The 66,917-nt window shown below is 40.8% G+C and overlaps 1 protein-coding gene across 2 annotated transcripts; it reads right to left on the bottom strand.

Annotated features, from left to right (window-relative positions):
* Nucleotides 1-31,364: 31,364 nt before the first annotated feature.
* On the bottom strand, nt 31,365-64,763 carry slco4a1 (solute carrier organic anion transporter family, member 4A1). Of its 2 annotated transcripts, none has more exons than XM_037773455.1 (12): nt 64,612-64,763; nt 47,543-48,706; nt 45,382-45,472; nt 43,557-43,678; nt 43,244-43,355; nt 41,052-41,206; nt 39,388-39,658; nt 37,863-38,022; nt 36,977-37,152; nt 36,027-36,091; nt 35,751-35,899; nt 31,365-34,964 (listed from the first exon to the last, which is right to left on the bottom strand). In XM_037773455.1, the coding sequence occupies exons 2-12, from the start codon at nt 48,387-48,389 to the stop codon at nt 34,794-34,796; spliced, it is 2,319 nt and encodes a 772-aa protein (XP_037629383.1). In that variant the 5' UTR covers nt 48,390-48,706; nt 64,612-64,763; the 3' UTR covers nt 31,365-34,793. The 2 variants fall into 2 exon arrangements, with proteins under 2 accessions (XP_037629383.1, XP_037629382.1); XM_037773454.1 differs by lacking the exon at nt 64,612-64,763 and adding an exon at nt 50,900-51,052.
* Between the last annotated feature and the right edge of the window lie 2,154 nt (nt 64,764-66,917).

The following is a 66,917-nucleotide window of genomic DNA, read 5'->3' as shown; positions in this document are numbered from 1 at the left end:
ATTCATCCTTCTCTCTCACTATTTCCCCTGTTTAAGGGCACAACACCAACACTGGGATCAGCAGTGATTCATGGAGAGACCTCCGTCTGGTCAGCTAACATTACTGCCAAGCAGGTTAAATATAGAGTGATATTGTGGTTTTAGCTCACTGTTTTGAGCGACGCTCGTTCATGTCTATGTAGAGCGAGCAAGCGCGAGCTGGACGCTGACTTTCGTTGACTTAACGGCCACAGGTGTCGCTGTTAACAAGCATTTCTGATTCTTACAAACACTCCCTTTAAGGCTAAATATGCGCATCTTCTCTGTGCCTCAAACGTCAAAATGTAATTTTCTGCATGTGTGAGAAATACACAGGCTACATGTCAGTGGTGTTACATAATTCATCGCCCCAAATTTGTATGTTCTTGAAAAATGTGTATTTTCCAGCTGATCTCTTATTTTGTTGGAGTTTGTAACAGTATTGACACCATAAAATATAACCCTTCAAAAAAAAACATTTATGAGGTAAGCAGCTACATAATGGCTCGGGCAAGCCCTGCAGTCCGCATATAACTGGACCGTGTGACAAACAATGAAAATTCCTTGACTTGGTTTTCACCTGACAGCAGCAATGTAAGATAAATGGTTCTTTGGTGGGACGACTGAAGATCTGCTATCTAATCTGAATTCCTCATTTGCCGTCATTTCCTTTACAGCTCAAAGCAAACATATGCCCAGTCTGAAGGGAAAGCCCAGAATGAAAAGCAAAGTAAATGAGCCAAAAGCCAAATTACCAGCTGAGAATAAACAAAAGTGATATTCTGGTAAGCAAAACACTTTCCTGTTCTGCTGTTTGTTCTGCACAGACTGGATGGGTCCAAAACAGATACTATTGTTTCTGTTGTTGTCTGTCATCTGTCAGTAGACTCCCCCACCTCCTTCACTTCTTTCTAACCCCATTCCTCAAGTTTGTAATGCAGGCTGTGAGCTGTCATGCCAGCCATCTAAGCTGCTGCATCTTCAGTTTTTTTTTTAGCCATAGCAGCATGTCTCTGTGGATGGCAGCCAGACTGAAACATCTCAACAAATACTGGATAGATTGCCGTGCGATTTTGTACAGACATTCATGTTCCCCATAGGAGGAACCCTAATGACTTTAGTGATCCTTTTACTTTTCCTCTAGCCGCACCATGAGGTTGACATCTGTGGTTTTCACATTTTACATTTCATCTATCCAATACTTTTGTGTTATGATGAAAAACCAGCAAAAGCATTTTCATGAGCCTCAGCTGTACTTTACATTTATTACTAAAATAATTTTAGCATGCTAACACAATAATATGGTAAATATTATACCTGCTAAAAATCAGCATATTAGAATTGTCACTGTGAGCATGGCGGTAGACATTTAGTCTTGTTAATATAGTGATTTCAATATTTATTCAGTTTCAATGGAGTTCAGCGCAAGTTCAAGCATGAAGACCATCTTATGCTTCATTCATTCACAACTCCCTCTCTCTCTCTCTCTCTCTCTCACTTCTCCCACTGAACTCCCATAAACAGCTGATCTTAATCAGCTGTTTATGGGAGTTCACTCCTTTTAGTCAAACCAACCAGATTTTGACACGATCATCTTCATCAGACAATCATGTCGCTGCTGTCAAACTTTAAATCTGTTCTCTCTGCTGCTGTCAGCTGTCATTGCAGGCGGGAATCGTCCCGGATGGCATACGTTCTACTCACCCGTCAACTCTCATTGACAAGTTTTCTGTCTCCCCATAAGTTGTCATCTCAGAAGTATTTTTACTAGAATTCCGTTGACGCCTGGTAAGGTAAGAATCAAATGGTTGATACTCTCTTGTTCTTTTTCTTTCTTTTTTGGGCGGTTTCCTATTCCACTTCACCACCGCCTTAAAATATATATTACGATGGGGTTAATTGCCTTTCTCATCCTGTTGTTAACATGTTAATTAAATACTCTTTCACTCAAAAAATGAAGTCTCTCCTGAGATATATATATATATGTATATGTATATACATATATATATATACCAGAGAAGCTGGTCTCAAACTGGTGATGTCATCGGGCATAAAGTCTGGAGCTGCTCCATAGACAATGAATGGAAGATCCACAGAATGTTTGTTTTCTTTCTTTGATACCCAAATGTTGTTGTTGTCAGTTGTGAAAAAGTGTCTCATTGTCTTGCAGAACATCTCTCCCCATTCATGGTCTATGCATTTTAAACCCTATGACATCACAAATATGAGTTTTAGCACTCTAGTTTTTGGGATTTGGGAGAAAATGTCAGACCATAGGAATACCTACCTTCACTGTTCTAGACTATAGTATGAAAAACCAGCATTTAAAAAGTCTGTATAGTCTAGTTAATGTATGTGTAACTGCAAAAATAGCCTTTAAAGAAAAAAAACAAACAAACCAGAAGCTCCTTGACTGCTTTCACATCTGCGTGTCTTGGCAACACTCTCATAAACATCCCTGATGTAGAGATGTTGAGTGACCTGTGTGAGACTTTTATTTCTGTTACTGAAGAAAGCATATTTTTCTTGAGACAAACTGTCCCTCCTAGACTTCTCTAAAATTCTCTGACGACCTCAAGCAAATGTTGCCATCACAATCACAATATTAAACATGTCTTCTGTTTAAAAGGAACAAACAAAGGAAGATAAGTGGTTACGTCTCCAGTCTGATCTCGAACACGCAGCTGATAGGTAGCCTGCTTGGTTTGTTTAGGTTATATGACGCAACAGAAGTGCATTTAATGGATTCAGTGTGGACACGGTGTAGGAAGGTGAGTTTTTGTCATTTGACGCCATGTAGTCTGTAGTCTGTATACTGACTGCAATGTAAACCCATCCGTGTGAATATGCTACGCTCAGAGATGTAGAATTAAACTTTAGTAACACTGCTTATGGTGGGTGGGTCAAACCAGCACAGGACTTTCAACCAGGAGGCCGGTATTAAAGACCGGTTCGACACACGGAATATCCTTAAAATGTTGGGCTATTTCTACGCCTTCCTAGGAGACCACGTTGAGCTTTCAGTCTTTACGGTTTGTTTCCTACACCCATCATGAGGTATCATAAATGTTCAATTGAATTTGACCTAGAAAAAGTTCTACCTTGAAGAGAAGCAACTGATGCCCACGCAGTGTTGAAAATGATGGGATTTTAAAATGGATTGAAAGATCAGCAATGCCAAATGCAGCGCTGAGGTCAAGGAGAACATAAACCAGAATAAGTATCTGAAAGCAGCAGAGTGAGGTGAGCTCTGAAAACTGACTGCACATTCTTTAATCAACTAATCAGTAACAAGTTCCTCCAGGATCTCAGCAGGTGAACGGAGTTTCAAAATTGGCCTGTAATTGTTCAAAATGTTTAGTTTTAATGAGATTTTGTCCGAGAAAGAGCGGACTTGGGCATTCACAGAGGAAAAACAGCCACCTGTTGCTAATGAGCTTTACTGATCTGTGACATGAATGGACAGCGTGCATCAGACTCTTCTTTCTCAAAAATCTACACAGTTAAAAACCTAGGATTCTAATTTACATCTGTGTGGCTTGAATAATAGTGTGTTCAGTTCAGTATACACTGTACAGTACCATGGAGATACAGCAGTATGTACTCTGTTAACTTCAATGAAAAAGGGTTTTTCATTTTAAATACACAAACATATTTGCATATGTTAATGTGAAGGGAGGACAATATCCCTGCCAGCAATCCTTTCTGTGTGCCTGCAGCAAAAACCCATTTGTTTTAATTTGATATGAGAAAAATGAATTGCCTCACCAAGAGGGAGACACTGCACATGCACAAGCCCAAAAACAACAGACTGTCACACTTTTCAACGATATTCATTTTTCTCTAGGAAGTTAAAATCCCCTCTTTAACAGTTACTGTAAGGGCTCAGACTAAGAACAGGATTTACTCAAGAGCATTATATGAAGCAGAGAGAGCCAGAAAAGTTCATCAAAGCTTCATCCTTCAATTTGGAACGTTTCTGCATGCAAAAGGGATAGAGTTATTTTACTCACTGGAGATGATTTCTGGCTGTTGTTATTCATTATGTATGCAACCGTCTCACAAAAGTAGTTGAGTGAAAACTGTGAGAGTTGAAACATTGAGCCTCCTGTCTGAGAGGCTGGTGACGTCCAGGCCTCACATAAATGGAAAACAAGTCCAATAATAACCCATTCAACCCAATGCTACTGTCCATGAGGAGGCCGTGACACTGGAACAGTGCAGCATGCGCATGGTGAGCCATGGGTGATCAGGGTACACAGCACAATGAACAGAATATCAGAGCTATGACACAGGGTCCATGTGTCATCTATTGATTCTATTATTTTATTCAATGTAGAAAATGGAAAACAACAACAACAAAAAAACAGATTAATACTTAGTTTTTCCCTTTTTTTGTCCATCAAAACAGGAAAAATACTGTGTTTTTCAGTTTTCAAGCACCTCGTGGGAGCTGGAAGAATAAAAAACTGTAGAAAAACTACAGTGATTGGGCTCTGAAGTTGCCAAAACACTCACTTTTTTGTATACTGTACAGATTGTAAAGCCCCTCGTGGAAAATTTGTGATTCGTGATATTGGGCTATATCTAGGGATGCACCGATACCAGTATATGGTCCGATACTGTGCTCATGTACTCGTACTTGCAAAACGGCTCTGATACAACGGCACCGATACCACTTTACGGTGGTGCGCCCGATCCCGCTGGGCCGGGATCCCACCTCAGCCGGCACGCTCCGGCCCTCACTTTCATTGCGCCACGGGGTTTTGCTTGCACCCTCTGACTAGCGCGTACGCTAGACTCCTTGGTCTGTGTTTCAAGACAGGTTGGGTGGGTTGTCGACATTGCCGCAGACCTGTGGCGCTATTTACGTGGGCTGAGCCCCGATCTGGCAGCACGACGCATTTGGGACGCACTGAGGACAGTCCGACCTGGTCGACAGTCGCACCGGGAGCAGGGGGCTGTCCCCGGCGGGGAGAGAGGGCGCAGCGAGCCCTTTCAGGCGGGGGAGCGCTGTAAAGCTGCGGCCGCGAGCCACCTTCGCCCCGAGCCTTTCCAAGCCGACCTAGAGCCGGTCGCGGTGCACCGCCTCGTATGCAGGACTCCCCAGCCTGCCATGTGTCGCTCACACCCTCCAGCTGGCTGTCAACGAGGGTCTTTTGGCACAGAGAAGTACACGTAACGGTACTCGGTATCGGCGAGTACCCAAATGTAAGCACCTGTACTTGTACTCGGTCTAAAAAAAAGTGGTATCGGTGCATCCCTAGCTATATCAATAAAATTGACTAGACAACTATCTGATGGACAGCTATGACATTTGGTCCAAACATTCATGTTCCTCAAAGTGGATTGTTGAAACTTCAGTGATCCCTTAACTTTATCTAGGTAGATCATCAGGTCAAAATGTTTTTATTTATTTTTTACTTGGATTTATGGCCAAACACTTGCTAATTAATTTGCAAATGTTAGCATGCTTAGCTAAGCTGGTGTACATGTAAAAAAGGCCTCCTAAAAATGAGCATGTTAGCGTTGTCATGGTGAGCATGTTAACTGGTGTATCCAATACTGAAGCTTTTTGTCATTAAAATTAATAAAAATGTCTAATTACTTTACTTTTTTCACTTTGTGCACTATAGTGAGGTGTGTAGGCTACACTTCTCCGTGGGTCACGACCTACTGCACACATAGATTTCCCTCTTCAAGACGAAAACAGGAAAACACAGACATTTTCCATTTTCGATACCCGCAAATAAAACGAAATAACAAAACCTTGATCCAGTTTTCCGGATTTTTTGGGGGAGATTATTATCATTGAAAGGTGATGATACACAGACAGCATTACAACTTGTCAAATGCTTTATAGGATCAGTGAGACTAAGGAATTGTGCAGCTCATCATGTGCTCTAAAGCTATAGGTTAATCTGAGAAAACTCTGTGCAGCAATAGCATCCACTTGACATTTTGAAAGGTTAACCAGTACAGTATATGGTGGGTAGATTCTGTCAAGTACTGACACCAACTGAGACAGTGCTTCGGCCATCAGCACAGCTGTGTGTTCTGAATACAGCATTTCATTTTTCATACTTGGTGCACAGTGAACCCCCTAAGGTAGTGGGCCATTGATTCAAGGATGCTGTGAAATTGGAGATTTGGAGACCGGTTGTAAGGATTTAAAGAGATGTCAAAGTTGGAGCTGACGCATATGGTGAGGTCAGGGTCAAGGGTCATTTGTTAATATACACTTCAGTATGGCTTATGCTTTAGCAGTAGATTCCTACATTAATTTTTGTGAAAAACAAACAGGCTGCTAATTTGATGGGACAGATTCTGGGAGGCACAGGAAATTATAAAAGGGGCAAGGCTAATGTCAGGGCAGGGAGAAATCCTCGGTCTGGTCTAGTTCATGAAGTACTTCACTTTTTATTTGATTCTCAATAACCTAAAATAACCTTTAAGAATCCTTTTAATTCCCTCTGTAAATACAGAAACACAACGCAACAACAATGTGGTTACATGCTGCAGGCTGTCTGGTCGATGAATGAAACAGGTCCCCTCCTGTTTATCACCTTAAAGGACCCCTAAGCTGCCCAACGTGCCTGTGTGAGCTTTATTCATGGTAACCCTGATTAACCTACTAAATGACTACAGTTGCTATTGCACATGAACATACATCAGATTACAAGTGAATGCAAAATAATACACCACAACAATACATGTAATTAATGAGAATGGGGAGTGTCCATAATATAACCATAACACGGGTCCCACATTTGAGTGCATTGAAGATTCTTTCTCTGTCTGCTTCCTGAGGTTTTGCCTAAATATGTTGCTAATAACCCTTTTTCCACCAAAATTAGCGTGTATATGCATGTTTTTTAAACATGAGAAAACCAGCTAAAAACAGGCGATGGACTCCTTTCCCATTGTGAGTATATCGTGCAGATTCAGTTTCTCATCAAACTGTCAAACCAGAGTTGGTGATTGTTGGAACAGTGAAAAGACTAACAAAGCCGGTTTTGATGAGATTTAATTTTTAATTTGAGTGGGACGTGTTTCGATGATCAGCGAGGTAAAATTAATGTTGTCCGACTGGAGTCTGGTGGCTCTGAGGAGAGCGTATTAATTGTATGTTTTGTACATTCGTAAATTATAATAATTGCCCAAAGCCCTGTTGATTTCATTTAGGGCTGTTGTTGCAACGTGAGGTGCAAGAGAGGAATGGTGAAAAGTCATGAAGATAAATCATCACACTGGCAGATAAGGATGCTTGAAAAATAAGGCAGACTTTTATTTTCAGTCTGTAAAAAATACCATCTAACAAAGGAAAAAAACGCATGGAGGGAAAAATCCTCTGCATTCAATTACACTGCTCACCACATGCCTGGTGCTGCTCTTTTCACATCTCTCCTTCAAAATCTGCTTTCACACATCCTGCTCAGTCCTTCCAGTTCAAACTGGCCTATCAAGATTACACTTGGAGCCACTCATGCCCCGTCAGTCAATTAACCTCTGAACTACACACATAAGAAAACAAAGAAAACTGTGATCAACCCCACTTGGCTTAACCAAACAGTTAGTGAGGGAGTTGCTGCTTCCTCACAGCTGTCAAAGTAATCATTGATCAAATTTTATCGAAATTGCAATATGGCCTTTGCAAATTTTTATATCGCAGGAGGTGCAATATTTGTTAAAGGCTAAATATGTGTCAAAATACAATTTTAAAATAATAAATGGTGGAGCTGCAGAGATGTCCTGGCCTACATATCATATTCTACAGACTAAAGAAAACATCTTTGTTTGGTACAGATCCCCATAACAATCACACCATAATCATTCTAATATGTTTTTCAATGAAAATGAGAATAATGATGTAAAAATGATCATTCCCTCTAATATCGCAAATCATATGACAATTGCAATTTCAGTCAAAAATGAGCACATATATTCTTTCAAAATCATGCAGCCCTAATTTTATTATACACCTCACTTCAACGTACGTCACAAAGCGTCGCACTGGAAAAAGGGGCGAAACTGGCGCGTCCACCTGATTGTCACGTTTCCATCTCTTCCGATCACAGCTGGAGACGATAAATACCCGTGACTACTGCAGAGACTTTTCTCATGGCAATGAATGCCGATTGTAAGCTTGAAGGCCAAATCCAGATGTTAGTGGGTGTTAGTGGTGTTGTCCAGTGGGAAAATGGCTTTAGTGTAGTTACTGGGGTCCTATTTTAATCATGCAAGCGTGAAGTGTCTTGTACACAGGGACTGTGTGGGCGTCTCCAAGCTAACGTTGCACCCTCTCGGGGGCGAACTGAGGACAAGAGAGAGGACTCATTCTTCCTTCTGTACAGCCTCATGCATTTTAAAGTCCTTCTCACTGTACACAAACTTATCACAATGTCATCCACCGTACTCAGTAACAGCAGAAGAGACACTTCCCTACATTTCCCGTCATCGAGAAAACAAACCACTGCTCCTTTTTTTTTTTTTTTTTTTCATTTTAGTTTTAAAACAGAAAATGATGACGTTCTTTTGTTTTTTTTGGTTTTCCGTTCTGGTTTTAAAACAAAGAAACAATGCCGTTTCTTGTTTTTGAAGCGGAAAAATCAAAGAACGAATCGTACAAAGATTATGATGGTGCCAGATGAAAAGTTCACTTCGGTGATCCTCTGGCTTACATTTCATCCTGTTGTGAACATTAATGTCTGTACCAAAACTTGTGCCAATCCATCTTGTACATGTACAGTAGAGATATTTCACTGGATAAGTCAAAATTGACACCTGCTGGTGGTGTTAGCTCAGTAGTTATTTTCTCCTATTCTAAAAATGGTGTATTTGAATACTTCTGCATACTGGGGTCCCTAAACAGTCTTGGAATTACATTAAATATTGTGTGATGATGTTCGTCCTCATAGTAGCCATTTCACTGTAGTGAGACCATTTTTTTTAAACTTGACTTCACTGTATAAAATGACCTGTGGTGACCTCTAGGATAATCACAGCCTCGTGAAACTTTACAACCACAAACTAGAGACCTAGAGCATTCAGAGGATGGATGGCTTCCCTATAGCTAGATTGAAAATAAGGGGGTTTCTGAGCAGTTTACACAACTTGCCATCCAATCACCGGATTTTTGATCATTTTTATCAATTCTCGAGTGGTAAAAAAAATTGTTAAATTTAGAACCAAATCTGTGTAACAAATGGTAACAACCCAAAAATTGCTGCAACAACTTATGAGACATAATAGAGCATGGGAATGACCATCATATACCTCGATCATGATGTTCCAAACATACACTTATACACTTTTACAATTTATTTTAATTAATTAATTGATCAATTAAATAATTAATTCATGTTTATTTCTGATTTATGTATAGAACAACTTGACACAGTGCTTAGCTGCATCTCAAATTAATCATCTTAACACTATCTACAGAGATAGTGATATTTATGCTCCTGGTGTCTCTTTGCTGAGCAGGAGGAGCTGTGAGTAAATCTTGAGCACTTTGATATCATCACACCCATCTGCATCTCTTTCCCACAGTATGTGTTAATGAGGTTATTGTCCCGGTTGTTTGCTCAGGGCTAAAATCTGTCACACTTTTCCCCCTGAGACGAGAGTAATTACGTTAACTGGCATGAGCCAACGCTCATATTTGAATGTGTGCCATGTAAGTAATTACATGGACCTTCCAGGTTGCTTGAGTTTGTGTGATGCGGAAGCGGTAGATGATTATATCCATCAACATGCTCAGTGAATTACCACCTGTGTGTGACCGGAGAGGTGGACCGGAGAGGTGGAGAGAGGGATGTTATGAAAATGATGCAGTCAATCTAGACACTGCTCACACTAGCAACAAGCAAATTAGATATGGAAAATAAGCATTTCTTTATGGGTAATGATTTCTTCTTAATTAAGCGAACTGTTGACATTGAAAAGGAGAACTTAATCATTCACTGGCGAATGACAATTCTGATCCCTAGATAGATGCAGCAGCTTCTACTGATTGATCCTCTCTGTATTTAAGAATTTTGCTGCAGGACTTAAATAAATCTTTATTAATATACCTGAAACAAGAAGAGACTCAATGAAATCCAAATGCACGAGCCAATAGTCAATAAAAACAATCAGCAGACCACATAAGGATGCTTGAGACGGGTGTCATTATACTTTCATTAGCTCAAAAGGTCTTTGTATTTCACAGACACGGTGGCACACGGCCACAAGTGTGGTCCATGTACATCTGAGTCTGCCTTGTTGAAGCACCGAGAGCTTTCACAGTGCTATTGATTTTGTAATCTCAGGGAATACGGAACTGAAGGACCTAATATAGGACAACAGGCCAAGGGATGCAGCAGTGAAGAATTCACAGGTCTCTGAAGAACGACAGAGGCCTTATAGGCTGAAATGGATCAAGCAGGATCAGAAATAGACCTCCTGCATGTCGTCAATATCCGACCCACCAACAGCAGAGGAAACGTCAGCAAGAGAGCAGACATGTTTTGATTAAAGCGATCATTTCAAAAGATGATAAACCATGGTTGGAAATAATCAATAAAATCATCCATCGTCTTAATCGTGTGCTATGACCGCTGGGAAAGAGGGACATTTAGAAATGACTCAAAACACAAGTCAGCCATCCCATCCCTAAGCGGACAGAGACAGTGGCAAGAGGCTGTGTCCATTCATGAACGCTAAAACCGGCGTGAGGCTGCTAGAAAACTCACCTCACCACAGCCCACTCTCATTCCCAAGGCATCAAATACCGAGGCGTTGTCACAGCCGTTCGGCGTTCGGTATCGCTGCACAAGGCGCCCTTTAGTAAACCCATCCACGGCAACAGTAAACACTCCAAGAAAATGTACCAGGAGTATGGTGACGTAGTTTAAAGAGGGAAAAGACACACAAGGAGGGGAAATGATTGGGTCCAGCAAACACAAGGCTTTCAACCAGGAGACCGCTGTTCGTGTCTCGTGCGTCACTTTACAATCAGCTGTTTGTTTGTGTCCCGTGTTCACAACATTTGGTGTCATTTTCACTGTACAAACATAGTAGTTTTAAGATAAGATAAGATATTCCTTTATTGGTCCCGCAGTGGGGAAATTTGCCGTGTACAGCAGCAAAGGGGATAGTGCAAAAAACAAAATGCATCAGCTAACACAGTAAAAAAAGAGCTAAACAAAGTGTAACAAAATATGAATTAGTTAAATAGAAGGAAGTATAAAAATAGGAGCAGTATATACAGTATTGACAATAAACAGACTATTAACAAAATTGCACAAATGGAAAATGATATTGCACAGCCAACCATGTAGTTTTTTCCTAAAACTAACTATAGTGGTTTTGTTTCCTGGACCTAAGCAAGTGTTTTTGTCTAACGTTAAGCACGTGTTTACTGCGACCGAAAAGTAAAGGGGTCTGACAAAGCGGCAGTATGTGACGAGTTGGGATGAGAACGTGTTGGTAGTAAATGACATTCTGTTAAACTTGGTGCACTCATGGCTGCGTGTATGTGTGTGTGTGTGTGTGCGTGTGCATGTGTGTGTGTGTCCATAGATAAATTATGATTATCAGCAGTAACAGAGTATCTATTTTATGGGTTTAGCTCACTCTATGTTAACCTGAACAGATGGCCGGTTCCAGTTAGGTGAGGCAGAGAAGGCCACTAACTGCTTTACAGGAATAGGAGAGTAGCTGGCAGCTTGCTGTGAAGCTGCAGGTTTAAGCTGTATTTTCCCTCTCTCTTCTTTCTACATTTTAAGACATCTTTATTGAATTTTTCATTTTTGCCTCTGTTTAATTTATATTCTTGTTAATAAATGCTAAATTTTTTGCATGTTCTTATTCCTGCCTACTGACCTGCTTCTCAAAAAACATCCCCTTTAACATTTCCCAGTGCTAAGCAACATCTTCTGCCCTTTATATGGTATAGCGGCAAGACAATAGTAAATCCAAAATCTTTTTTTTTTCTACTTTAAATATTACACAAGGTGGATTTGCCATCAGCTCACCATAAAATCAGCGCATTGACTTTATTTATTTATTTTTTTTGTTATATTTCTGTCTTTTTGCAAGACATTAGCAAGTCTGTCAAATGCTCCTTTCACACTGAGTTGATTGCATTGATGGTTCCTGTTAAAAAAAACTAATCAATTAATAACCATGTTATATATTTGTACATTTGAACCACATTTGTATTTCAACATCATCATATAAATAAAGGAGATTGTGTGAATATTCTTCTCACAGCATTAATGTGCAGGCAAGCAGTATAGACTATTGTCCAATCCAAACACAATATACTGCTGACCTGCATTGTCAGGTTTGACGAAACCCACATCATTACCACATATTAAAATTAGTGTTGCATTACACTTTCATGTAATGCAACATCTAATCCAGGGGTATTCAATTAAAATTCAAAGAGAGAGTTAGTCTAGTCCAGTTTAAGAAAATTACACATATATTGAAGTAGCGGCTTAGATTGTTTATTTTCTGTGCCCTCAGTTCACATTTGAGAGGGTATGTTTGCTCAAAAGATTTTGGCTTTATCTCCTAGTGGTGCTTCACGTTGCCGTTTTTAATAATGGTCTCGGAACATATTAGACATAGCCTACTGGTTCTGAACTGCCCGTGGGAAGAATGAACATGTAAGAGTCTGTCCATTCTTCATTAAAAGCTCTGTTTTCGCTGTGGACTTTTCTCTTTTTAGAGCACGCCATGTGGAATTACTTTTCTCTGACTCCTGTATTTCTCCAACATCTCTGCCTCTTGTCCCATCTCTCCCCTGTGTTTGTGTGTATCTCACTCATTGACTTATCGGAATGCACAGATTTGATTGGCTGAGTAGCATCACGTGAGATGATTTCCTGGGCCACTAAACTAGTGCCGTAAAGGCTAGAAAAGCTGTACCGGTTCAAATAGAGATGCTCCACCAAAATGGAATAATTCTTAATAATTAAAGGGACTGTTTGTAACTTCTTTCACGTATAAATCAATCCAGGTCGGTGTCCCATGCGCTCTTGCGTTTGGCTACGCTGTTCAGACTCAGACTCCAACACAAACTACACGGAAGCACCTAAACCGCAAAGTTATATCTAGTGAAGCCCGTCTTGCAAAACAGTGTTGGCCGCGGTCGGAGGACGCGGGGGAGACCGTAACATTGGTCTCCAGGGCCAGAGTCTCTGCTGCACTCAGTCACACACCGCGAGCGTTCTTGCTCTCTCACTCCACCTCACGTGCATGCGCGCACACTACACACTGCAGAAGAGTTAGTTTAGCTTTGAGAATATCTAGTGAATGTACAGTGGACGTTTGTGCAGAAATAAATGCTGCAGCTCCTCCAGACCAACAGAGGTTTCCCGTGTCTTGTGAAGTGACGGGGCTCTGCAGAGAGAAACGTTATCGTCTCCGACCAAAATTCCGGTGTCTCCCCTGTTCCCTCCTGCCGTGGTCGTGAGGCTGAGGCAGGAAAAGCCAACACTAGGATCAGCATTGATTCATGGAGAGACCTCCGTCTGGTCAGCTAACATTACTGCCAAGCAGGTGAAATATAGAGTGATATTGTGGTTTTAGCTGACGTGTGTCGCCTCACTGTTTTGACGGATGCTCGCTCACATTCACGTTGTGCTTGCACACGCGAGCAACAGGACACTGACTTTCGTTGACTTAACGGCCACAGGTGTCGCTGTTACAACCAATTTCTGATTCTTACAAACAGTCCGTTTAAGCGGTTATAGATCGGGGTCTGGATAGGATGGCATCTGGGTCCGGACTGCGTCAGCCTATTAGTGACATCTGTGCTAACCTCCGAGTTGACAAAGCATCCTATGATTGATTGATACACCTGCCACCTCCAAATAATGTGTTCCCCAAAGCATAAAGATGACAGGAGAATGTCTGTCCTTCTGTTTCAAGTCTGGGGAACAGACATATTGAAAAAAAGGAAAGGCAATACTGAGAAACTACATTCAATTTAAGATAATGTTGATATATTACATTATGAACAGAGACCATTTGTAATCATGGCATCCTTTCAAGACAAATACACACAGGACTTGTGGACTGTCGGGTCTGTACACTCAAAGGGATGTTGATTCTAATATTATAGAATATCTATACTATTCTAATATTATTCTAATAATTGTGTTGTTTTTGTGGGTAAAGCATGTGTCCAATGTGTACAAGTTTTTTGATGACTGCTATAAAAGACAGCATTCGGTTATGTTTATCCCTCCTGTTGTCTTCGGGTCAAATTGACCCGAAGACAACAGGAGGGATAAATCCACAGAAATTCAACATTAGGTCATGAAAAATTAACAAAAGTATGCTCATATTATTAATAATAGCCAGACAAGAAAACATTATTGTCAAATAATAACCTTGTTCATTATCATCAGTTGGCCTGTTTAACCCTCCTGTTGTCTTCGGGTCAATTTGACCCGAAGACAACAGGAGGGATAAGCTCAAAGTTTCATAATTTAATACTTTTTACTCAAAAATATGGGTGCCATGCCATTGTTCCGATGGACCATTATTCTGAAATCTCAATAGTCCGCAAAATGTCCCATTGGACCGAAAGCCCATTTGCTGCCAGCTCTTTCTTTCTACATAGAGTTTGCCTTTCATAATGGCCATATCATTTCATTATGAATGTCATTTATATTTATTTTAGACAGAAAAAGGGTTAAGAAATTCATTTGTAAATAACAGTAATAATCCACAATTAAAACCAATTCAATTTTACAACACTGTCCTGTAAAAATTTCAGAATAAAAGCTTTGTGTTAACAAATGGAGGAATTCTGTCCACATAAAATAAATGCTTGAGGGATTTTATTTTTGAAACGTAAGCAGGAAGTGTTGATTTAAAAATAAATCTTTACTTTTTTTTTCATGTCTGTGACATATTCTACAGATACAGACATTGAAACTGTAGTCATGTTGCCGGTATGATGTCGATATACGGTCAAAAGATCACTGTCACTGTTTGTTGTTGCTGTGAACCGCGCACGGCTCGCGGTTAATAAAGTACTTCTTCTTATTGCTCTTCTAAATATCAGGTGTCTGGTACCGCTGTCCTGAAAATAAATTAATGAACAAAGTCTTTGCTGTATAGGAGGTGATGACTTTATATTTTGCCAAATTGCTTGTGGATTGTTTGCAACAGCAGTTTGGAATGCTGCGTGCGGGAAAGAGACCAACAAACTGACGGTTAATGATCCCTCGGAAGTATAATGTCATGCATTGTAAGAAAATACACTTCGGCTTCAGAAAAGCACATGCAACTGAAGAAAAACATTGTCACCAATTTAACAACGCATACGTGACGAAAATAAAACAAAGACCACCAAATACAGAAACTACAAACAAATACAGAAATGCCCTGTCACTATAGAAGTCATCCAAATACAGAAAACACAACCAAAACAGCAAACACAAAAACACACTTCAGATAAAGAAAAGCAAATACGGAGAGCACAGAAATAAAACCAAATACATATGTGTTGCAAATAAAAAAACTATGGAAGTTTATTTGCATTTTAACATTCTGATTTGGATATATGTGATATGTACGGTGGCCCTGAGAGCTCAATGCACGGCAAATTAAGTAAACACATGCAAATAGACACAACACAAGCAAATGAAAAAAAAATCCTCACCAATTTGACGACACATGCGCAGCATTTAGAAAAAGCGTTTGCAAATACAGAAACGTGTTGCAAGAAGCTCACAACACAAGGGAAACTGTTTCCAGGTGACACCAAAAAGTGATGCACACAACTGGGACACGCTTGTTGTTGCCGTTTGTGGCTTATAAAGTCGGTAATCCATCATTGGTGTTGGAAAATGAACTAAAATTATGTTTTTAGGGATAACCAGCTTCAATAACTTTTTTCAATAACCTTGCTAGCCTCCTAATTTAAAGGGGACATATTATAAAAAAGTGAGATTTTCATGTTTTTTTTATTATAAAGCAGGCTTAAGTCCTATATAAATACTGTGAAAGTATCGAAACGCTCAATCCACAGGGAAATACACACAGCTCATATTCAGAAACTCTGCATTTGAAAGAAGCTGTCAGCTTTTGGTAACTATTGATTGCAGCGTATGTTAATATCATCAACTGACAGGAAGTACACATGGACCCAAGCTGTTGCCTAGCAACGCAATCCTGTTGCAATTCCGTCGAAATGCACTAAAATGGAGCGTTTAAGACAGAGGGTAAATACAGGCATATTAAGGCCGACGGTATGAGGAAAATAAAGTTTTTTTTTAACATTAAAGCATGTAAACATGTTCTAGTAGAAACACAAAATACAAGTATGAACTTGAAAATGTGCAGGATATAGGACCTTTAAATAAACTGATGAATTAAACACAATGACATAGCTTGAGATAAAGGCTATGTTAATATAGTAAAACATAGCCAGATAACTTATGATAATACAGTGTTCTTTTTATGCCCCCTCTCCCCCTTCATCCTCTCCTTCCCTATGTTTATTGTCTCCCTCTTTGTTTTCCTTCTTCCTCCATTTGTTTTTCATCTTAGTTTTGTACAATGTTGTACAGCCTTACAAAATGTCCTCATCTCTCCCCCTACCCACACACAGTCACAATACAGTTTAGTACAGTTTATATTAAATTCATTCCAGCCTTCCTAAAGGTTTGCACATATTGTGGTGCATCTGTGCATTTTGACAAATTACACTTGTCCACTAATGGCTCAGAGGACACACTCCACTTGTCTTGATAAACCGCTCTCTCTCCATAAATACAGAACGAAGTCTCCCTCACACTTGAGCTTCGTTGTCGGAGCTCATATGAACAGCTTCTCCAGGACAGTCTCTGAACAGCTCAATCATCCTTCCTTATGTCCCCAATGCCCTGAACACATCACTTGACTTTCAGTTCTATTTCTACTGTTTCTTCAGCCTCTACATATCAGCCCACATGCTTGTGTCTGTTGCCATCCCTGCCTTCTCCGAGCCCTCAATTTTCATCTTGTTGCTTTTGTCCTTTCTGGTATTTTTCTCCCCATTATTTTTGACCACTCATTTTTCCCAATAACCATCAAGCTATCCTTCTCTTCTGCCACTCTTAGCCTTGTTGAGGTGTGGCCAGAATACCAATATATCCCACTCATACAGAGCTGGTGTTGCTCTGCTGAAAAGCAAAAAATATTTGGAATTTCAAATTAGTAGCTAGTTGATGACTAGTGGTGTTGCTCGGCAAAGGTGAATACTTGAAGTCATAGAAAGATGTATTGCAGTAGTAGAGATAGATCTAATCAACACTTTCTCACTCCCAACTCGTCAAATACCAACGGATTGGTCAGTGGCTTCAAACTATGACGCTCTAGGTACCCCTCTAGCTCAGTACATGCATAGTCTCTTTTCAAAATAAACTTCCAACGTAGTTCCAAGTTAGTTTTTAGGTTTACTTGGTAAGGTTTAGGAAAATATCGTGGTTTGGATTAAAATAAATACATTGATACGCACGTTACATACGTACATGGTGTTAATTAAATAAGTAGTTTATATAACAAAAGTAACGCTGACTTGGTTTCACATGAGACACAAACAGCGGTCTCCTGGGTGAAAGTCCATGTTTGTTTGACCCCCCCAACCTTCGCTCCCACCCACCCTACGTGGACATCCTTGCTCTTTATTTTATGTCAGTTATTCTTACCATCTAATAACGATGCGCTTGGGTTTACATTGGAGCTAGTTGAAAGCTAAACGGTTCCTCGGTGCGTCAGTATCACATGCCAAGGGCCACTGTCCAAGCTTCAGTATTTGACATGTTGGGAGTTAGAACGGGTTGATGTAGTAGAAGTAGTGGCACTGAGAGGAGGAATAAAATAAGAGAGCCCTGTGCAGCCACTTGTACTGGGCATATCTTATTTTATAGACGGTTAATGTAAGTCTGCTTGCAGGCCTAGATGATCTCAGCTGGTTGTTTTTGACCCTCACTGTTTTGTGATTTCTTGTCTACCTGTTGTGTACATCAATGTAACTACAGAGCTTGCAATATCATACCTCAAGCGAGTGCTACCACCAGGCTGCCAGTATTGGTTAGCTGTATAATGAGCAGACTAACAGGTGTCTCAGATTTCTGAGGGACCCCCATTTGTCATGCCCTTCTGATTTCTAGTTGATGCTGCATCCCGCACGCTTGGAAATAACGGTGACATTTGGTTGGTAAGCCTGAAAAGCATCTTTAGTGTTCACATGACAGCTGGAGCGCAGAATAAATTAAACAGCAGGCAGGGTGATAAACTGATAAATGTTACGCCAGCGGGAGAACTTAACCTGTTCGTGGTCATCCAATTTCATGGTTCAAAATTTGTTTGAATTGGTGTGGCATCAACTATCAATGTACCAAGAGGCAGTAAAGACCCTGTGATCACCCTCAAGGCAGATTTGCTAGTTTACCTCGATTTACAAAAGGTGAAAGACAGACAGAAATGAGAGAAAAGAGAATTGGGGTGAATGTGGGTGGCTCACATAAGTAATTTACGGTCCGTGATGCTGAAGTGACCCTTCCACTCAATTGACTGTGAATGGATTGAAGCTCTCGGGATGGGGAAGTGTGTGAGTGGATTTGTTTTCACTGTCACACACAGATGTTTTCCTATATTTGTTCCCCTAATGTCATCCTTCACATTACTGTCATTAATGAATTCAAGTGAAGCAACGGTGGATTGGATTAACTGTGACCCAGCAGGGACGGAGTGGATAATCGGGAGGGACGGGAAGATTCCTGGTGGGCCGGGCTGGTTGTTGGGCCGCAACAAAGTCAGTAAAAACAATAATTTCACGTTAGGTTCTTTAAAACAAACTGTGGCGACTCCTGCGAGTACGTTAATGACTTTTATTCAACATTAACTTCACATGACAGCATTTAGCAGGAGACTACCTTAACCATGACTTGCGCCGCTTGGACACACGCGCCATGTGACCCCTGAACTCTGACGTGCGATGACGTAGGGCGTCACGCATATCTTAGGTTACACCACGGGCTACATGCCCAGAAGCACAGGTAGAAGATGTGAGTGAGAAATGGAGAGAAGATGGAGAATAGAAAGAGAAAAGGGGGAGATGAAAAGGCCAGGAAAAAAGAAAATCTATACTGCTGACAAAGTCAAATGTGCCAAACTCAGTGACTTGTTTATGGTATGTTGTTATGCCACCTAAGAGTGAGACACTTTGTTGTCTTTTGTAGTCTCTAAGCAGCAGCAGCAGCAGCAGCAGCCAGTAGACCAGTTTGCTGCTGGCCATGAAGAAGCAGCAGCCGGCCATGAGCCCATAACTCCAGAGAGGGCAGATAGGATGATGGTGTACAAAAACACATTGTGAGGTGGTAGAGAATAGTGCACTATAGCAGACTTACAGTATAGCTCCAACATAAGAGGTTGTGAACTAAAGTGTGCTGGTCTGGCCCGGGCTGAAAATGCAGCCTGGTCTCCAAAAGATTACGTTTCCATACAACGAAACTGTATTGTCAATGACGTCTCTTTCTCCCAGATTACGTTTGTATTTGACGTATCACAAATATGTTTAATCTAAGTCCGCTGAGTCTGTGTAGGGAGGAAGTCTGGGTGGATGGACGGGTCAAACACAAGACACGTGTCCCATGTGAAACCAAAAGTTTTGTACTTATTTCAATCCAAAACATAATCTTTTACTAAACCTAAACAAGGAGTTTTGTTGCCTAAACATAAATACAATTGAGAATGCAGTTTCAAAACAGCAAAAATGCCACGAGTGGTTAAAATACTTGTTGATATACATGTATGTAGAAATGTTGATATGAAATGTAATTTATGTTCAGAAAAGTCAAGATTCAACATATCCGTGGTTTGCAGAAACCTACAATGCCAACATTTTATTCTGCTGACCGGGTTGGAACATGAGTCCCACTCCAGCCCTGTGACCTAGCATGTCAGAAGACCAGCATAGTGATACACGAGCTGTCATAGTATCTCATAAAGCAGAGTAAAGTAGAGTAATTGGAACAACATAATTAAGCATCAAAGGATTGTTGGTGCTTCATTGTGACAATGATGTTAGTCGCTGTGATGCCTCATGCTTGGAAGCCCTCACACTCTGGTTAAGCGTCAGGAAGAGGGAGAACAGCTTCCACGAAACATTACATTTGTGCTTGTTGTTATCGTTGTTATCATAAACCAAATGGAAATATTATAGTTTAAGATAAACTGCAGTGTCGGAAGATTATGTTTTTCTTTCTGTTCCATTTGCTTAAGTCATTTTTGTTATGTTCATTAGTTTTATGAGGCTTAAGTGTAACATGCCCATTTCCTCAGAGCTGTTTCATTTCATTGCAATGAAAAGAATAAGGCAAGGACATGTTAAAACAACTTTACTTGCAAAATAACTTGAATTATAAGTGTTTGAAAGGGCTTATTAATAAATATACAGAAGGTCAAGTCTGAGGTGCTGTGTTAGGGAAATACTATATAATTTTGCTAATGATGCCTCATCAGCCCATGGGCCTGCCAGGTTATGATGAATCATCACATTTACCTCTTTCCCACTGATTAATCTCTTTAGGGGGAGACAGCAGGTCACCAGTAGATGTCATTTAGAAGTGGTGTACATCATCTGAAAGCTTTGAACCTGAGGATTAATTGGAGATCACAGCTCAGCAATGTGTCCAGTTGAAATCAGAAATAAAGAAAATAATTAATTAAATAATTAAAATACATTTTGAAAGTGTCTAAAAACATTAGAACATTATGATAGAGCTATATAATGGCCATTTCCATGCTCTGTTATGTCTCATAAGTTTTTTTTCAAGTTGATACCATTTGTTACACAGATTTGGTGCTAAATTGAACCATTTTTTACCACTCAAGAATTGATAAAAATGATCAATAATCCCTCCAAAATACCACATTAAGACACCAAGACCTTGAGGAACACCATGGAAAAAGCCATGCTGTGATTTAGAATCAAAGACTTTTGACATTTGGAGATTTCTGCATTTTTTGGTGATTGGATGGCAGGCACTTCTGTTGTGTACACTGCTCAGAACCCCCCTTATTGTCAATATACCTAGGGAAGCCATTCATCCTCTGAATGCCTTCGACAGAGGAAATGTCTTTTATCCACATTACAAAGATTTGGCTTTGGGGAATCATTTATTAACTGGGTCAATATTCTGTACACCTCACCTTCAGTCACCGTCATCACCAATGGACTAACCTCACAACGCTTCACACTGCACAGGGGGCAACTAGACAAGGATGCCCACTCTCTCCCTCTTTATTCACCAATTTCATCGAACCTTTAGCTGCAGCCAGAACATTAACATAAAAGGAACACACATCATAAGATTAGTCTTTATGTGGATGACATATTACTTTTTTCTACAAAACTCTCACTCATCACTACAGAAAACCATCAAACTTATCGTTGTGCCTTGCTGCCGGTGGTCGGGGCTGCCACCCCCCCCTTGACTTTATCGTTGTTATAACTTTTATTATTCTAATTGTTGTTGTTATTCTAATTATTATTAGAATGAATTATGTTCCTTGCTCATTTACTTATTTCCTTCCCTATGCTTTCCCTTAGTTAGCCTTAGTTAACTACTTTACTTAGTTTACTACTTTACGTTACTCTCCTCTCTCCATATATCCACCCTATAGACTCTCTTGTTGTTGTATTAATGTATTGTCTTTTGTCTTGCAAAAAAAACAAAAAACAAGAAACAAACAAAAAGAACTGTAAAGTATCGGATCGGGATCGGGGGCAAGAGAATTTGATTGGTACATCCCTTAACCTCACCAAAAATACGTTGAGACTGCAACATTAACCGCCAAACATCAAACACAGTATCATGGTGAATATAACACGGGCAAAATACACAAAACATAACAGTCTAATAACTATAAATTAATATAAAAGAAACTACTCTACGAGCCACCACACGTGCAGTGACCCGGAAGATCACTGAAGATCGTGTGGAGGCAGTGGCGAAGTGGAGGATGAGCCATCTTGGATAACCCTCCTCACTCTCTACAACCGGCCGGGGCAGATTGGCAGCTAGTTGCAGAGAGAAGGATGAAGGACAAGATCAAGACCTGGGAGTTGTTCCTCATCTGAGTCGAGGGTCTAAGGATAGAGGATGTTGTTTGTTGTACAGATTGTGAAGCCTCTTGAGGCAAATTTTTGATTTGTGATATAGGGATACATAAATAGAATTGACTTGACTTTGTTAAGCTTTGTTGTTCTTGTTCTGCTGTATGTCGATTTGTTAAAAAAAAACAAAAAAAAAAACGTCCTTGTTTGTGTTCACATGTTTGGCCAATAAAGCTGATTCTGACAGTAGACAATGCTTCAGATAAGGATGTTTCTGCAAATAATGGATGCTTCACGCACAGAAGATATTTACAATCACCCACAGTTAGTGTCACCACTCAGTATCCGACCAAATCTGAAATATGGTCACAAACTTACTTTCTGTTCCTGAGTTGTGAAGTTGAATAATGGCCAGTCATTTTTTTTGGAGAACATTATGATGTCACAGTGACCTTTGGGATATAAAATGTCATCACTTCACCATGTTATCATATTATACACTTGTGTGAAATTTTTTCATAATTAGCATATGAATTCTTGACTTATGGTCATGTGAGGTCACAGTGACCTTGACCTTTGACCACCGAATTCCAATTAGTCCACTCTTGATTTCAAGTCGATGTTTGTGCCAAATTTGAAGAAATTCTCTCAAGGCCTTCACGAGAATGAGACTGACGGACAACCCGAAAACAATCCGGCCACAGCTGTCGCCGGCGCACAGAAATAAAAAGTCAACACCAACAAAATGTTTGTGGGTGTTTAATTCTATAAGCTTGCTTGTCCCTCAAGGCTCTCCTAGTACGGCTCGCTGCACTTCTTGTTCCTTTCCCATGACAGGTTTTTCTCCTTATACTCCTCATCTCCCTCCTCATCTCCTCTCCACCTCCACCTGTCGCCCTACTATTCTTCTCCTCAGTTCCTTTTCCTCCTTCTTCCACTATGATGTTTGGGTTGACCTTCAAGACCTGCATAGGACTGCACTGTGACACAACGTTCCCTCAGTGAGAGGGAACACAGCAAGTGGTGAATTCAGTGCTTAAAGTGGAAAAAAATAAGTACTCCAGTACTGTACTCCCCTTATTCACGTGTTGCCGTGTGTACCGGCCGGTATCAGCAATCATCATTGCTTTCTGAATTTCTACAGTGACATAAAAGATACAAGGACAAATTCAGTTTAAGAAAATATCTGGTTCTTTGAGGAAAAAGTCAAAGGTACAACCATCTGTACAAAAAAACGTTGAGGCAGAAATTTCCTCCGACTCCCAAGGTATATTTATTTATTCCAGACACATCCAATCCCAGAGCTTAAAATGCTGTGCTAACAGCAGGTGTAGGTAAATCTATTTACTTTTGGATTCTAGCGAAATCAACAACTTTGGCCTCTCAACTGCACCGACAAAGCATTTCGAATTTGCCGTTGCTCCAATTTCGCCCCTCTGACTGGCTTCTTGTATTGTAGTATTTTGAGCCGTCCACCATACCAAAATGACGGACAAAACATGATTCCTAAAAAATTTAAATAATCAAAACTGGTGGACACAACATAAACCTATAGGATGAAGCAGATAAACACAATGTTTAATCCATTCCTTATACATTTGCTTTTGTATTTGTTTTTTGTAAAGGCTTAAAAAAAAGACAACACGCTCCAAATGCTTTAAAGAGCATTTTAAGAGACTTGCTTTTACTACAACCCAATGCATACTGCTTCAGCATGTGGAGAAATCCAAAGTTTGACAGGCCTGTTGTGCCAACTAGCCTACAGATCACTGTTTGGGGGACAGATTTAGCGAACAATCGGGTGTGTTTTGATGTCTCTGTATCTGTGTTTTCGTGTTAAAACAGTTAAGGGTAAAAGCCTGGTGATTTTATTTCACACAGTATATTGACTCTGAATATTGTATGTCTAGACACTTTGAACGATAGCATTAAGCTGAAATATCCCCTACAGTCAGAACTCACTTTGTGCTCTTTTCTTTTTTCCTGTTACACCACTGTGAAACGAACCACAAACAACTCCATCAATATGCTCTACTGCATCATGTTGTGTGTTGTAGTGACGATCCTTTCTACGGTGCAATTACAAAAATCAAAAACCTCCGGCGGAACTTTTTAGAGCTGCTGAAAGGAAAGAGACAGCAAATGCACATGTCTTTCCCTCGGAAACACTTTGTTTCGTGGATGAGGTAATGGAGTGACGGTGGGTGGGAATAGTTGGTCCAGAGGGAGCTCAGTGACGTAGAGAGGAAAGAGAATTTTAAAAGGTCACAAGCTGCTGTGTCCAGTGGATCCTCAGAATATAGTAATCCATGCTTCTGCACTCACAATGATTTGTTTGTCGGAGGGTAAAATCGAACCTGAAAACAGCCATGGTCGGTCACTTACGCACACACCCAGTTTCCACCATGCTTGATAGTTATTAGACAACCCAAAAACAACTAAGGAAATTATGAGGTTTTAGTATCAGTAAAATCAGTCGCGAGGATGCATGTATGCATGAGTATGAGGTAAAGATGTTGCATGGGTGAAAACAAAACCAATTAATGGCCCAGGTGCCTCCAACTAGGACCATCAACACCACCAGATGACCTGCTGCATTAAAGAAACATAAACACAATTAGTAAAACATGCCAGGGAACTATATATTAGGGGTGTGACGATTCACTCAGCTCACGATACGATACGATACGCGATATTGGGTTCACGATCTTGATACGATACGATATTATCGTATCAATAATTTTAACAAAACTTGAATGATGAAAATATATGACTGAAAAAGTAGCCTTTTATTCAAAAGACACAAAATGCAAAGTAATGCAGTTGTTTGCCCTATAGTTAAATTTCTTATGGTATCAGTCCTCTTGTCCTCCTACTGCCAGCTTTAGTCATTTAAAGTCATTCACAACTCAACTGAATAACTTACACGTGTTGACAGTTAGCTGTTAGCCCCCGAGCTAACGCGCTCTGTTTGTGTAAACAGCAGTCGTGGATGAGAGACTGCGGACAAAGCGCGTTGCGATTGGTTCAATTTCGGCGAGGGCAGATCAGATTTTACTGCGCATGTGTTTTACCCCAATGATACGACGCGTACTCAGCCTCCTTCCAGAGGCCTTGCAGAGCAGCAGGATCTTTATCCCAGGAGCCCGTATGTACGTAGTACCTATTATGCCCTGATATCGCGATTCAGTTTTTCGTCTCGACGATGCATATCGTCACGTTTTTATATCGTGATATTTCGTTTCACGATATTTCGTCACACCCCTACTATATATACTAGAATGGCACTCGGAAGAGCGCAGACCTCCGCCCCCCCTCTCCGTGCAGCTTGCGCCATCATCCACGTGTATTTTTGTTTATGTTGAGATCAGCTGTACGCAGCGAAGCATCGTAAAACACTTCATTCAAACTGGACAGAAACAAAATAAAACCTACCTAAACCGTCGTCGTTACTCTTTCCAACAATCACAAAGTGTGCTTTGGTCGAACTCAACTGTAATTTCATCGAGTTTAATGTAAATGTGAGTTTACTGTCTCTCTCTCTGTCTCTCTCTCTAAAGGAAAGAGGTCATGCGTCATCAATGCGTCATCAGTTACACTGCGCATGTGTTATTCCCAGAGGTCTTAATGTTCTGGCTGATCGGAATCCTTACAAAAATTCCTGAATTCAGTTCATGATCCGGATCGCCACCAAAATCTAATGGATTGTTCATTGTGCTACACTCCACCCCTCCAAAAAATGTAATTAAAATCGATCACAGACATTTGGAATAATCCTGCAAACGGACAAACAAACTAACAAACCAACGCCGGTGAAAACATAACCTCCTTCCTAAAAAGACAACAAACTGTCCTGATATTTTCCTCCAGTAAACAGCCTTAAGATGCAGCCAGCGAATAATTAACAAACATAGGCTTCAGTCTTTCTCTCGCCTCCTTGCTCTTTTTCTTTCCGTGTCCCTTTTAACAACACAATTGATTTTCCACATGAATGGAGAACACCTCATTAACATTTTGTATGCCATAGATAGATACTGACACACACACACACACACACACAAACCACACAGATCCATTGGCCAACTCTGCAGTGCCTCTGGTTTACACCGACATGACACCTTGTACCTCTGTGAAAGGATCACATTCACCTCGACTGGTTTTGCAATGAGAAACAAATGAAAATCACTATCCTCATTACTACAGTATAGATTGATATGGCTTTGTTGCTGTGCGTGTTGCACTCTGTGACTCTGTGTGTTGTGGTCTGGGCGCCAGACTACCCCGCCACGTTGGCCAGAATGTAAACAGGCTCATGTTGAATTCAAAGTGTGCCGGCTCACTCATGAAAGGTCAAACACTCTATATGCCAGAGGAACGATGGAGTACAGTGTGTGTGTGTGAGACACATGGGAGAATATTTACACTCAGAGCTTAGAGTGGACATGACACTTGTAGTGGTTACTCAACTTCTGACTGAGTCTCTCTAATGAAGATTAGCGTAAGTTTCAATCAGGAAGACTGATGCTTATTGTTTTTAATATTTACTCTTTCTGTGTCTGTCTCTCTGTTCCCGCTTCCAACTCAGTTGGCCGACTGAGGGTGTTGACTCTTTCATCTAGATCCAATCAGATTTTGCCACGACCCCTGCCATCTCGCTGCCGTCACAGTTAGAAACCGTTCCTTTTTCCCCCTGCTATCATTTCAGTGTCAGATCGATGTGACCCTCCTCCATCCCATTCACCTCCGGTCTCCATCACAACCAATCCTCCCAGTTGGTTCCTTCCAGTGAACTCATCAGCCCGTCCTTCCTGTACAGCTCACTCATGGCATCACTACCCTCTCAAAATATCACTCCACGATGGGAGTCTAATCGCCAAAGACTCCACTTTTATTCAACTTTCCTATTTAGCAGTATGTCAATGAATTATTCCTTATGCGTCTCTTCATTTAAGTCTCTACTGATTGAACTGTAGTTATGTGTGAACTCCATCAATAGTGTGTGTGTGTGTGATGGAGGAAGTAATGAAATTAGGGCTGCAACTAATGATTATATTAATTATTAATTCAGGCTGTTCTCATTCACTGTTCTTATTGTACTGATACCACTGTAATTTGTATGAAACCCACAATCTTGTGATCCCATGATTCACGTATATTGTCGCAAGAATCCACCTGCCGTGCAAGGTAACAACAGCATGGCATGTTTACTGCTATTATGAAGCGTTACCTATTTCTCTGAAAAACAGCACTACATTGAATACTTCCAATACAAATCACCACTTTACAATTACATGAATAATTGAAATGCTTTTGCATAAGAGCATGCATGTTTCTCCTCACAGCAAACCAACATTCTCAAAGCTCCTCAAATTTCTCAATTATCTCCGCAAAAAATGTTGGATGTGGAAAAGTTCTCTCCAAAAGGTCTCTAGGTCTCTCCTCAACATCAACATCTGTCACTTTTAAGTCGCTCTAGACCCCCTGAAGTGCTCTATAGAAAACGTCTGAATTATTTAATGTAAAAGTACTTTTTGATCCTGTTATCGTGTGCAACACATTACAATTATTTATTATAAAGGGCTAATATATTATTTGATGTACTTGACTTTAAAAACAGATCACAGCTCACAGCTGGCGGTACCGCGAGGCGGTCGGCTTATTATTAACACGGTGTGTTTCCGTGTAACGTATCGGCGGATGCCTCTCTCATTGAGCATCCTTGTTATGTCTGTATGACGTTACCTCAAACTTTCCACATAGGATACACGTGTGTCTCCTCTGGGATCCTCCTCGTCTCCTCTAAGACGCATTTAAGGGCTTGAAACATCCTCGGTGATGGCGGCCCTCGATCAGTTCCCTGGTCAGAGACCAGAGGAGCGAGGGCCGGAGGAAGCATAATGAGCTGAATGGAAAGCATCCATAGAAACAGCGCTGAATGTTTGTTTGCTTGCATGAGAAACACTACCAAGGTAAGAGTGACTGGGACGGATTGTGAACCCAGCAATGTAGATCCCACACAAACTGAGAAATTTCCAATTTCTTTTTCTTTCCATATGGTCACATAGCACACATTTAGCTCTAATTGGCAAATGTATTTCATTGCTTTGTAATGAGAGACAGAGAAAAAGGTCATTGTCCTACTTCACATGGCCACATGCTGTTTTAGATCTTTATATTCACTCGTTCGTGTAATGGAAATAAGGGGGATATTCAGAATATCACCATGGTAACCATGCTAGAAGAGCACATCATTGTTCCTCCATGTTTCTTTGATGTATACTTTAATCTTTCTGATGATTGGGACAAGAGGTTGTACTGGTCACTGAAATTGAGTTTGTTTGAAGTTTGTATGCACAAGTACCCTTAAAAAGTATTGTTTGCATAGTGGATAATAATGTGCTACAAAAGTATCAAATACACAAACATCAAATACATTGATAGGACGGTGACTTACTACCACCTCGTGGTTACGGTAGGATTGGACAATGAAAACAACAGCACCGGAGGGGCATCAGTAATATCAATCTAATGAGTGCAGGTTTCAAAAATAAGTACTTTTACTCTGATACTTTAAGTGCATTTAGCTGTTTTTTTTTACTTAAGGATCAGAGAAGATCTGAGTACTTCTTCTACCACTACAGTGACCGTGTAGTAATGTTGCAGACACTCCATTTTTGTATTCAGAGGTACTAAATCACTTTCTCCAACATCACATTAAGTGGTGGTTTGGCTCCACCTAAAGTATGAGGGTTGCTAGTGAGAGAGAGAGCATTCAAGATTTACTTATTTTATTTATTTATTTATTCAATTTATTTATATTTTATTTACATGTTTAAATGTTTACTTTGTTATGAATTTATACTTTTTATTTATTTTTTAAATATTGTTATTATCATTTTTTCTCCTCCCTTGTTTTTAAATACTTTATTTTTCAATTTACTGTTACTATCTGTTGTTATATGTATTGTACATATGAATTAAATCTATTCCTAATCTATATGTGGATGGTAAGTTAGGGTTGTTTGCGCAACTCTCTCAACGTTGCCATTTTTTAGAATCAGACATTTTGTCCAGAAAAGCATTACTTTCTTTCAAGACTTCCCTGCGAACAACACGGTTTATCTTATTCTCTCATCAAACCAATACCGCAAAGGTTTAATTTCAACTCTCTATAACAATATATGTAATGTTGTCCCTCTCTCACTGCAAGATGTAAGGAGAATTTTGGAACTTAATACACACCTCTTCCCCCTGTGCTCGGCACAGCTTCATACAAATCAAAATTGTTTCAAGAGCACGTTTGACCAACGCAAGACTGGTAAATATGTTTCATTAATGTAGACCCTTCATGTCCTCGTTGTAAAGGTCAACCTCTGGTCCTGCCCCAAACTTGGCACATTTTGGTCTAACATTTTTAGTGATAATACTAAAATGTTTCAAAAAGATATTAATCCCAATCCCATCTGTGCCTTATTTGGATTTATCCCTGAAACTCGCTCCCTTAAAAGGCAAAGTCATAGCATTTACCTCCTTGATTGCCAGACGATTCATTCTTCTCTCCTGGAAGGAACAGGCACCTCCTAACTTCACTAGATGGATTAGAGACACTCATGCATTTTCTAAAACTTGAGAAAATCAGGCTCTCTGCAAAACTCTAGGAAAGATCTGATCCCCCTTTTTAGAAAATGTTGAGAGCTTGCAAGTAGCATTACATGTCTGGTTCTTAATTTTTTTTTTTTTTCTATTTGTTTATTTGTAATTATTTGTCGTAGTTTTTTTTATTTATTTATATTTATTTTATGGATTTATTTTACACTGTATTATATTGTATATAATAATCACTCTTGTGAAGATTTGGACTTAAGGGCACTATGGGGATGGTTGGGAGGATTCGGTAGGGTACCTTTCATAAATGTTCTTTCAATTTGGATAATGTGGCGATTCTATGCTTTGTGATGTGTGAATGGAAAACCAATAAAAACTGTTAAAAAAAGAGATCTCATGATTACGAGAAAAGATTCCGTAATTGCAATCATGAGATAGTAAGTCTTAATTGTGACATAAGACCTCCGATACATGTCTGAAATACAAAGCAAATTTGAATTTAGGGATTTGAGATAAAAAAGAGAATATTGTCTCATAGTTTACAATCAGTATGTTATTCATAATGCCTGGATATATAAAGGATAGCTTTAATAAAATAAAGTCAAATAAATGAGGTTGTGATAACCACATTGTGTAAAAACCTCAGTGTATACAACTGAGTATAAGCTTTTTTTATTGTTCCTCTGTCATTAGCCATCTGTTTGCACCATGTTCAAGCCAAATATTGACTTTATGTCATTTTCTGATGAGCCGCAGTTCAAGTGTGAGTGGGTTAATGATGCCTGCGTGCGTGTGCTGTTCAGTGGCCAATGTCTGTCACAGGCAGGCTTCATAAAACACAAACCCAGTTAGCGACGGTGGAACTTAACGACTCGTGATTTGACGGTAGTCAGGGAAACGCATCCTCTGCATCCAGTGTCCTTCAGTTTTCTGAGTATATTGGGCTGGTGGTGCATGAGGCAATAGTGTTGGCAATTTAGCAGGGCAATGATCCAGGCAACAGGACAAGGGAGGGAGGGAGGAAATGACTGACCATAAATGTATAGAATATTGCATCCAGTTTTAACCTGTGGTGAGATCACGTGTCCGGTTATGTGTGCGTGTGTGTATTTGTCTGTCCGTCCACGGCCAATCTCTCATACTACTGGACCCATCGGCCTAATATTTGTTGTGCTCATTTATGACTGTATGCTCAAGGACCTGTTGTGGTTTGCGGTAATTCACAATGTTTTAAAAACCTATTTTATTGATTGTTTTATAGCGTCATTGACTGCTGACTCCTCACTCCTCTTAACCGGCCGGTAGGGGCCGCAAGTGATCAACAACTGCTTCAGTATTTAAAGGCATTTCTGTAAATCAGCTAGGCTAAAAACAAAGCCTCACCTAGTCTGCTGCGGGCCACATTTTGGCCTTTGTCGTGGTTCAAAAACTGACATCCGTAGAAAAGGAGGAAGAGCTTGTAAATACGTTTTGTGGGTTTGAACAATGCTTGGCCACCGAAGTTTTGTTCTGTTTTCTATTCTTTCTTATTTTGTTTGCTGTTTGTCCTGCATCATGTTATCACACACACACACACACACACACACACAAACACATTATAAAACAATTTGACACACAAAAAGTCATATTCTGTTCAGCTATTGTAATTAGAAAACACTTGACATCTTTGAATCATTCCATAAAAAGATCATTGATTTCAAGTCCACTGCTTTTTAAAAAAAAACATACAGTACCAAAAACAAAATAAAAAAGAATAAAAATCACTTTACAGAGTGGTTTGTCAAAGCTCGGGGACTGGTTGAAAAGCACAACTAGGAGGACTGCATTTACACATTCACGGGGAGATCAAACTCGTCAACATCAGCTGGAGGGTGTTAAGGTCAATTCTTACATGAGCAAAGTCACAACAACACAGGCAACATACAGTAGGTTGTCAACTTGCGTTTCACTATCACATAAACAATAAATACAAGAGGAGGAGTTCTTGTGGACAAAGGACGGCAGGAGGAGAGCCAGGGCAGCATTCTTTTTATCATCACACAGTGAATGCAAAAAAAACCAAAATAAATATAAGTGCTGAAATATTATAAATAATTTGCATAAATAAGGTCAATGATAAAAAAATAAAACACAAGAGTTGTTAGGCAAGGCTGCTTTGGCACATTTGTGTACTTACAGTACTGTGATGATTAGGTCCAAATAACTGCTGATTTGTTACACTGCATGTCATGCCAATTGTGCGTTGCCCTCAGCAGCTCCAACTTACAAGTTATACTTCCCATAATATCCCTCTCAACGGCACCGGCACACCAGCATTTCAAATGGCGAAATTTTGTCACTTAATTCCTATGGAATCGCTGTGATCAGTGGATTTGCGCAGTGGGGGCGAGGTCAATCCTCAGTAGCAGAATATTTAGTTATTTGCATTAATACAAATGTCAATGGGGTTTTGAATGAGGTTTTTTTTGTACGTCTGGAACAAAACCTGAATGTTTTGGTTTCACTTTGTCTCTCTGTAAAAGTTGATAGTGCAACACAAGTCGTGTTTCCATTTGAGCGAATTTAAACAAGCTTTTGAAATGTCGCAAAAAAAAAATGTGAATTAGGCACATTTCCATGAACTGGTTTGGAGCTAATACTGGTACTGCACCCACCTGTCAAAGAGGCCATGCTTTTAACGGTGGAGTTATATAATTCCCTACCTCAGTTATAGACTTAATAACTTAGGGCGTTTTTACACCTGTAGTTCGTTTGCTCTGGTCTGAATCAGGGACCAAATTGTTACCATGTTGCATATTGCTTTGAGTTTGGTTTGTGTTCACACGGCAGCATTTACAAGCGGACCAAAATTTTGGTGCGCAAAGAAACTGCTCTCTAATTGGTCAGAATTTCCATGCTGGAAAACTCCCGGAAGTAGAAGAAGAAGAAGAGCAGACTTCCAGAACGCAACAATGGAGGGACAACTACGCGGCTTGATCTTGGCCCTGGTCATCCTTTTCTTTTTTTTTACCTTGCAGCAATTTTTCGCTCAAGGCAAACAACACAGTTTGAAAATGAGGCGCGGCTGCGACAGGAAAACAATGTATTGTTGCACTGGAGTCGCCGAAGGCGCATATCAAGACGTACGGAGGACGGAGGAGGAGGCGTGCATTAACCCTCCTAAACTGTGACATGCTCAACACCTGTTTAGTACTGATGTGAATAGCGAGGGCAAGCGTAGGCTCTTTTGTAGTAATGTTGTTGCTACCGGATCGAGGTCGGATCATGTTCTCACCACAAACGAATCGTACCGAACCGCAGTTCGTTTGGAACCGAACTGAGACCACCCCTTTAAGGAGGTCTCGGTCAGCTTGTTTTGGTGCGCACCTGAGTGCGATTGCTGTGTTCACACCTGCCCAAACGAACCGCACCAAGAGTGTAAACGCTCTAGGGTTCGATTGAACCGAACTAAACAAGGCAGGTGTGAATACGCCCTTAATGCAATGATTCAAGCAAGGCTCGAGCAAGGCCGCTGACAGCAGGAACATGTGAAGTACATGCTTAATGTGAGTTAAATGTTTGCTACATCAGAATATTCAGCAAAGGTGTTTCCATGTCCAGTTTAGCGCATCAACTCTTTTTCGACAAAAGCAAAAAACACTTCAAAGGAGCATAAAAACTTTTTTGCGCAATTGAGTAAGTTTAATTGAATTTTGCCTTTTCCATACAGCTTTTCTAATACGATTCTTCAAAAATACGTTATTGGAAACAAGCCTCCAGCTAACAAGCTACGATAGTTTCCTCCACTTTGGACTTTCTCCGTTTCCATCAAAGGATAACACCGTAGACGCTGGAGACAGCTTGAATTGGTCATGGCGGAAATTCCTGTGTCAACATTGAACATGAATTACTTCAACCCCAACAAACTGATCGCCATTTTAAATGTTGGTGTGACCGGGCCTTTATCGTGTCAACGCGTACTTTCCAAGCTTCTCAGTGCTTTTGTGTGTTTTCTTTTAAAGTGCAGCTATGGAATAGAAGCATCAAAGCTCTTTCTACTAAACTCTGTCAAACAGAGCAATCAAACCCATGTACTGTATATACAGCATTCATCGATCTATTTCATGTAGATCACAAACACTTTGCGGTTTTTCTTCTTATTACTACTTTTTAAATGCGAGCCAATTACTGGTCATACATCTCTTGTACATGTGTCCACGTGGCAATGATAAATACACATGTGCTTCTCTAATTGAAAATATATTTGTGCTGCTGTACTGTGACCAATAGTCTATATTCACATTATATTAAGTTATAGAAGTGCCTTTAGATACTCTTGGCTTAAAATATGACGTATGAAATGATTTGGCATCATTATTACTGGCCTGGAGATCTCATACAGTATACCATGGCTTCATCTCTGGGTGGAAAATAAAGCAGTGTAACTATCTTCCAGTAATGGGAGAAGAACAGAAAAAGAGGATGGACATTTTTTTTTCACATCATAAATGCTTCATATATATGGCACATCATTTATATACCACATAGGTCTCAGCTGTTTCATTGTCTTTTGATGGAAAATGACATAAAATATGAAACAGAAATGTCATCAGACCTACATTCTAAAAAGTCATTTGAACTGATTCAACACAGTATTGAGATATCTGTAGAAATGCTTGTGAAAGGGCACCGCCCAATCGATCACACACTCAGATACGCACACGTGTAGTCACAGCAGAATTTTCTTCTGAGAGAGCAGCATGTTAGAAGTCATCATGTACTATAGAAAGTTGTATGTATTTGTGTGTGTGTGTGTGAGAGAGAGAGATGTGCATGAAGGCATCCTGTTTGTGGTTTGTGTCTGTATTACGGTAATCTTGTCCATTTGTGTGATTGCACGTGTGTGTATGTTGGGGTGGTTGTCATTATGGCTGAGAGAAGGCTGTTGGTATAAAGGAAGTACCCCCCATGACCAACCAAACACACATTCACACACTGCGCTAAGCAGCACCTACACACACACACACACACGCACACACAGTCAGACAGAGACTCAGCGGTCGGGGGGTCTCTGACGTCATGACCTGGCATGCAGGTTGACGATGACGCCGTCTTCAGGCAGGTCTTTGACGGGCAGGTCGCTCATGTCTCCTACTCCGTGGTCGGTGCTCTCACAGCTGCTTTGAGGCGACTCAGGAGGAGGCTTGTACAGGATGCTAGCTAACAGGAAAAAGATTGTCCCCAAAACCTTAAAAAAAAGAGTACGACAGATGATAGTAGTGAGGAGGGATTGTCGAAAATACAGATAAATGGTACACAGAAAATAATTCACAAACGGCCTAAAGCAGTTGTTTTAGACAGAGAAAGGTTAAGAAACGTGTGGTCATTTGTAAATAATAGTAATAAGCCACAATTAAAACCCTGCACTATATTCATTCATGGAGCTCTGCAAGTCACTGCATGTTCTACAACACTGATCTGCACATTTTTCAGAATAAAAGTATCATGTTAACAAATGAAAGAAATTTTGTCCACAGAAAAAAAAACTTGAGGGCTTTTATTTTGAAATGAAAGCAGGAAGTGTTGATTTAAAAATAAATCTTTACCTTTTTTTCATGTCAGTAACATTTTCTACGGATATAAACATTGAAACTGTAGTAATGTAGCTGATATGATGTCAATATACAGTCAATAGATCACATTAACTGTCTGTTGTTGCTGTGAACCGCGCGGCTCGCGTCAAAAATAGGTGAGACCTCGAATCTCTAGAAGAGACACAGCTGACACCCAGCCGAGCCGCGCGTCTCACACGGGCTGTGTGGCTGCTCTAACCTGTTAACACGGACACCGAAATAAATGCGTCTGGTCTGACCTGGGCTTAAGGCAGCGTGACCAAACAATGTTCTTCACTTTTTTTAAGCGAAGTAGAGATATCTTACCTCACAAGCACACTTTTTCAAGTACAAAGAATTAGGTTCTAAAGATTGAATGTATGACTGCAGTAAATGGCCTGTTACTAGGTGTATATTATTACCTTATAGATGATACCAGCTACTAGTGTGTACTGGCTCATGGCTGAGTTCTGATAGAGGTAGCAGGAGCCCTGCTCACCACACTTATCCTGCCACAGTAAGCAGGAGATGTCAATCACAGAGCCAAATGCTATGGGTCCTGGAATACCACCTGTGGGGAAACAGCAACACAAATGGACAAGATCATGGCATCGGTGTGGAGAGAATTCAGCAAATTGTTTGTGATTCAGAGGTTAAATGTAAAAACTAAAGTTAGTGAAAGAATACAATGGACCTACCAAGTGTGCGCACCACAATCCACTGGATGCCTAGTCCAAAGGACCTCTGGCTGTCTGGCACACACCTACACAGCACAACACACAGTTGGTCAGACGTGCAGGCATAATGGATCTCAAACTGCATTACCATATAAAATGAGACTTTCTTTAGCTCCTTTCTTTTGTCTGCAGTAATGATCTATTGGAATACTGAGCTGTTGTTACAAGAGATCAACAGTCATGACAATCTTGCAGCAAAATTTTAACAATAACAGAAAAGGGGACTGATGTGTACCCCTTTAGATCCTGCAATGACATTAAACATTCAGTGGGAAAATCCCAGATTTCAATCACCATTTTCATAATTTACTTTCTCAAATGGCCAGCAGAATAGATATGATTACTCTGCAGAAATGAGGAGCCCAGTCATCAGAAAAAAAATGTTGGCATTAGGGCCGCAACTAATGATTATTTTCATTGTCGATTGATCTGTCGATTATTTTCTAGATTAATCGATTAGTTGTTATTACTATAAAATGTCAGAAAATGGTGAAAAACGTGACTCAGTGTTTCCCAAAGCCCAAGATGACATCCTTAGTTTACTGTCATAGAGGAGTAAAGAAACCAGAAAATATTCATATTTAAGAAGCTGAAATCAGAGAGTTTTAACTTTTTTTTCTTAAAAAATTACTCAAACCGATTAATTGATTTTCAAAATAGTTGGTGATTCATTTAATAGTTGACAACTAATCGATTAATCGTTGCAGCTTTAGTTTTAGCATTGTACATTTCTGCAAACCACTGGATGCGTTGAATGTCGATGTTTTCTGAACCAAAAATAAGTTTCATAAATACGTTTCACATCAGCCTCAAATCACACCTGCAGAAACGCTGCTTAACATTGTGAAACGATTGGTGAGGTTTAGAGCCGGAATCTTTCTTTTTTCCAAGGTTTCACTGTGGCCACCCACCTGAGCGTGGCGGTGAGTGCTGGGATGCTACAGAGGAAGGTGAAGGAGATGACGATGAAGAGGAAGGAGAGGAAGGCTGGCATGTGGTGGCAGGAGCTGCCGCACTTCCCTGTCAGAGCAAAGCCCTCCTCGCCCCAGGACACATTACCAACCACGCAGCTACATCCAGAGTACACCTGACAATGACATCATCATTCATCAGATTATTTTGTAAATATCAAGTTTCAATCACAGATGTCTGTTCCTGAATTTTTCACTTTCACACACAAATCTGGATTTCAGGCTAAATCTGAAAAGTTGACCAAGCAATGTCTTCTCACAAAATGTTTTGGGACATCTTCCATTGAGCCAGTGTGAACAAATACTGTAAGATTCCTCAGTCTGAATAACATTAAAATATCATTAAATTGTCTAATTATAGTATCCTATATGTTGTAAGTGTAACAAGAGGCTATTGTGTTTGTGTCTATTTATCATTTGGAAGGAGTTGCTTTGTCTGAAATACATTTATTTTGCATGGAAATGCCTCAGACGAGGCCTGTAATGCAAATGAGTGCCTCTGCTGCAGAATTTAGCATTTTCAGTTTCTACTAACACTGATAATCTAACTGCATTGAATTCATTTGAATGCACTACTGGTTGTTAGCAAGTTTACGACATGTCTTGAGACGCAGAGGTAAGTATTTTTTTTTTCTGCCAGAGGGAACGCTTCGGCATGTGGGAGGAAATATTGGGAGGAAATTCCGTCACTTGTATTTACAGGCTTACAGCTTTGTCCTTTCTTTCTTCAGTGCTCTTAAGCACCCAAACTGCCTAAGATTGAAGTAAATCAAGTCTAAATTTCCCTCTAGTCAGAGCCAAATGACAGGAACAGTGCGTACTGTACCTGTTTGCCTGTGGAGCGTTCGGTGTGGTTGATGGAGCTGCAGCCAGCGTGGCAGGGGGAGTAATACATCACTCCGTCAGCCCCACACACCGGGTTGTACAGCTCTCTGACACAACTACAGCCTGCATTACAGCCAACTATCAGGTTCTCCTCTAAAGAGCTGCAGACATGAGGTAAAGGAGACAGAGTAATGTGAGGGACAGAGGGAGGGAAAAGTGTGTGGAGAAAAAGGCATTGAAGTACACAAAGACATTGCTGAACATTTGTACGTAAATTCATTAAGATTAGAATCTAATCGTGAACCAGGAAATCTAGAGAGAGACAAGAGGTCGGGGTGGATGGGTGGGTTAAAAATCATCAGACTTTCACCCAGGAGACCGCGCTGTTCATGTCCGGTGTGACACCAGAAGTCAACGTTGACTTAAGTTACGCCACTTCTGTAGTTATTTCATGTATGTTGTATGAAGATACATTTGCTGCACAAACTGCCTTGTATTTCAATAAATATTGGTGAATTAAATGAAATGACTCTACATCAGTGGCCTGAGTCAAAATACAATAAAGTAATTGCAAATGTTTGGTGCTTCCATATTAACCACCTAACGTACACCTGCGTTTCCCTCCAAGATCACAATCTACACAATCTGTAGAAAATTAAAATACCTAATGTTTATTGAAATGAAATGTTTCTTTGCCGACAGATCAGCAGCTCCCAGCAAGTTCTATCCAACTATGAATTGCAAAGGAACTTCCTTTACAGAGCACTTTGATTCAATAGCTGGCGTTAGTGTTGAGTATAAAAGAGTATAAAAGAGTTATAACGGGAGTTCTAAAACTGAAACCACCTGCAGTGTTAATGAAAACAATGATGAAAGATATTCTGACAGATTAATTAATTACTGTTAATGCAGTCTTATTTAATGACCTGGATGCATCTGAAGAAGTCAAACATTGTATGCTCCTGATTGGCAAAATGTATCCTCGGCAGCAATGCTTTATGGACTAAATTCATCTACAATCCCACTGAAAATTAAAAGGGGAACAACGCCCCTTTTCAAGATCCATACATGTTATCCCTATGGTCTAAGACAATCCAAGAAACTATCAGTAAACATGAACATCTCTCTCACAAATCCGAAGACTAGAGAGCTAAAACTCAAATTTGTGATGTCATAGGGTATAAAGTCTGAAGAACTGCTCCATAGACAATGAATTGGGAAAGATATATAACACTGAGAGCACCCAGGGGTTCAATAGGGGTTCATATTCTGTTTCTGAGAACACGACAATAGAATGAAGCTCATTTGGGTATAAAAAGGAAAACAAACACTGTGTGGGTCTCCCATTCATTGTCTTCCCCTTTAACCTTACTTACAGGCTGTTTGTATTACTTTAAGGAATATTTTTGCATCTTCTCTAAAACAAAAGTCAAATGAACAATTTAAGAGAAGCTAATTCACATTTTAGTCAAAAAGACAAAGACAAAACTAAATCAACATTAGGCGCCAACATAAACACTGCCCACCTGTTTCCAGGGTGCGGCTGGCTTGGCTTGTCATACAGGTCTTTGTACTGGTTCAGTTGCCGTTTCTCCATCAGATCGTACTGGTATGATGCTGTGACACCGGCCATGGGCACGTTGGGGCAGTGGATGAGAAAGATAAAGATGGCGACCAGACTGACCATCGCACACATCATGCAGAAGCGGATGATGCCTCGACAGCGCAGGTTCAATCTCTTCACAATGTAGCCGCCCAGGAAGGTGCCACCACCACCTGCTGGTACCACCATGTATCCTGGGAGGGGGAGAAGAACAGCATACGTATGTACGCATGCAGTCAGGCTGCGGTTCCACTCTTAAGGCCCTTAAAGGAAAACACACCTCAAAACAAATGGTGGGAAGTCTTGAAGTAGCCAGATTTTTGTGGAATTTGCTATTGACCTTTCTTCGAGCACCACCATCAGGTCAAAAAGACATAAAGTATCACAATCGACCAGGTAATTTGCTATGAAATAGACTTGTACTCCCAAGAGGATGAACTCTTTTCATTGTGGACACTGCATTGTTTTACTGCAGAAGAAGGTATATATCGCTAGATACTGCCATTTAGAATGACAGTAAATTCCAACCCGGTCTCACTCTCAAAGTGTCAAATTCTGATGATTGGTCAGTGTCCCTCGGCGTTTGATACTGACGCACCGAGGCACCCTTTAGCGTCTGTATGAGACGCACCGCGCTTTCAACTAACTACAATGGATCCCATCCGTGTCATTATTAGACGTCATAGCAACTAACGTAACTTATGTACTTTAATAACGCCATGAATTACGCAACAAACATACTTATTTTAACCCAAACCACTATATTTTCCTACGCCTAGTAGGAAATAGTTTTGTTGCCTAAACCTAACCAAGTAAAACTAAAAACTAAGTAAACGTACATCGAGAATTTTATTTGGAAAAGACACTGTGCATGTATCAAGCAGAAACTGACACGCCGTCCCTGAGATGACACTAGAGGGGTTTGAAGCGTAGGGCCACTGACCAGGCCTCTGTATGTGACGAGTTGGAAGTGAAAACGTGTTGTAAATTCAGTGAAGTATTAGTTACAAAAGGCACCGCATAGACACTTTTTTGCTCCTGCTGTCACCAGAGACAGTTCAGAAAGGAGACAGCACACACACTCGCAAGATCTGGCAACTAATGTTCACGAACGCCCTAGCTAGGGGATAGAGGCGAACACGCCATGACCACAACCACTTAGGAGACAGACAGACACTTATACCATTTCAAACCATTGGCGGAGCTTGAAATGCGTCCTCTTTGTTATAGAGTTTCCTATCACTTACCAAAAACCCACAGCTGAATGCAGCAAATGTTTACTTTATAAAAATTTGCAGAAAAGCAATCTGGGAATGCAGATGTCCACCTGTACTACGTGATATATTCCTACTTCTGGTGTAGTTAAATGATAAAATACTGCAGAGGAGGACGTCTCCGACATCAGTTCAGAGTCCAAATAGAGTAAAGTCTGTCTTGGCACTAATTTTATTTCTCACCATGGATGAGAAATAAAACAAATATACAATGAGTTGAGATGGCTTTGAAACACATTTGATCAACCATTTGGGTTTGCTCTGGACTTTGCATTGTGCAGTGCATGATTTTATTTCTTTATTGGTCACTCACCGAACCATGTGGCAGCCTCCGATGCACTGAGACTGAACTGTGACTCCAAGAACTTTGGACCAAAGGTGGACATGCCAGCTATGAGGGTGGCCTCCGTAGCCCCAGCCAAGCACAGGAACAGGAAGGTGGGATTCTTTAAGAGGAGCAGCACAGACCTGGACAGAGGAGAGGACAGATTAATGGGTGAAAATGTGTGTACCCAACAGAATAAACTTAATCTTCCTTTTTAATTAAACCAAGCCGCTCTAATCTCAACAGCCTGGAGACGTTCCCAATGCTAGATCCAAAGATATTTCATCATGTTACGTAATATGGCGTGATTATCGCCTTACTGTCTCTGTAATCCCCCAGTGCTACAGCGGTGACATCACACTGTGGTTGCTGAACTCATATTAACACAGTTGTGAGCTGAAAAGAGGCAGGGCGGTCACTAGTCTGTAAAACTCTGCAGTCACACCATGCCTGTTAATAGAGCTTGTCTGGGAATGTGACATTTATTTCCTTTATATTTGAATCTGTTCATGGAAGGATTTGTTGTTACCACATTATCAGAAAAGAATAATTGTTGACTGCCTGCATTTTTAATTCATTCATAATAGAAAGGTACCCAGTTTTGACTCAAGGATGTGCACAGCAGGAAGGTAGAAAACAGATGCCCTGCCATTGTTCCGACGGACCATTATTCAGAAACCCCAATGGTCCGAAAAATGACCCATTTGTCCGACAGCCTGTTATCCCGAAAACAAATGCCCATTGTATCAAAGACCCATTACTCCGAACATACAAGCTCTCCATGCAACAAACAGAAGCACATGGCTAATTATTATGCAGAATGACATCGTCTGACCTTTCCTACCATGGCGAAGACATGACCCGCCCTACTCTACCTCTGGTTGGCTTACCCTGATATTCTTACCCTAAACAGAACTAATCTCACTCCTCATGTCTAAACCAACCCAACCCAACCAACGAAGGCAACGAGTAATAAGAGGCAGAGTGGCGGGTCATGCCTTCGGCCGTAGGAGAAAAAATCGTGAAGGTCCAATGATGTTATTCTTCAAAATAATTAACCAGGTGCTTCTGTTTGTTGCAGGGAGCGTTTGTATTTTCAGGATAATGGGCTGTCAGACAAATGGGCTTTCGGTCCAATTCGGACTATTGGGGTATTGGGGGAACAATGGGCAGTCCACGTAAACACACTGCCACCATGTCATGATAACTAGCTAATACGTGGATATTTTCAGTATTTGGAAATAGAGCAACTTGCTGGAACCCAGTTACTACTACAGGGTTACTAACCACTTTTTAGAGGTGAACTTGTATTCGCCACTCGTTCTTGCATTTCCAGTTTTATACTGCACGTTTCACGTTGATAGACATCTGGCGGCTCTAGCTAGCTAACATAATACACGTAATGCCAGTGAGAAATGGCAGCTACTAGCAGCATTAATGCTAGCAGAGACTACACAAAGTTAGAGAAATTAATTGTGAGGCCTTTTTTGCTGTTTTGTTTTAAGTCTTTTAAGTGAAACTTTTTATGCAAGAGATTTTCAATCTCAATGTGAAAATATCCTGTTAAATAAAGGTTAAATAGAATTATGAAAAAAACTGCAGTGTATACAAGCAAAGCTTCGCTCATATGAAACGTATGTCAATCAGTAGTGTGTTAGTAGTATTACCTATCAGCTACAGGGGCTCATGAAACATGTCCGTCATTTCTTTTTCTCTGAGATATTTAAAGTGTAATAACATAATGCTTTTTGCTCCCCAAGTCATTAGTCTGCACCCTTATCAACTGTCACAAAAGCAAAAACTGCCACTTCATCACCTCGACATTTGTGAAACAGGACCTCCGTATTCAGAGCTCGTCCTATCAGTCTGTGAAGCTAATGTTGACGTTAGCTTCACAGACGTTTCTGATAAAACTATCCACCTCCTAATTAAATATCAAAATGATGCACTCTAAGTTAACAAGGCAGGCTCCCTTCTAGGTATTCTGAACATTTTCCATGTATCACTTTTGCGATTTCTGGCACAAAAACAACTCCTCATGTTGATGCTCTCGGCCATTCTGGTCTGCTTTCCAACCCACCCACGTTATGATGATGTCATGTCTATCTGTGATGTCACCTGTACTATATCCAAAACAACTCCTCTATACTGTCCTCTTCTCATGGAGGTTAGTGCACTACCTTGGCATGTCTTTGACTGATTTGCCAAACTGAGGGTCTGAGGCTGTGGTGTGGCTTCCATCTTTGAGCTGGTGAGCCTCAGACACCCGCATGGCCACGTACTCCTGAGAGCCTGCAGGAAGAGGAAGAGGAAGAGGAAGAGGAAGAGGAAGAGGAAGAGAGACTGTGAGTGACATTTGCCATTCTCATACCAATTTCGACCTCTCGTTAAAATAATAATAAAAAAACAGGTGTGAATTTGGCTTCTTTACTGCCTTCCTGTTGCAGGACAGAGTGTGTGTGTATGTGTGCAGTGAGGATGCAGGAGTGGTACCCGGTAGCTGTCGTGGGTAGCCCAGGATGGGGAATGCTACGACTAGAGCTGCTGCTCCTCCTGCTAGGAAGCCGATCCACCAAGCCCCGACCCACAGAGGGTTCTCTGGAGTCATCTCTGTCCTGTGACAACACACACACACACACACACACACACACACACACATCCATAAACACTGGTCCACGACATCCTATGGTGTGAAAGGTATATTCTACTCTATTCTATTCTACACTCTTCTATTCTATTCTACATACATCCAGTCTGTTATAGTTTAGTCTGTTCCATTCAATCAATCAATTGTATTTAAAGTGCAGAATCACCATGCAGCATGGTGCTATTCTATTATACTCCAGTCTGTTCTATTCTATTATACTCTAGTCTGTTCTATTCTATTATACTCCAGTCTGTTCTATTCTATTATATTCCAGTCTGTTCTATTTTATTATACTCCAGTCTGTTCTATTCTAGTCTGTTCTATTTTATTGCACTCCAATCTGTTCTATTCTAGTCTGTTCTATTCTATTATACTCCGGTCTGTTCTATTCTAATCTGTTCTATTCTATTGTACTCCAGTCTGTTCTATTTTATTACACTCCAGTCTGTTCTACTCTATTATACTGCACTCTGTTCTATTCTATTATACTCCAGTCTGTTCTATTTTATTATACTCCAGTCTGTTCTATTTTATTACACTCCAGTCTGTTCTACTCTATTATACTGCAGTCTGTTCTATTCTATTGTACTCCAGTCTGTTCTATTCTATTATACTGCAGTCTGTTCTATTCTATTGTACTCCAGTCTGTTCTATTCTATTGTACTCCAGTCTGTTCTATTCTATTATACTGCAGTCTGTTCTATTCTATTGTACTCCAGTCTGTTCTACTCTATTATACTGCAGTCTGTTCTATTCTATTGTACTCCAGTCTGTTCTATTTTATTACACTCCAGTCTGTTCTACTCTATTATACTCCAGTCTGTTCTATTCTATTATACTCCAGTCTGTTCTATTCTATTATACTCCAGTCTGTTCTATTCTATTGTACTCCAGTCTGTTCTATTTTATTTAACTCCAGTCTGTTTTATTCTAGTCTGTTCTATTCTATTATACTCCAGTCTGTTCTATTTTATTACACTCCAATCTGTTCTATTCTATTTCACTCCAGTCTGTTATATTCTAGTCTGTTCTATTCTATTATACTCTAGTCTGTTCTACTCTATTATACTGCAGTCTGTTCTATTCTAGTCTGTTCTATTCTATTATACTCCAGTCTGTTCTATTCTAGTCTGTTCTATTTTATTATACTCAGTCTGTTCCATTTTATTACACTCCAGTCTGTTCTATTCTAGTCTGTTCTATTCTATTTCACTCCAGTCTGTTCTATTCTAGTCTGTTCTATTCTATTACACTCCAGTCTGTTCTATTCTAGTCTGTTCTATTCTATTATACTCCAGTCTGTTCTATTCTATTATACTCTAGTCTGTTCTATTTTATTACACGCCAGTCTGTTCTATTCTATTATACTCCAGTCTGTTCTATTCTAGTCTGTTGTATTCCAATGTGCTGTAGTTTGTTTTATTTTAGTCAGTTTTATTTTTCATACTCTAGTTTGTTCATTGCAGTATGTTATAATCTATTATACTGTGGTCTATTTTATTCTTGTCTGCTCTATTTTTAATATACTCTATTATTTTAAATTCTAGCATTTTCTATTTTATTATACTCTATATACTCGTATAATTTGTTCTGTTCTAATGTATTCTAGTTTGTTCATCGTAGTGGGTTCTAGTGTATTCTACTCCATTCTGCCATCCGAAGCAGACTCACGTCAGATGGATCTCGGTGTAGATGTTGAGGAAGTATCCTCCCAGCAGGTAGCCTCCTGCCGGACCCACAATGGCCGCTGTGTAGAAGATCCCTGGGGGACAGAGAGAGAGAGACCACAGACACAGAACCGGGCCATGGGTGTGTCAGTACACGGACTGTCTACTTCCTGTTTCCTACAGATTAAAAGGGGCCCCATTGTTCTTTACAGGGCTCTGCGTCCATAAAGTTCATGTCTCATGAGAAAAAAGGAACTCGATGTGAAAACACAGACTGTGCTCTGCTGCTGTTTAGTGGCATTTTGGTGGATGAATGGTGAAGATGGGTGGTGACGAGAGCCTGACACGGTCAACATTACAGGGCTGGCACTTGATCTCTGTTGATGGCCACACAATAATGAATATCATATACAATAAGTTGGACGTGACGGATAAATAGAGATTCAGTAGCTTTACTGACTGTATGTCTGTGTGTGTAGGAGTGCACATAGGGCACATTTGTTTTTTTCTACGCAATAATCTCTTTCATCTGTATCCGGTTCTCAGTAATAGAGGTAACAACAGTACTGTGATTGTCTGTCTAATTTAGAGACATACAGTACATAAGAACTTTATTTGATCCTTGAGGTAAAGTATCACAGCAGTTGAACCTACTCAACTAATTCACTATAAAACAACAATAAAAGCAAGAGGGACAGAGAGTGATGCAACCAGTGTTGTAACAGTTAGATTACAGGTCAACGAGTCAACTCAAACTTTGTGACAGATGTGTTGGCATTTGCTCAAACAAATATCTACATTCACATGCATGCAAACAACAGTCGTCTGCAACAGACATGCAGTTATTACAAAAAGATGCAGGTGGGAATTTTTTCCAAGTCCTGCTATTTGCATATGTGTTCTCAATGTTCTATGCAGTCAGAACGCATTAAAACAATTAACGTTCAAAGACAGAAAAATCTGTGCCTGCATTTCACAACTGGAGACTGAACAGACACGCCAAGCACACAGCTCTCCTCACCTTTAGGTCTCAAAACAAGGTTTTAAACAAGATTTATATCAAGCACAGTCACGCTGATCTTCCTCCATACACATACTCACATTTGTTATGATATGACATATAGTAGCCTATATAATTAAGATTTTGAAAATTATTTTATATCACAATTTTTGGTTTAAAGGGACTGTTTGTAACTTCTTACACGTATAAATCACCCGGGTCGGTGTCCCATGTGTGCTTGCATATGCGCGCTTGCGTGTGGCTATGCTGTTTGGACAAGACTCCAACATAAACTACACGGAAGCACCAAAACCGCAAAGTTATATCTAGTGAAGCCCGTCTTTCAAAACAGTCTTGGCTGCGGTCGTAGTCCGCGGGGAGACCGCAGTTTTGGTGTCCATGGCCGGAGTCTCTGCGCGCACACTACACACTGCAGAAGAGTTAGTTTAGCTCTGAGAATATCTAGTAAATGTACAGTGGACGTTTGTGCAGAAATAACTGCTGCAGCTCCTCCAGACCAACAGAGGTTTTCCGTGTTTTGAAGTGATGGGGCTCCGCAATGAGAAACGCTATCGTCTCTGACCGGGTGCCGGTGTCTCCCTCCCACCACGGTCGGGAGGCTGAAGCAGGAAAAGCCAACACTAGGATCAGCATTGATTCATGGAGAGACCTTCGTCTGGTCAGCTAACATTACTGCCAAGCAGCTGAAATATAGAGTGATGTTGTGGTTTTAGGTGACGTGTGTCGCCTCACTGTTTTGAGCGATGCTCGTTCATGTCTATTTAGAGTGAACAAGTGCAAGCCTGACGCTGACTTTCGTTGACTTAACGGCCACAGGTGTCGCTGTTAACAAGCATTTCTGATTCTTACAAACAGTCCCTTTAAGATTTTGAAAATGATTTTAAATCACAATTTTTGGTTTAAACAAATGAATTGGTCAGCCCAAGGTCAATGTGTCAAATCACATTTTGAGACAGAAATAAACATACAAATGAATGAGCAAACACACACAAAACAGGCAAAGATAAAAAAAAATGGCCGATTGAGAAGATATGATAATTATTTTAGTGACACACTAACATAATAAAATCATTTACTGCTGTTATTGCTACTTCAAAAAAAGCAAAACTCAACAGCCACATGTCGTACTAAATTATTTACTCACCGATATAAACAGGCGCATAGTTGGACTTGACGTTCTCATCCAGGTATGTGACTCCTAACGTGTAGAGAGGCGTGGCACCCACACCGTGTAGAAACTGGCCCAACATGAACACAAAACGATAACTGGACAATCCTCCGCCCTCCTTGTCCCGACACGGGCTGGTACGGTTGTCAGAGCACATTACTGTTCGCTCGGTCAGACTGACCTGGTAAGGGGGCGTGGTGAAGTGAGGCAGGGCAAACACCAGAGAACCGATCGCCATGATCAGCACCCCCCATCCCAGCCAGCGAGGCTTGTGTCCCGTCCCGCCGAAGTAGCTGACGAAAGCAAGGCAGACGCAGGCGGCGATGTCGTAGGAGCTGGCGATGAGGCCGGCCTGGTAGCTGCGCAGGTCGAAGCGCCTCTCGATGGAGGTGACCACTGTGTTAATGAAGCCATTGATTATCATCCCCTGGAGGAAAGAGGCCACGCAAAGGAAGAACAGCACCCAACGCGGGGTATTGAAAACTTGGATAGCTTTGGGTGTCACAGCCCCCCAGCCACATAGCTGATCCGGGTCGGTGGAGATCAGATTTAAACCCACGGGTGTCTCTGCAAGGGGTCTTGTTTCCACCCCGTATAACTGCCCCGGGAGTGTAGAAGCCCCAGTGAAAATATGGGCCCGAACGGCGCCATCAGCTGTAGGGCTACCAAGGCTTCTGGGGCCTGAGCCTAGTGGGCTGCCTGTCTGGGAGTCTGGGGGGCTGGGGGTGTCCAGAGAGGGGCCCCCACTGAGAGGGCAGTCCTGAAGGTCCAGGAGCTCCTGCTTGGAGCTGAAGGAGGCGTCGGCATTAAGCAAGACGGGCATTTCCCCTCTGAGGGGCACTGTGCACAGAAGGAGGGCAGACGCTGGAGGTCTTTGAACTGGCGAGATACGAGTGATACGTTGACAATGTAGAAATAAAGGAAACGTGAATCAGCTGAGGCTCAAGTTGAATGCGTTGTTGTCAAGGATGTCTGTCAGGCTTGTCCCTGAAATGGTCTACGCTTGGTTTGTGTCGCTTGCTCCATGTGTCCACAGTGCTGGATACGTATTAAGGCTCTCCAGGTGCTCTTGTTTACCTATCTGTACAAGGTTGTACAGGTTGTAAAGACTGCTTCATACTGACGTTGAGTAATGGCATCCTATGGAGAGCAAAGAGAGAGAGAGATTTTATTAATTAAAATGAACCAACCGGTTTAAAAGCTTTTAATCAGTGCCTGAATTGGACCAAAAAAGGTGCCAGCACCCTAATTCAGCAGTGGCATGATCATCGTTTTGTATTAATTTAATTACACAACATACATTTCCACCATTGTACATAAATGTAGCCGGTTATAACAACTTTTTTATTTAACTATTTGTACAAATCAAATTGTAGACAAAAGACATGCAGGCCTTCAGTGCTTTGTTGTTACTTTTTTGACATTCAAAATTGGATATGTGCACCCAGTAGTGCAGCAGCCAGGCGCGCTGTGCCCGTGGTGCAAAGTGTCACTGTAGTTGGCAGCTGACGGGGGGAGGTTTGGCGTTGGTTGGTGCCTCATGCAACTAGTAGCCTCTGCGTCATTTGCACTGCAGCTAGCTGCTAACAACACAGTAACAGCAGCAGCATTCAGAAATCTCATATTAATACATGCAGCTGTCTGCACCGGCTCCGTGCAGGCTCGCATCTCAGCTGCATCTCGCGGGCATAACTGCAACCTGAAGCGTTTATTTCATACGCTCAGCCCTTAACGTTGCGTACCGGTGGCGGTACAAATAAGGAACAAGAGACAAAAAAAATTAGAAGTGCCGTTACTCAGTACCGGTGAGTACTGGCCCATTTCCGGCACTGCTTTTACACAAATAAATCTGAATGGTGAGAAGTCAAAAATGGAGTCAACCATGCCTATTTTTTTTTTCTTGAGAACAACAATACTCACATCAAGATATTACTACAGAATTATTTATGCCTGGATAACTGAAGGGCTTTTCACACTGCATATTATTAGCCCTGGGCTAACATCTCCCTAGCCTGGGGCTATAAGTGCAGTGTGAAAAGCCTACAGTATGACACACACAGAAACACACACTGACATGGGTTTGAAATCAGTCCTGGTGCCTCCTGAGCACAGCGCCATAGTGCAGCTGAGTGAATGGACTCAGCTTCTTACAGTGTGCTGGGACTCAAGCTATTCTAACACAATATACAAATAAATTATGATCAGAAGAACACACACACATGCGCACACACAACCTATAAATCCTAAAACACACACACACACACACACCCACACACCGGTAATGAACCGTAAGATGCACTCTCTGCTCCAGCGAGCACAAACACAGATCACAGCTTTCATTAACACCAACATAAAAAAGAATGTGCACATCTAACTGTTGTATAACACAATTTCATTTGACTAATTAGTGCAGCTTGAGACATAATATCCACATTTCTCCTCCAAAACACACTCATATAATACCACATTATCATTACAGATTAAAGCGTGAACACTATTCAAGATAGATAAAGTTTATTCATATAACTCAGGAGTCTGAACTGATGCTGCATAATGCTTATAACAACTGAATAGACAATTTTTTGTTGTGTATTGAGACAAAACAGGGAAGGTGTTCCTCTCATGCCGGATATAACTTGATAGCTCTTTGTCTACCATAAAATATTGTTTCAGGATTTTGCTGCCATCTGCTTACAGTAAGTAGGAGCTGGCACAGAATCTGGATAATTAAGCTCCAGTAATTTTAACAGTCTGTGTAAACGTTTGCTTCACATTAAACCGACCTTAAACATTCCATTTAAGTGAACAATTGCGCACGATGACCTGCAACAATATCAATAACTTAAAGGAGAAGTAGAAAAGGGGAAAAAGAGCACTTCCATCACTGACTCAGTTCCTCATAAAATGAATAACAAGTAAACATATTAGCTGATATACAGTATACACCCCACACTAACATACAGCAGCACAATGTGATGCAACCGGTTATCCTAGTGCTGCACAGAAACATTTCATTTTCAAGCGAAAGAGAAATGATTTAAACTTTGTGACATTTTTTGAAAAGTCTTAAAACAGACATTAAACACAGAAACTGCTTCCAATGGAGCTCTTTGTTGTATTTCACTTTTCTCTCTTTGCAAATTAACTTTAATTACATACAGCAAACACATTAACACATAGCATTAAGGCTTTAGAAATATGTTCATATTAACTGGCAACCCCTATTATTAATAGAACATAATCACCAACAAAAACATTTACTTCATCACAAATGCAAAACTTTAAATATACAACAATAAATCAATTATAAATATGCTCTATTTGGCCTCCTACCTCCATCCTCAACAGGTCTGTTGACATTTAGACAGTTAGACGGAGACGGAGTGGAAGAGACATAAAGATGGAGAGTCAGAGAGTGGTGTCCACGCTAGGTCCTAACCCCGTCTCTCAAAGCCTCTTATAGTCCAGCGCTGAGGCAGCACATCAGTACATTCACACGCCCCATCAGTGGAGTCCTGCAGGCAGTGTGGAAGGAGGGAAGTCTCCCCCCCCCCAACCCCCCCCCCCCCCACATAATCCACTTGAGAGATAACTGCTGACTGAGACTGCATTGGAGCTTTGCTGCCTCCCACTGGAAGTAAACTGTATTGTTTGATAACTTCCGTCTTCCCACACAAAGCGGAGTTCAAAAGCAAGTTTTAAAAAAAAATCTGCATCGATATTATTGCTATAGGCGATTGTTCTCTTCACTAACGCAAAAAAACTAGTGAGCCATGCTGAGCAGATAATAATAATATGGAACCATCTGAGAGGTATGATGTGTGGAAGCATTTTGGATTCAACACCATTAATGCAAAACTCAACAAGGCAAGGTTAGCTTGTCACTTGGGTGAGGCAGTGGGGGCGCCACAAATGAATGAATGGTTAAAATGCTACGCTGTGTTTTAACTACATTTCTTTTCTAAAATTGACAGTTAGGGTTGTTAATTTTGAAAAAAAATTGTAACCGATAACCGACCCTTGTTAACCGATTATTAAAGGGACTGTTTGTAAGAATCAGAAATGCTTGTTAACAGCGACACCTGTGGCCGTTAAGTCAACGAAAGTCAGCGTCCTGTTGCTCGGGCTCGCGCTCTACATAGACGTGAACGAGCATTGTTCAACACAGTGAGGCGACACACGTCAGCTAAAACCACAATATCACTCTATATTTCAGCTGCTTGGCAGTAATGTTAGCTGACCAGACGGAGGTCTCTCCATGAATCAATGCTGATCCTAGTGTTGGCTTTTCCTGCTTCAGCCTCCCGACCGCAGATGGAGGAAACAGGGAAGACACCGGCATCCGGTCGGAGACAATAACGTTTCGCTGCAGAGCCCCGTCACTTCACAAGACACAGGAAACCTCTGTTGGTCTGGAGGAGCTGCAGCATTTAATTCTGCACAAACGTCCAATGGCACAGTGTGTAGTGTGCGCGCATCCACGTGAGCGTGGGGCGAAGTAGCTAGAACGCGCATGGTATGAGTGAAAGCAAACAGGCAGAGGAGCAGAGTACAGCAAAGACTCTCACCCGTGTCCTCCGACAGCTACGAGGCTACAACGCGCTCCGCTCAAGCGAGCCAGAGACCGGAGCCAACTTCCTGTATCTTGTTTTTCTCAGCTTTTTAATGAATTTTAACCGTTTTAACGGATAGCGTTAATCGGTTACAGTTCTTAACGTCGGTTAATGCTTAAACAGTTAATTATTAACATTCCTAGGGACAGTTTGTATCCGTCTGTACTCTCTGTACCTCTCGATCACTAATTAATCTAAGCGTGAGTTTCAGGTGCTCCTCAATGTGCTCGCGCTCTGAAAGCATCTTTAAGGAGGCCTCTACAGCCATCCAGTGATGACCAGTGCACAGAGAGGGCATACTGGTTTATCAGTATACTTTTACACCTGCATTTTATTCAGACTTTTTGATATTAACATTATACAAAATGTCACTCGACTCTCTAGCTTTATGGGACATTTTAACCTCCTTTAGGTCACTATTTTGGTTTTGCGGCCCTCAAATTACTATTGACAGTGTCATGCAAATTACTCAGAATCAACAACAAAAGTGATTCATTGCATTACTGTTTGTAACTGCAGAGCTCCATCAACGGTGCCTTTAAACAACTCAATAAATCCTCGATATAGCCACAGGTCACACCATCTGGATTTAACACACATGCAAGCTCTTTCCAACTTTGAACAAAACCCATGTCTCCTGAATGTAACAATTGGCTAACCAGTGACTAGCAAGTCAGCTAAGAACACACAACATGTTTGCTGACGGTAATGTATTTTTGATCCATGTCTGCTGTTTGCCAACAGGTTTGCCTAAAAGTAGCCTATAAGATGGTGAGTTGTGGTGGCTGTAACCGTGTCCTGGTGGCCAAACATCTATTAATGCAGCTTTAAGAAACAGAATACCATACCACTTAGGACAGCTAATATTTTATTACTGACGTATGCTCGTGTGCACGTGCAACACATTCTCACTACCAACTCGTCACATACGGACGCTTGTCGGTGGCCCCTTTAGCGTCATTTTTCAACGTGCAGTAGTCCAATAAACTTCAACACATGGTTAACGTTATGAATTGAAACAAAACTCCTTGGTTAGGTTTAGGAAAAGGTCATGGTTTGGGTTAAGGTGAGACACTACAGGCAAAAACATTGTTTTTCAAGCACTGGTTAATTTTAAGATTGGGCTAATAACATGAAAATGACATGTCTTCTTTCAGACTAGTGGAAAGAAAACATCCGTGAAAGTCCTGTGTTTGTTTGATCCATCCATCCACCACGACCTCCTGCCTCCGCAGACTTTGTCGCTCTTTATACTACGTCACCTGACTTCCTCCTTTACTTCCATCATAATTACTATGGCCACTCGAGGCAGCCCTGCACGTCCAAAAGTGACGCTAGAGGGGTATATGTAGAGCGTAATAGTCTGACTCCAAGGGGCCAGTGACCAAGCGTCCATAATTGACGAGTTGGAAGTGAGAACGTGTCGGCACATAGTGAAATGCTCTCTCACTGCCACGGCTCCTTTCCTTCAACTAATAACTGCAATTTGTTAGCAATGAAACTAAAAAAAGCAGTCTGTAAAATGGTTGGTGGCAAGTTACCCCAGCTCATTATTCTGCATGATCATCACAGAATAGCAGAGGGTCTTGACAAGCCAAGCTGTTTGCTGAACAACAGAAAATGAATAGGACTATCCAACCATGCTGCGGTGAGTTGCTGTCTATTCTGCTGATCGCTCATGATAAGTACGAATAACAGAGTTTGGGAGGGAAGCCAGAGCGTAAAATCCAATTAAAATCTCATTATATTTAATTGACAGGTTGATGGATGCCCAAACAAAGTTGAGATGTGAGTGTGAGGTGAACTCTTTGGGATAAATTACTGGCTAACGGGGAAAGATTGTGAGTGGGTTTTATCAGGCAACATGAGAGGCAGAGGAGGGGAGAGAGAGTGGATCATTATCAGGTGATGATGATGATGATGACCAGAGGTGGGAGTGTCTTGAAAGTTGAACCCAGGGCACTCTGTTAACAATGCACTATGGTGAGGTAATACCCTCCTGTCCCACTCCTGTTTGTTTTTCTGTCCCTGACTGCTTCTAAACCAAACAAAGGCTGAAATTAAAAAAAAGTTCTCACTGGGTTATTTTTTCTTATATCAATCCTATCTAATTTTCTATCTCGCCCGTTTCATTTCTGTTTTCAAAGTGAGATCAGAGCGAGGAGTTGTAATATTAATAAGCAATGGGCTCTGCCTTATCTACCGGTGTCCTTTATCTTCACAGCAGAAACTTATTTGCTTTGGACCGGGGAGTCTTTCCTCCTCTGTGGTAAACAAAGGCGTTTGAAGCTTCAAGGGGACGCCTCTCGTGGTTATTACACATCTGAGAAACAACAAACTTAGAAAATGTCTCAAACTGTCAATGATACTCGAAGACACCGGTTTTCACACACACACGCTGCTATGAGATGTCACTACGAGGAAGTAAAATCAGTATTTACTGGAAGGAACAACAAGATTTACTGAAGCAGAAAATCCCTTCGTAAAACTTTAGTAAAGGAGAGATTGTGAGATAAGTCGACTGTGAGAACAAGTAACCCTGTTTGAACCTAGCACTGCAGGAATCAGCTCTTTGAACCTTAAATTAGAAAAGCATACAGCCCTAAATTAAACTCCAGCAGCATTGTGTATTTGTCCTCGTTGAACCTTCGCATGTTGTGAGGCCGATCACATACATTTGACCACATTGTTTGTAGGCGAGAATGCTAATGATGTGTTCACATCAACTCCAAGCAAATTTTCGCCTTGCGTTACTGACTGCGGGATCACAAAGTGTTTGTTTACGCCACTCGCGCTAGACACGCCGGAGAGGAGGAGGGTAACTGCAGAGTAAACTAATGTTTTATTTATTCTTATAGGGCAAGTATGAATCAATGCCACAGCTTAAAAAAATAGTGCCATTCAAGAAGGCAGAAATCTGTCAAATCAAATTTTCTAAAATCACTCCCGTGACACAACACAAGAGGTCGCCTCTTTGCAATCTCCACCTCATGCTGACATGTTGTTGATGACAGTGAACTCATTTTGTTCATCCCTAGATGCCCTCAAAGTTCTCTAATACATTAATAGACACATGGGAGCTAGTGCAATATGTATACTAGCACCCAGGCCAGTCCCTTTTCCGTTGTTCTAGCCAGTTCCAGTCCTCCCAGTAAAGTAGTTTCCCATCTTGCAGTAGGCCGGGTAATTCAACCCTCCAGGCCCCAATGTCACTGTGGGGAATTAATGGGATGGGACAAAGTAGGCACTGACCCAATAATAGTCTTCTGCTTGGCTGCAGATTAGAGAGCAAACATCAACTCGCCCCACGGGCAACAGACAGCGCTGCTCATTTAGACCTCACCTCTATGGCAATGAAGCATCTCTATTGTCTGCTCAGCTGCTTCTCTCCATCCTCTTTTAGGATTTCACAGAAACAAAATGACAAGACAAGACAGGAACAGAGATGGATGAAGTGCAGATACTCTGGCTCAACTACTCTACTTCTACATGAACTACATTTGAATAACATTGAAACAATTCTGTACTGTTTTCTTGGCATATCGAACATTTCCTGGTTTGAATAAATAGAGGTGGTTATGAAGTTAGTCCGTACAACACGTACCTATCACATCCTGTCAAAAGAAAATGTGAACCTGATTATATAGAGTAGCAGCTGAGCTTTTGGTCTCAGCTATTATCTAATAGCAGTTTCCCAGAGTCCAAGGTAACTGACGAATGATTCATTGATTAATCAACTAATTGTTCCATCTCTAAGTGCATGGCAGTACTATTAGTGTGTTTGGCTGTACGAGTATGTAGTTACTTTAGCATTGTGTAAGAGGCTGTATATTTACAGACAAAGCATAACCACTTAACTTTGTCTTGCTTTATTTCATCACACTTTATTCATTGTGGGTGTTTCACTTACAGTAGTGTGTTTTATACTTGAGTAGCCGAGGCTACTAACTGAACAAAGTGGGCAAGAGCCCCAGACCAAGGCCCTAAAAAGCGCCACATTCACTGTTTGGCAATTGGTTTGTGATAATTTGATCAATTTTAATTTGGTTTGGAAATATGCATGACTAAAGCCCACTGATATGATGTGAGCCTTAATGCATCCTCTTGTCTGCCCATGTGGAGCCAAAATTTCTGACCCAATCTAGTATTAACAGAACGACGCAAGCAAAACTTTGCACATGGATGGCCCGCATGGACCTTCATGGACACGGACAGTGACGAAATTTCCGTCATGCCAACCTTTTCCCCTTTTGTAGCCAACTGTTAATTGCAATTAACCGCACCTTTAAGGTGCGTCCTGCTTCACTACCTGAGGGTCCCCGTGACAAAATCTAGTTTTAAAGCAAAAGTTTGACGTTTTGGGCCAACTCGCTTTCTGGCCGAGAGTGAGATGAGAAGATTGATACCACTCTCAAAACTCAAATCTGCCTCAGTAATTAACACACTATATCTCATTGGCTGAATCCGTAGGGTACAAAAAGGTCTAAATACAACAATTTGCCACTTTACAAATGTTAACATGCTAACACGCTAAACTAAGATGGTGAACAAAACATTATTAAGTACAGCCTCACAGATCCGCTAGCATGGCTGTCACTTTCACACCTACAGTAACCTGTTTGGTTCAGTTAAAACAAACAAAAGCTAAACTACTAGTAAATCCATCTGCTGATCGGGAAATCTGTTCAGGACATAACATATATATGCAATATATATACAACATATAACCTATTTATGCAGTCAATATGTCAGTGCAGGTATTTTCCCTGATTAATAGGTCAAAAGCTGTTAAAAACGCTGTACTTGTATCCCACTCTGTGTACTTTGTTAGCTCATTTAGTCCATTAAAAAGTGAGTGACAGTAATAAGCCCCGAAGCATTAGGCTACTGTATGAAACGCCTCCTTTTCGTTCTTTCTCTACCCGTTAGTCATTATTCATAACATGCGGTCGATTTGCAGTCTAATAACACTAATAATGCTTATAACCAGTTATTAATCAAAGAACATAAATAAATACATCAGAAGCACAAACTTCTGTCAGTCACTGGAATTTGATTTCCCCACGTGGGTTCTGATGATGCAGGATGACAACCGCCAAAATTGTCCAATCAACAAGTTCCCTGTCAGTCTGTAGAACTTCATGTTTACTCCTCTGGTTAGTTTGTAAAAAGGCAGCGTGGAACCGGACCAGAACTAAAATGCAACAATGCATCAACTACAGGTGTGAAAGCACCTTTAGTCTTGTCAAATGATCAATGTGATGGAGTACTTTGATTTGTCATTCAGTGATTTGCTGGATAAGCGAACACTGACATTTTTGTTTGATTAGTGGCGGTGGTTTTAGTATACCACGATATACTAAATATAGATCTCACAACGTAAAATAATAGTTACAATACTAACAGATTTTATCAATATCGCCCACTCTTATACCATATAGTCTCTGGCATAAGAATGGCGGGGGGGTTAGACCTATTTTGTATAAAATTGTTTTTAATTTTGTCCATTCGTAATCATATGTTTGGCATATTCTATAAATTATGAATTAGACAAAGTGGTTGTATGTGGCAGGATGAGTTGGCAAACTAGCAACAGAAACTGTTAACATATAATTCATTGATATCATCATTACAACTGTGCAACTAAGCCGAGTTTCACATGTGCACATTGGAAGAATGCTAGATGTTTTTTCCAATAAAGGCCAAATGCTGACATGTTGTGTTGGGATGAAGTAAATTAACACACAATCAGACATGCATCAAGCCCCTGCTCTACATCTCACAGACATGCCAGCACATGTGACCTTGCTGCCTCCTGTTGGTGGTGAAACCAACTGGAAGAAATGACCTAGAGAGCCAGCCAATAGGGGGGCTTAGATTTCAGACATGCTAGCATAGTATAAATAGACAAACTTGATCAAGAGGGGACATCCGAGTGCACGTGAGATGAGACTTGGAAAGCAGCCGGCAAACGGGCATACATGTAAGGTGCAATCAGAGACCCTGATGTCAAAGGTGCACGGTTCGTCCAGCTCTGTAGGCTATAGAGTTGAAGAGAGGATGCGGGGGAGTCACTTAATCACACTTTCCAGGAAGTCGCCTTCGGTCTCGCACCATTATTTACCAAAATGACAGCAGTGTTTCCGTTTCCGTCCTATTGAAGCTGATTTGCATCGTTCTCGATATTAATCTCATCCACATACACACCTCATAGTTGCATATTTCCTCCTCTACTTCTTTGCTCGTTGTGTTGCTGATGGTGTGATAGATGAGCTCAGGATTGAAATCAGTCTCAACTAGGCTGTAATAAGAGACTGTACAAATATTACTATGGGGGTAGAGTTATGACAAACAGTCAGATATCTGATCTCATACATATTAGGATATACAGAGCCAAAATGAAACCAGAACATCCTGGTTCGGTTCCAGAAGTAACAAAATACCACCCATTTTTAATAATGCAAATAACTACAAATCCTGCTTTGGAACAGAACCATAAGAGTTCACGGGTAGGTCAAGTGGTTGTGGTTAGTTCAGTCATACGTGTAACAGCAGGACAGAGAAGAGTGAAAGGTGTAGAAGGTTTTAAACAGCAGAGATTACAGCTAAAAAGTGGTGGAAAAAATACTTTAGAGGAGAGCTTTTGTGAATTTTATGGATATGAATGAAACCAAAGATGACGGATATACCTGCACCGCTGGTAAATTTCCATGGAGTATCTATAGCTTTTTTTATGCTCACAAATTAATTATTGTTTAACTTTTTTTCAAACCACAAACGTTTCCATATCTAATAGCAAGTGCTGCAGTGTACGCCAATTTGATGAATGAAAGAAATGCTGACGGAAAAATTCCATAGTGTTACAGTCTGGACGTAATGTTGGGACATCGACTCTTTATATATAACATCATCCGATCTAATTGATATTTATTTGTATTATTTGGAATCCAGAGTGGGCTGAACACTGTGTGGTGTCCATCAGCAGCCACGGAGTTGCTCCACGTGTTGCTCCCTTCACCCAGTCTGAGGCTGTAATAAACATTTATTTAGCAGCTCTTAGAGTGAATGTCATAAATGTATTAAAGGTCCAGTGTGTAACATTTAGTGGGATCTATTAGTAGAAATGGAATATAATCATAACTATGTTGTAATTAGTTTATAATCACCTAATCAACTAAGAATCATTGTGTTTTCCTTAGCCTAGAATGAGCCCCTTCACATCTACATAGGGAGCGGGTCCTCTTCACAGAGTCCGCCGTGTTTATACAGTAGCCCAGAACGAACAAACGTTTTAACGTCACCTGAAGGCCACCGTAGTTCTTCGACACGCTTGTGAAACTTCAGTAACGTGAGCTACAGGGTGCAAAACTGTGGTACCGCTAAGCGCCGCCCTTTTGCACTCGGCGGCGGGGTATTCAGTTGGTTGCAATCTGCAACCACACCACACCACCGCCTCCAAATCATACACACTGTACCTTTAAGACCCCCTCTCCAGCCCAATAATTTTCATACAGTCCGTAATTGGTTTGTCAAATCCAGTCGCCAACCTCCGGGTCTGAAATGTGAAGCCATTGCGAAAGTGCTTTAAACTTGCATTCTTTGTAATAGCCAGCAGGGGGTGACTCCTCTGGTTGCCAAAAGAAGTCTGATTGTATAGAAGTCTATGAGAAACCGACCCTACTTCTCACTTGATTTATTACCTCAGTTAACATTGTAAACATGAGTTTATGGTCTCAATCACTAGTTTCAAGTCTTCTTCAATACAGCATGATGTTCATTTAGTAAATTATGGTCCCATTTAGAGTCAAATAGACCATAAATCAGGGGATGTTTTAGAGCGGGGCTACCTAGTGATTGACAGGTCGCTACCACGGCGTATGCGAGTTGTCCGTGTTTTTTGTCTTAGAACTTTAACCCTTTCAAAGTGTGTTGTCAGTTCCTCAAAGTTAATTACCGGTAGAACTCTTTTAGTCGCCTAAAAATGTCTTATTCAGCAACCCTCTCGGGTCTCTTCTGGTTGCCAATAAACAAGATGGCGATGGCCAAAAACCAAGATGGTGACAGCCAAAATGCTGAACTTGAGGCTTCAAAAGGGCAGTCAACAAACCAATGGGTGACGTCACGGTGACTGTGTCCACTTCTTATATACAGTCTATGGTCCAATCATTTAAGCACCACTGAATGAGTCTGATGAAACTATTTTGAACCCAGCTGGTTGTACTGCAACAGGCATGGGTAGCTGACTTGGCAGATAAAACATTGCAAAAACTAATATGCCAACAGACATTAACGCTCTTGTGGTATGTTAACACATGATAGGTGCCATTGAGGTTTAATGGCTTAAGAATTGCATAACTCAAATTGCCACTTTAGTGCAACAACACTGCATGTGGAGCATTTGCGAGTCCTTTATCCTGCTCTGGCCCCATCTGCTTCTGTGAACTGGGTCAGACAATCTCTTCAAATTAAACTGCATTAGTTCTGCACAATGCTCATCACCACAGCGAGAGAACTCCCTGTGAAATGACTGTGCTGTCATGAAAAAAATTTGATTAGGTTCACCTGAGATTTTCACGTGGTGCATCAAACAAGACTGATTGAAATCAGTGTAAAATAATACACCTTTGATGACAGATTACATTGCTGACCGAGGCATCAGTGAACACCTTGTTGCAGCTGTGGTTAAATGGAAAAAAATGGCGAAATGAAGTGGAGGTTCAACCTTTGCTGAGAGGACTGATTGTCCCTTATGGTTTGACAGGAAATGCTGAGTCATTGCTCTGACAGCCCACACACCGAGACACACTCTGACTTTAGTGTAGAGATGCAAACAACGACTTTTGTGATACAAGCCGGCATTTTCACACATCACAAAAAAGTGTATGGTGTCATGGTTTTACCTCAGACTGAAAAGGAAGCAATGAACAGCTGGTTATAAGTAACAAGAAATTTAGTGTTTCCTCATATTTGAGCTCATTTAGCCACATTTATATTAGTCAGTGGTGTAATGGCTACAGCTGTCATACACACACCCACACAGTCTTATTAATCTCTGTCCCACACACTCGCACCTACACACAGCAGCCATATGATGAGCACCAATGGCTGCTTATGGTAGCCTTTATCACCACCCCTGTCTGCCCGCTGGACCTCACCAAGGTAATATCCGGAGAGGGACAGTGACTTTTTCTCATAATCAGAACCATGCTGCCTGCAGCATTAAGATACTTAAAGGAATAGTACAGGGTTTTTTTTATATACGCTTCACTTAGAGGAGAGGAAGTGTCTTTTTTTTTTTCCAGCCAACATGTAAGGCAATGAAAGCCTATCTTCACCTTCACTGACGGTCCAGACAGTGATTCAGGGCGTTTGAACTACTAGCTTAGCTTAGCAAGTCTTCATCAGAACTGAAAGTGACATATATATATATATATATATATTTATGCCTGCCGCTTCCATGAGGGTCGCGAGTGTCCATACAGTCAAAGTGACGTCACACCGTGGCCGTGATCAGACACCATCTGCAGCAGGTGTCTTTTGCCCATCCGTGCATGTCCAACCTGTCTTGTTATCAATCAACAACCAGAATACAATATTGACATTTCATTGGTCCAATGATGATTTCCAAATCTTCAGTTCTCTACCACTGCGTGTTCGAGAGTGTGACAAACTGGTAGTAAAGTGCTAGAATAAAACTTAAATTACAGTTGCATAATAGAAACGATATAACATTTTAAAAACACAAAAAAAATCATCCAAATTTCTTTTCTTTCCTCACTTTTCTTTTTTGAGATCCCCTTTTTTTTATTGAGCAGTAGCTAGGTACTCGGTCTGTAAGCTAACGGCGGGAATGGATTTTGACTGAGGGCGCGGCAGTGGCAGGACGCTACCAGAGAGCGGATGGACAGCTTCGCTCTACTGATGCTTCAAAAACCCAAGAAATGAAGACAAATCTTTTTTTTTAAGGTAAATTTGATAATGATGTTGGTAAAATCTTTTATTCATGAATATAAATTTAACAATACATTTTTTTTAGTTTTTTATTGTTAAATTTAAATTGATTTAGTTGTTTTCCCGAAGGATGTTGAGCAATATGTAAAACTACTTTTTATTCAACTAACAGGCTACAAAATGACACTTAATATCTGTATGTTTCATAGGAGTTTTGTAGTGTGATATACCTTTGACTCATATGTTATTGTTCTATTTGTATATTATCCCCTGTATACTGAATCTGTGTTCTGTTCTGTTCTAACCTGTTGCCAGATTAATGAAACGTGAAGCAGATGCAGTAAATGTTCTGTCTGCAGTAACTGAAACGATGTTAGGAGAACGAACAGTAGATAATGAGGCTGATATAAAATGACAAACAGTGAAGTAGGGATGTCACGAGAACCGATACTTCGGTACCAAGTCGATGCCAAAATTTTAAAAAAGAGAAGGTACTCTTTTTCTACAGTACCCAAGGTACCGTACGATGCCTGTAATGGTCATTGGTAGGGATGTGACAGTGAGGAAGATTTTCCCACCGGTTAATAACAACAACAACTTGTGACAACACCGGTGTCACCGATAACACCGGACATTTTACAAGAAAAGATGACGGTCAATACGTGCAGAGCGCTGACTCGCGGGCTCCGCTGCGGGGGTCTACCTGGCGCCGCTGCTCCGTGCACACCAGCTGTGACGGCTCCATCCACCTCGCGGCGATTACCTCATTAACGTTATGGTTCCCTTAAAGCATTGGGATTAAATGTGAAATATTGCCAAATAGGTGCGTTTGCTTTCCGCTTCAACAATAATCATCTGCCTCCTGCTCCTACTACTCTGAGTCGAAGGACCAAATGCATTCACGGTCAGTATGTAACGTCCGTCGTCTGACTATCGATTGATAACATGAACAAAATGGGTCAATTATTTTTATTTATTACTTAAAGGCTACATGCCTGTTTTTTGTAACGTTCAAATGAATAATAAAAGAGTTTTTAATAAAAGAGTGCGTGTTGAATTACATGGGATTTATTGTTGTTGTTTTATTTAGTTTTTTACCGTGGTATCGATTTTGGTATCGAGAATCGTGTAAATTCACTGGTATTGGTATCGACTACTAGATTTCTGGTATCGTGACATCCCTACAGTAAAGCTGGATTACATGCTGCATTTTGAAGTCTTCAAATATGCCTAGATGGGATCTTTAGTAATTTAAGGTAATTTCCCCTTTAAGATATAAAATACCATGATCTACATCTCTATATATCTATACCACAGTATTATCCTAGGCCAGTAAATCTTGTGAAAACCTCAAACTGAGTATAAAATCCTGATCGATGTCTCAGATTGAAACGCATCAGAGTCAAATCAGGTTCACAGTTCACAGGTTTGGGAATCCCCCTGATGAACGTTCCGTGCTGCATCACATGGAGCCCAGAGAGCATGCTCAGCTCTGTGGTGCGCCCGGAGCGCAGGTGTGGGTGTTTCTGGCCACAGCAGGCAGCGCACACAACCATGATAGGAAACAAAGCATGCAACGCTACAGACAACACGTAGGATGACACAAATAGTCAGTCCTGTAGACTTCGCAGACGTTTTACGCATGCTTCCAGGAAGCTGATGCAACACAGATAGTCCTATACCTAGTGCGCTTCGTGGTTTGGCACTGAATTTATCCGTCTATACACTGACAATGACATGAAAACACATGATGACATGATTAAGGATCGTTTTGACTCCTGGTTTCTACGTCCTTTCCCATGGAAACCCAGCAGTGGTCCCTCCCTGTATAGGAACCCTTCACTGACATACATGGAGAGGTGTTGTAGCCTCTACAGTCGCTTTAAATCATCGATTTAACAAATCAAAGGCACGTGCCAGGGAATAGGCCACGGTATATGCTATATTCTATATTCTCCTGTGTAAATTACAATATCAAAGTATAACAGCAGCAGACGAAGGAGACCTTATTACAATATATCCTCTATAATAATCATGCGTTGTTTGGTATTTAGGCTTCATGCGGACTCCATGGTGTGTTGCAGGCTTGAATGAGAGTATTTCTTTTGCTACAGCGCAGTGTTGTGTTGAACATGCCCGGATTAGAGGAAGAAGCTCCATGTGAAGGATTAATGCGACCAGATGCAGCTGATGAACAAGCCTCTTGTTCATTTTTTAGCCTATCAATTATTATAAGGACATCTGGAGATGATGGAGAGCAGCAGCAGCAGCGTCTCTGTCACAAAAAAATCACCACTGATGTCGCAGATTACTGAGTGGATGTATTTTTAGGCATCCATTTCAGCTTTGTACGTGAATACATGGATATATATATATATATATATCTCCATGCTGCTGATGCTGAGCAGCAGCAGCAGCACGTACGGAGCGCATCCTTCTAGATCACCACCAGTGTTACACAGCAGAAATTAACAGGCTTACCTTCAAATACATGTTTCTTTTAGTCCGTTCTTCTCACATCATGTTCCGTCATTCGTGCATCATTGCTTCTCTTGGTGGGGGAAAGGCTACAAAATGTGGTAGAAATGATTGCAACGCTGCTGGTTATCTGGTTATAGCGCCCTTCTGTTTTATGGTGCGAGCGAGTTGTAACCGCGGTGAAAGCCCTTCTGTATGGAGGGTGATTGATGCCACCAACGAGGAATAGCTCTTAGCTTCAGACCAGGAAAATTATATAGCATATAGATAAACAAATAAATAGACTACATATTATTATTATTATTATTATTGATATCATTAGGCCTATTATTATTTAACAAAAACAATTAAAAGAGAGCACAGTGCACCTATTTTAGGATCTTTACTTCTTGTCTCTTTTAGAGTTGCTTTTAAAATTGTATTACTAATTTATAAGTAGGGGTGTAACGATTCATCTAATACATCGACGTATCAATTTATATTCCTACGATCCAACTACATCGATAGGTACTCGGCAAGTTGTCCTTCATGGGAGACGTATATTGATATAAAATTGATCTGAAACGCAAAAAGAACGATTGTATCTATACTAAGGATTTGCACTTTGTATTTAAGGACAACAAATGTTATATGAAAGTGTTTTTTTAGCACTTTTATTTGTAAAAAAAATGTTAAACGTTATTCCGGTTCACTCTCCAGACATGCGCCAGCTTGCCAGCTCTGTCCTCTGCAGCGCGAGCGCGCAATCCATTGCGTGCATGCAGAAGAACGGCGCACTGGACTCCTCGCTGTCTCACCCGGTAGAGGCGTGGAGGGAGATGAGCAGCGGTCTGCATGAGCTGGCTGCATGTTTCAGGCGCTATCAATCCGCTTGACGTGGGCGGCTTCACCCACACGTCGTTTTTTCATTCAGAGAAAATTACTTTCCTTTCCCTGTCATGATATCTATGTGCACGCAGCATTTGCACTTTTTATTATTTAAAAAAAAAAGCTGTATGTATTTGACATTAATCGTTGTTTACTTGTTTATATCCATAATTAATTTATTCCTGATTCTTTTACAAGAAAGACTTTGAGGCAGACATACATAGTACTGCGGCGGATTGTGTGTAGCATGTCATTTATTTTCGGACCCCCGGTTTTCAGATCCTTTGTCAGGTGGTCTTGCAATGGGGTGCTTTTGACTGGGGTCCCAGAGGAACCCAATACATTGGTATTTAAAAAGTTTATTTAAAAAGCACTAATTAAAAGAGAAACAGAAAGCTATGATATGTCATTTAGGAACAAATTGTTTGACAAAGTCATGGGAAATTGGAATGATAGAATAAAGCACCTGTGAGATATGACAAAAAGTAGACGTGTGGGGTCTGCAGGGACCCCAGTGGGGATGAGGGTTAAAGTATCCAAGGGAGAAGTGATGTTGTTTACAACTTATGTTGTCTTCTTATCAACCTTCTTCCCCTGCTTCTTGTTTTTGGCATTAATCACCCCCTATACTTAAGATTCACTGAATTCAGAGGCCATCTTGTCCAATGATGTTCATCCCCTGTGGTGCTATCGGCTCTGGACCAATTGCTGAGCTGAACAGTCAAGCTGAACCAGCAGTCGGCAGACGAGTCACAATTATGACTGATGAGTAGCTTTGTGACTTGGCCATGACCTTAACAAAGTTCAAAATACTGGGTTAAAATACCTTTCTGTCATTGCCCACTTAGTCTGTAATATTTACTGTATTTACTCCAGTTATGGGGAAAATTAAATATGATATAATATAGAGTGGAATATTTTATTAGACTTTTGAAATTAGCATTGAATTTAGAACTTCATGTTTGCCTTCATCAGCCTATTTCTCTATATGAAATATGAAATGCAGTATGATGACGTGTCAGTAGTGTGTAGGTCAATGTGCATATTTAGGTATGGTATATTTACTTTGTTCCTCTAACTTTTGTAGGGGCTTAGAACTTAGAAAGAAACAAAATGACACAGCCACAATGACACTTTTGTTGAAGCATATGAAAACTGGAGCAGGGACTCTATGTAAGAATGAGAAATTGCTTGTTGACAGCGACACATGTGGCCGTTAAGTCAACGAAAGTCAGCGTCCTGCCCTGTCGCGCTTGTGCTCCTCTACATAGACATGAACGAGCATCGGTCAAAACAGTGAGGCGACACACGTCAGCTAAAACCACAATATCACTCTATACTTCACCTGCTTGGCAGTAATGTTAGCTGACCAGACGAAGGTCTCTCCATGAATCGATGCTGATACTGTATTGTCCTGCTTCAACCTCCCGTCTTCTGCAGTG

The sequence above is a fragment of the Sebastes umbrosus genome, chromosome 6 (genome assembly GCF_015220745.1).
Source record: "Sebastes umbrosus isolate fSebUmb1 chromosome 6, fSebUmb1.pri, whole genome shotgun sequence".
NCBI lineage: Eukaryota > Metazoa > Chordata > Actinopteri > Perciformes > Sebastidae > Sebastes > Sebastes umbrosus.
The sequence above is the reverse complement of the archived record's forward strand: the minus strand, read 5'-3'. Positions and strand labels throughout refer to the sequence as shown.

Bases quoted from the DNA above. Each gene is read 5' to 3' on its own strand.
- slco4a1 (XM_037773455.1), bottom strand. From the start codon at position 48,389: ATGCCCGTCTTGCTTAATGCCGACGCCTCCTTCAGCTCCAAGCAGGAG. The intron at 39,659-41,051 runs GTGAGTGACCAA...TCCCCCTCCCAG, and splicing joins GGAGGCTGCCACATGGTTCG to GATACATGGTGGTACCAGCA. The intron at 37,153-37,862 runs GTACAGTACGCA...TGTCATTGTCAG, and splicing joins AACGCTCCACAGGCAAACAG to GTGTACTCTGGATGTAGCTG.